Source organism: Lutjanus erythropterus, chromosome 24, assembly GCF_056507025.1.
Source record: "Lutjanus erythropterus isolate fLutEry1 chromosome 24, fLutEry1.hap2, whole genome shotgun sequence".
Lineage (NCBI taxonomy): Eukaryota > Metazoa > Chordata > Actinopteri > Lutjaniformes > Lutjanidae > Lutjanus > Lutjanus erythropterus.
Genome location: NC_139340.1, coordinates 13,478,768 through 13,550,856, shown reverse-complemented (window position 1 = coordinate 13,550,856; position 72,089 = coordinate 13,478,768). Strand labels below are relative to the sequence as shown.

Here is a 72,089-nt window from a genome sequence, read left to right as displayed (position 1 = left end):
AATGAAAAAGGGAGGCTGTGTTTGTACGGCCGAACAAGTCCACCACCAGTGGAAAACTCAGATAAAACACTGTCTTGACATATAGAAGCAAAATGGCTCAAGCTGATCCAGCAGAAGCGTTAGTGGAATATTTATTTCCATTTGCCTTGCAAACAGCTTAGCAGGAATATTGTCATTTTCTGAATAAAGGCAAAAAAGAGAACATTTTACACATGTAAACATGGTCAGTGTCGCCTAGTCATCACCCCAAGACTCACCATATGGCAAATACAAACAAACCGGACATTTAATCAAGTCAGAACACTGTTGCCCTTTTGAGAGCTAAGTAAAATGACCTTGTTGCAAAAGTGTTTATTTGACATAAGTAATCTTACCACTTGGGTTTTATTATTGGTGAAAAGCACACAGTAATTGCCTTTTGTATAAATGAATTTGAGCAATAAAAACAAGGGCAAAGGAACATTTTGTCCCCGATGGTCGGCAAATCACACTGATTGTCTAAACAAAACACAAACGTAGCCTCAGGAAATGGGTTTACCTGAAAAACCTGCTCCAAATGCTTATCATAATTTTGTTACCACACGTATTATCTGGCTGTCATGCAACAAACAGTATAATAAGATGAAAACAAGTGTGCGTGTGATAGTGCAGAATCCAAATGTGCTTTGTTTGCAAAGCCCTGGATGTGAGAGGCTCCGAGCGAGCATGTCCTGTTTGTACCCCGGCGGAGGGAAGGATAAATAATTTCTTTGGAGCAGCGGGCTGCTGCTTCTTGTGATGATTATTGGAGCCAGAGGAGTAAACGGGGGCCCGCGAAAGTTTACCATGGCCCAGATAGCTCAGGTAGGCTGTCACGGCAATCTAAATATGACCGGCGGGGAAAAAGTCGGTGTGAGGTAACTGATTTCGTCCAGAGGATAAACAGTGGTGCACAAGAGGCTGATTTAAGGGGATTGAAGGTGGGTGGCTGCAAGTGGTTAGAACAACAATTATTCCCCTTCAGTAATGTGAGAATTACATTCTTGCAGAGGTGAGAAGAGTTTGCACATTCTTTACCCAAGTAGAGATACAAATACTGATTCAACTTCTTTATTCAAGTAAATATACTCAAAGTAAAAAGTAGTCCTCTGAGGGAACCTCACCTTTAACATGCTTAACCCATCACTAAAACAGGGTTTCTGTTTCTTACCTTGTACCTTAAATGATCATTTCCACTTCAAACTGAACCTTTCCTCTTCCTCTAGTCCAGCATGTTTCGCAGTGAGAACACAGCTTTCCATATGCTATCCTTCCTCTCACTGTTTATGTTTATAGCCCATGCACAGTATAACATATTGAGGTGCAAAGGGGGCATCCAAGGACCAGGAGATGACAAACAAAGTCATAACATGAGTGAGAGAAACGTAAAAAGGCTTGGCGCGAGTCAATGACTCTCATCATTTTTCAGAGAAACATAAAAGGCCACATTCTCTCCGTCAGCACGGCGCTGTTTCCCCCCTCAATATTATTGACCCAGCTGGTCCCTGATGGCTTTCTGAATATGGGACGAGGCTTTTCATTTATTCTCGGACACCGTCAAGAGTCCTTGAACTACTTGTCCCTGTCATCTGGAGTTTCAGGTGGGACTGTTGACCTTGTGAAACAACTCAAGCGAGGCTCTCAGTACATGCAGATCCTCACTCGGGCTACTCTTGTCACAAAGCGTCTCACAGGGACACTAATCCAGATCTCTGGCAGGGTTACAACAATAAACTTGAAGTGATCCAGGTAACTGAGAGGGAAAGAATCATCTTCATATGTCTACTGATCATGCAATTTGTTCCAGAGTCAAAGAGCCTAATGTAACCTGTAAAATTTCAGCCCTAGTTGATTTGGCAACAACAGTAGTTACCATGGAAACAGCAAGTGTGGTTATAAATAAAGCATTGACCCACTAATTGAAGTCCCACCCCTCTTTGCTCTGTGGTCCAATAACAGCTGTAACTAGTTAGCTAATGTACATCAATTGTTGGCTAGCTAATGTTAGCAAAATCCTAGCTAACAAAGTAGCTGATCTACATCAAGTGTTAGCTAGATAGTTAAATCTGATAGCTCATGTTATCAAAACATGAGCTTGCTGGACTGTTATTGGAGAACAGAGCAAAAAGAGGCGGGACTAAGGAAGGGTCAGCTGGTCAGAAATTCTGCAGAAAAACAAATGGCGTGTGTGTTTACAGCGCAGCCAAACAAATTCAAACTATTTTTATAAAATTGCAAATGTGATCTCATTTCATACTGCACACAGCAGGGTACTTCTTCATTCGTTTCCTGCTGCTTCACACAGCAGCAACAACAGGATATGACCAGTTTGAATCAGCAGTAGCTTAATACAAGTCTTCTATGGTGTAATCAGTACAGTAAACAGTAAGGCTGTCATCAGTAGAATAAACGGTGCACTGTATGCTGCAACGTGTATTCCAGTGTAAGCCAACTGGATCCAGGGCGGGAATGGTGGACCTCGCCACTACTAATAAAACCTACTATATAGAAAAATAATAAATACACGTTAATGCATTGAATGACATTAAATGGTATGGAGTGTTTGTAACTTTATGAGAAATGTATTACTATGTGACATTTAAAACTTCACAGGTAGCTTTACCTTACTGACAGTTTATCTTTGAACCAATTAAATACTGACTCATCTAATTCGCACTGTTAAATTCTGTGACATGAAGTCCTATAAATAATGACTACAGTGTAATGCAATGATAAATAACTCTGACGCACAGTGTTTCTGTTACAAATGAAAGATTTGGCACACAGCCTGTAGCCGCCACTTTTGTTATCAATATTTAAACAAGCGTTTCCTTCGCTGAAGTCACACCCTTTGCAATTCCTCCCATACAGTCGTCACGTTGCAACTTTAAGCGGTTAATTATCAGCAAGCGGCCACAGTGATGAACTTCAGCTGTTGACAAGTTGATTGCTTGCAACTCAAAAGTGTGGGAGCCTATATTTGAGGATGACCACAGGGACGTGACCCAGGTATCTCCTTGCTGAAACAGGAGAGTGAAGCTGTCAAGGTGTGACATATGAGCTAATAACCTTTGGCCTTGCCAGTGCATTAGAGTGGGGGTGCGGAAAGGTAAAGCTCCATTAAGACAGCTTTGAATGGCTGTTCAAAACACAAAGATGTGTTACTAACAGAGGTGGCAAAAGTACACACATTCTGTACTCAAGTAGAAGTACAGACACTTGTGTGAAAATAGACTTTAGTCTAAAAGTACTGATTCAACTTCTTTATAAGTTTAAAGTGAAGGAATTACAGGCTCTGAAGTGTACTCATAGTATAAAAGTAAAAAGTTGTCCTCTGAAGGACATTTTTCAAGTTTTTTTTTACATAAACATCTTGTTACGTCTTTAATGTTGTTTTCTTCTTACGTTATTTATGTTTTCGTCTTGCAGAAATTTTTGTTCATCATTTTGTCTTGTTGCATCTTTTTTGTCTTGTTACATCTTTTATTTTGTTTTCATCTTGGTACATTTGTCATACATGATATTCACAAATGGATACACTGAGGAATCATCTTTTCCATTTGTTACAGTCCCATCCGTTTGGGTTAAAACCAGTCTTGAGCATGCAATCATGCAAAATCAAAGTAATCAATGACTCTCTTCAAATGCATTTAAAATGAAGTGACAAGCCCTTATGTTCTGAAAATGTAAGGAGTAGAAAGTAAAGAAGTTGCCAGAAAAATAAATACTCGAAATACAGACACCTGAAAACTCTACTTAAGTACAGAAATTAATTATTTGTACTTTAATCACTAAACATTTAATGTCAGAGTTCTTTTTTAGTTGCTTCCTCCTGATTCGGTGAAGAAAATTCACTCCACTGTATTCATTCAGAGCTCCATCTTGACCAGATATTTCTATTTTCCACTCATGTTTATAATGTGTGCCTCTCCTCTTCATATAATCCTGCAGGGCAGTCAAGATTTGAGGCATTAAAGAGACAATTGTTTGTGAAATACTTTCACATAATCCTATGACCCACTTTTGGTCTTTGCAGAGAAACCTCATTGAATTCCTTTATATGGCTTTATCACAGGCCTCTCTCAAGAATAAATTTCCATCGTTTAATGTAAATGTGAACTCGTGCAAGCGAAAAAAAAAAAAAAAGATGATTCCTATACAGTCACTCAGCATAACCATGACTCGACTGGTGGGTGAGCAAAGCACGAAGCAGACCTAACCCTGTTTATTTTAACAAATGTAAATGCAGGCGTCTTTTTGATGCCAGGGATTGTTCGAGGAGTTCGTTTCCAGGGCTCCTTTATCCTTAATAAATAATAAAGTGATGATATTGCAGGTATTGTGTGAGGCTTTGGCATTTGGATTGGATTACCGCAAGACATTCCCGTGTGAAAGGCAGCGTTCGTCAGGTGATGTGGGCAGGTACCGGGCATGGAGGACCTTTTTGATGTGACATATCAAGGCATTAAGCATGTTTAGACACAAAACATGGATCTGTTTTCAGAATAATTCAAAGGCATAATTCTTTCCTAGAAACTAGAATATGAAGATAAAACCTTAAAGGGATAATTCTGATTATTGACTTGGGGTCGATGGTGTATTTCCTACAGATTGTGGTTCGCACACCCCCAGCGTACTGCAATGGGCGGGTTCAGCAAAAAAAAGTCCAATTAAAACAATCAATATTTAAGTGTACGCTATATTTAGAATATTTTCACTGCTTTCATTTGCTTTCAGACTGCTGTTTTTGATGGGAAAACAGATTTATAAGCTAATTATTGCTCATCCGTGGTGTTATTATGTGACTGTATGCGGAAGGATACTTCAGATTCACAGAAGTCGCACAATAACACAAACAAACAAAAAAAATCAAGGCAGAACCAGAGCAGCATCTTCTGCATCCTTTTTAAAGTAAAATGACTGATTTTCCCCATGGAGTTTGGTTGGTTTGTCTTACATAACAGAGGTTTCCCCTCGAAAAAAAGCTGTCTGATGGCAAAGTAAAGTAGTGAAAATATTCTAAATATAGTGTACAAATATTCAAACTCTCCCTTTAAAGTTGCCTCTGTTCTTACAAATTTTTCACTGAGTTCAAGTCAAGTGATACTTAGTCAGACAAAAATGCTGTTTACCTTGGCACAGTCAATTTAAACTCAGCAAATGGGTTTATTTCCTCCTCAAGAGGAGGCAGACTGAACAACTTAAATTATCTGTAAATAAAAGTCAGACATTTTAGTGAACAACACACACAAAAAAGGAAAGAGTTTCTAGTTTTTTTTTTACAATCACACAGTCTGGGTTGAAAAAGACAGAAAACAGGCAACTGGCAAACATTGAACTTCCTCGTCTTGTAAACTCGTTCAGTTGAAGCCATTTGTTATGATTCAGGAAGGAAATGAAAGCAGTTTAGACATCAGTCAGTCTGTTTATGTGATGACGCACACACAAAAAAAAGCAGAACGGAGCTGGTTAAACACCTGTTTTCAGCACGTGTACAGTAGTTTACAAGCTGTGACATTCTTGTCACAGTTATTAAGTCTCATGTATGGTCTGACTTCTAGTAAGCTGAGGAAAGGCTGTGATTTTTATAGTTTTATTATTGTAGTCTGGTTGTCTTCATCTGAGATGGAGATCCACTGCCTCTGAAATCGATCTTGCAGCCATGTCAACACTACGGCTGAGGAAATCAAAAGCATCTTTTACAGTTTTTCTCAGCTGCCGTGGCTCATTTCTCGAAATGCCGCAAAGATCATCAAAACTAACCAAATTTGGTTCCTTTCTTTATTTTTTTTTGAGTTTGGGGAACACTGACTGAACAGTCTTGCATAACATTTCTGGATTATAAAATGGGAAACTTTCCTCACATAAAACTAGCATTGTTGCATTCTCAGAAAGTTCTTGGAAGGTTAGTTGAATGTTCCAGGAAGGGTGCTCAAACGTTCCCCCCTTTAATTTCTTGGGAATTTTACATTCCTCAAAAACACTTGCACAACTTCCACAGAACAGTGTGGGAAGCTTACGGTTCTTTGTGAACCGGTTCAGCTTATATATGGTACAACACCTGCAAAAGGTCATAAGTCACAGAACACACTTAAGTCATGCTTCAAAACAAAGTTATTGTAAAAGTGGCAAAAGTGGCATCCTGTCTGTCTGAACAGATTTCCATCGACATCTCACTGATATTTTCCCTCACGATGCAACGGAGGGAAATCTTCTTGCATGCCACAACCAACCCCTGCAATGTTCTGCTGTGAAGTCATCCCAAGCAGCACTGAAGACACTGTAGCACGGTTTACATAAGACTGCACTCCGTGACCAGCCTCTGCCATTGTAAGGCCACGGTTGATTACATGGTCCACAACTGTGGCCCGTATTTCATCTGGGACAGCTCTGTGTCTTTGTACTCTTCTGCCTCTTCCTCTGTTCTGCTCTCTCACCCTTACCTAACCACCACAGATCCTTATTCATCTTCCTCGAGCAGGCAGTCGCCCCGGTTCATTGTTCACCTGGCCTGATTCCTCCGTCTTCAGAAATTATAGCGATTCTGTTGTGATCACGACCTATAAATATGTTTGGGACTGAGATTTTGCATGTCTTGGAGGGATTTTGCATGTCTTGGAGGGTACAAGTATTCATCTGAGAATCCACATAATTAGTTAACATATTAACAAGATATCGTAACAAATTGTTGACAATTTGCACAGGTTTGCTAAATATTTGCAATTTGTTTAGCAGAGGGAGAATCTTAAATATGTTTTTGAACAAATTGTTTTGGAGTTTTGCATGTGTTTTAGAAAAGTAGAAATATTCAGCTGAGAAGCAGCATAATCAGTTTTGATCAGCAAGATACCACATCATTTGTCAATTGTGCAAATTGCAGACAATTTGCATAGGTGTGCTAAAGTATTTTTTTCATTTAAAAGAATGAGAAAATCTGTTGTAAACAAGTGCACAGTGGTTTGGAGGATTGCATTGTTTTGAAAATATGAAAGTACAAACAGTATTCCTTTTATCACTTAATTAATACGTTTGTTAAATTTATACCTATTATCATATTAATAAAGTTATATCTCTTAAATATGCTATTTAGCTGCTAAGCTAAGTAGCTGAGCTACAAAGAATAACTGAATAAATTAGGGATTTCTCTGCATTTAAAGATTTCTGGAAACATTCTGGATAATGTAAATACACAACAACTCTTTGTGTATTAATGCTAAAATTGTTATGCTGTAAAAATAATGTTGATTGCTAAAAGGTGATGCTAATGACAGCCAGTGTGGTTGACAGTAAATATGCAGCAGACGGAGAGAAAGAGACACTTTATTTATCCCTGGGGGGAAATTCTCATGAAGAAGCCACACGGGAAAAAGAATAGTGGAATAAACAAATATCAAAAGCACAAGTACTAATATTAAAATTAAAATTAAATAAGCATGTCATTGTGTGTCCTACAGTGTGCAAATTGGTGTAAGGTGTGCAAAGTGGATGTAATAAATGTAAGTAAATAAAAAAAAAAAGAGAAAGAGAAACCATTTCATTGTTCCATGAGAACATTTACTACAGCACCTGAATTTCATTTCCCCCATTACCAGAAGTACAGCTGGTAAATGGACACCATGTGGCAGGTTAAAAAGAGCACTTCTGGTGATACCACTGGACTTCCTTGATCTTCGATGGCTGCCAGCGGACACCATCCGTCACGTCGGAGGAGAAAAGTGAAAGCAGATAAGTCTCGTAAGAGTCTGACTGGAAACAGACCCGACCGGCCCGTATGGGCCCGTAAAGAGCGCGGCCCCACACTGTAAACACTTCCCATTTTTAGAACGCTTAAGAGTCGACACTAAGCAGACGGTGGCCTGTGCAGCACAGAGCCACGCTGGCTAGAACAGCCCTGAGCACGTCATAAAGGAGCCTCTGTTCTATTTAGTCCTGCCTCTGTGACTTTGAGACGGAGAACAGGGTGACCCTCGTGTTGTGATATTTCACCTCAGTGTCGTCTGTGTGTAACATCTCCGTCTGATAAGAATATATGAGAATGATCCCTCACGTGATGACAAATGTACTTCTCTCAAAGCGCGTGATGTTAGCAGCGTCTACAATGCCGCCATTCAGAAAAGATCTGGGTGCCATGTTTTTTTGCTAATGGCGCCATCTTTAAGATGTTTATTGTAAAAAGCTTCTGACCTCTAGTTTTCGAGGACAGCCTCCCCGGAATTACCCACAATTCCACTGTGAAATTGGTGCAATAAAACAACAAACAACTACTGCTGTTACCAGACTTCTGTTGCCTCTGAAAAGAAACACATGCTCTCATCTCCTTTCATTTCTTCATTACACAATGCATTAGAAATGCTCTGACTTTCACAAACAAGCCAGAGTGAAAGCATCAGATTTTGACAGCCGAGCTGAATGTCACAAACACACATTAAGAGAGTGTTTCATTTTAGTAATTATTTTAAATTTTATTTATCATTCAGCGAACTATGGAGCCTTTTGTAAAAAAAAAAAATATATATATATGGTTTTATATCATGATAATTTGATTGTAAAAACTTTTCGTGGACAATTCTACTGGTGTAAACAGTAAAATGGCATCAAAAATTGGGTTTTATTTCATGAAATTTTTTAAGGAGTGTACCTTTAATGCATTCTGTAGAACAGCTGAGGATGATCTCTCATGTGATAAATTTATTTTCTCTCGTCTTAATGGTGTGTATGATGTTGCAGAACAGAAAACACACTTTAAAAAGAAAAGTTTCAGGCCCCTTTCTTTTACAATGGTACATTATTAAAGATGCTTAAGAGGGACAAGTTTCTGACCTGTAATTTCGAGGACAGCCTCCTTACAAATTACCCACAATTCTCCATTGAAATTGGTGCAATTAAGCAACAAACAATGGGCAACTCCTGCTCTTGTGAAACACATTTCACGCATGCTTTTTTATCTCCTTTCATTTCTTTATTACCCATTACAAAATATATTAGAAACGCTCCAACTTTCACAAACAAGCCTGAGTGAAAAATTAGATTTCTGCAGCCAAGTTGAATGTCATTTCCAGCTCCCATGATGAACGCGTCTCTCAGAGATGGACTTTGATTCATCCCTGCTGTTTGAGCTGCTTAAAGATAATAAAAAATCTTGTGATGCTCTGCTGTGGCAGATTCTTAATTTTCTCTCAGACAAGGACCCCTTACACATTTATGTCCTTTTGAATAATTTGATCTATTTATGTTTGCACTGAATTGCTACAGTAGAGAAAATGTTGACATTGAATGTCATAAAAAATCAGGTTTGATTTCATGGAAATCTTACCTGCAAGATTCATATTCAGGTGCATTAAGCAGAATTGCTCAGATGACCCTTTTTCTCAAATCACATAGTGTTAACAGCGTTTATGATGCTGCAGAGCAGAAAACACTTTTAAAAAAGGAGCATGCGGGGCCTCATTTTTTTGGTAATGGTACTTTATTGAAGGTGCGGAGAGGTAAAAAGTTTCTGACCTGTAATTCCAAGGACAGCCTCCCTACAAATCACCCACAATTCTTAGAAGAAAAATTAGTGCAGTCAAGCGACAACTTAAACTACTGCATTTGTGAAATTCCTGTTGTTCGTGGGGGGAAAAAAATCCTTCACACTATGCATTAGAAATTCACAAATAAGCCAGAGCAAAAAAAAAAAAAAAGTCATTTTGACAGCTGAGCTGAATGCCGTTTGCAGCTCCCGTCGTAAAGATGTGTCTCCCAGATGGCTTCGCATTCGCCGTTGTTGCGTGGACTTTGAATGATCGCCGGTGAAGATGTTTAAAGAAGCAACAACATCAACAAAAAACATCTGCTGCATCATGTTGCTCAGTCTGAATTTAGATCAGGAATGGCTGACCCCGCCACCACCAACATATACTACTGTATAGAGAGATAGTAAATATATGGAAGTGCATTAAACTGCTATAACAGAGAAAATGCTGCAGTTAATTAGCATCAAAAAGAGGTTTGTTTACACCAAAATCTGAGTGAGTGCACCTTTAATTTAAATGTGCATTAATGCGGTTTTCTCAAAGCATGTGGTGCAAACAGTGTTTATGATGCTGCAGAGCAGACAACACTTTAAAAAAAGAAAAGTCTTGGGCCTCATTTTTTTGCTAATGGTACATTATTATAGGTAAATAGTTTCTGACCTGTAATTGTGAAAACAGCCTACCTACAAATTACCCACAATCCCATAAAGAAATTTACTGACTGACTGACCCTATGGAACCCCTGCTGTTTTGCCTTTTCTTTCTTGTTTTTTTCTTTTTTTTTTTGGCCTCCTTTCATTTCTTGGTTACCCATTACACGGCGCATCAGAAATGCAGTGATCAAATCTCCAGAATCCTTTTGAAGGCCGAGCGAGCCAAATAAAACCCGGGTGACATCAGTTGCATTCTGGAATCGCCAGATTTTTTAATTCAGAGGCATGAGTTCGCTCCGGTTTGGTATTTCCTGCGAAGACTGTGCTCCCATTCATTGCCCAATCACTTTGATACCCGCCATCCTCTGTAGTCTCCATGACCTCACTTGAGAGTTCCCCCAAACCACTCCAGATCAAAGAATGTGATGTCTGATCCTCTGATAATAGTGCAAAGCCCCCAGAACCTCAGATGAGACCCAGACTTTGTGTCCCAGTCACTTCGCACCCCTCCTCCTTTCTTTTTTTTTATTCTTTGCAGCTCTACAAATTGCCACCTCGAATAAAAAGCATTTTGAAAAGTATAACAGAAATGCACAAAAAGTCAAAAGCGGGTGAGCACTTAGAGGAGTAATGATGCCATTTAGCATCTCCAGTCTCCCAGTTTGTGTGACCTAGATAGAGACTGACACAAGCAGACTGTGGTGACTGCAATCGCTTCCATTTGCTCCACACTGCAGCACCGCTGATACATTTCTGCTGAGAGATAGGATGACTCTGTCAAGCGCAATATGCAAATTTCAGTATTTTTCACAAAAACCATCTGACGTCGTGCATCAAATTTAAGGATGTGCTTCAGCGGCCGGGAAAAGTTTGGGGAGTAAAAAAAAAAAAAAAAAGTAGGCACAGTTTTCTTGTTGCTGCATATATTCTGCAGGATTCCCTCTTTTTTGTTGTTGTTTTTTTTTTTACTCCGGTATATCACAGCTTTTGAGCACCAGGTTTGTGTGTTTGTTTATTATTAGATGCTAAATCCACAAGTCAGAAACAAAAAACTGTAGGACTGCTGCACTGTAAAAAATCTTACAGGACTTTAGTGGAATCGACTAATCTTTAAACCGAAAATGTCCAGCATTTATTCTCAGTTTATCTATTCTCAGTTTTCAGTTCCTCTTCTTTAAGTCTTTTGGCTTGAAATTATGAGCTGAATGAATGTACTGTACCGAAAGTGTATGTGTTTTGAATCATTACAAAATTACCTCAACTTGTCTTTCTAAATTCAGTCAACTTAAATGTTAAAAACAGCGTAGCATAATCCATCATGTTCTGCACAACCACATAACGAAGTCAGTTTTCTTTGTGGCAACTTTGTGTTCAGTGTGTTATGAATCATTGCAAAGTCACTTCAACTTGTCTTTTCCAGTTCAGGCAACTTAAAATTCCAAGTAAGCCCAGGTATCTTTTTTTTTTTTGGAGTCAAAGCACAGTGTGTGTGTGTGTTTTACAGTGTGTGTAAAGATGTTACGACAAGGACGAATTCTTCAAACTCCAAGTAGCCGTCCTCATCTCTCTGTTTACATATTCATGAGGAGCAACTCATATTTTGGTCTATGAGACCTTCATCAGCATGAAGACATATTGAGATGATGACAAATTGGCACGCGTCCATGAGCACACACACACACACACCCACACACAGTCTTGTGACTATGCTGTAGTCCACTAAAGGGGACGATCCAAGGGCATCTTCTGGTCCCAGACGCTCCCTAGTCTGACAAATCTGCATCACTCTGCACTTTCTGCATAATTCCCTCTACTACGGCTCCAAATGACCTGCGTGATCGCCATGAATATCAATGTCACGCGTGTCGGGCTGCGTCAATTCAGCTCCGCTTGATGCATGTCGCCGGCTCGGCCGTTAAAAGACTCCACTGGGCCGGAGGAGGAGGAGGAGGGGGGAGGAAGATGAAGCTAGATACCGCTGGCTGAGGTACTCATGTCACCTTAAAAAGCAATGTATACGTCACTTTGAGCAATGTAATAGAAATCGGAGGCTCTCCACGCCGCCGGAGAGCTCCTCCACGATCAAAAGTGACTCCGTCAGTGTCACTCGCCGGAAAAATAATCGCTGGTTTGACCTCCTGCGTAATCATAACAGGAATTATGTCTGAGCCGTGTTACCTCTGACTTTCACAAACAAGCCAAAGTGAAAAATGATATTTTGACAGGCGAGTTGAAGGCCATTAGCAGCTCCAGTGATGAAGGTGTCTCCCAAATGGCTTTGCATCTTCACCACCGCTCAAGCTGCTTATAAATATCAAAACTAATCAAAACCTACGGAGCTGCAAAACACTCAGAAGTTTTGTAGGATTATGTTTCCAAAGTATCAGAAGTTCTGTAGGGTTTTGTTTTGTTTTGAGGTTCATAAAAGTTTTAGAACGTATACAGAATCCAAAAACAAGTCAAGAGAGATAAAATAACCAACGATGAAACACAACATATTGAATGTGTTGTCTTTAGGGATGCAAAACACCAACACAGACCCAAGGTTTCTGATTCTATTCTGTATTCACTGATGATTTTTATATGAGTTTTTTGGAACACGTACCGATTAAAGACGAAAGTGTTATGATGCAAGGTAAAGAGGGCATCGAAAAGTTCAGATTCTAAACTATTCTATTTAACATAAAAAGTTTGTCTTAAAAGTTTAAGTTATCTGAATTTGAAAACTTGAGATAATTTTGCAATGATTCAAAACAAGTAAACTTTTCCATGAAATATATTTGACATTAATTCAGTTGTACTTCAGCGAACATGTTCAATAAGATAAGCTTTAACTCTCATGCAATGCATGCTGGGAAATCTGCTAATATGCTGATAAATTTTCTCCAGACACTTACTTTAATGAGTTGAACTCTCTGAAAATCAAAACTGCACATTTGAAGTTCAAGTAAATTGAATAAATAAATAAAACGTATATAATTACATTAAATTAGTGAGTAAAGTTTAGATGATTCTACTAAATAACTGCATGAGGTTTTTTTTTTTTTTTACAGTGTATGCAATGGAGCGTTTTTAATATTGTGGTTATATATTTTAAGCCATTCAAATTTTTCATGTTCGCAGTCAGGGCAGTTCTGCACAAAAAAAGAATTTTCCTGTTCTTAAAGGAAATTTTATTATGAATGTTAGAAGACTCATAAAAGAGAAATGCTATGAAATAGAGAAACAGTAAAATAAGTTCAATTTGACATGGTTAAAGTGAGTGAAATTTCACATAAATTTATTATCAACAAAATAATATGGCAAATGTTAAAGTGTGAATGGTTCCTTTTTAGTGTTATAAGGAAGTTCTGTTTGTTTGACACACTATGACAGAAATATTTACTGTATTACTGCCAAAGAAGAGCCCATTAAATTCTGGAGCAGGGTGTCATGGTGCAGTTCAGCCTCCCTCTCATTCCAGATGTTTACTGATGTGTTTTTCCCTCCCCTGCGTTACTGTGTGTCTGTGTGGGCGTGGCCTCTCCGTCTCTCCAGCTGGCTGATAACCTGCACACCTGTAAGTCATTAACTGACCCCGGACCTTCGCTCTGCTCTTTGCCAGACTCTCAGTTTGTCTGTGAGGTACTGAGGCTACGTTCAAAACTGGATCTCTGGTTTTGCGATTCCTCCTTTGTGCTCGCTTGGCTCCTGTCTGACCCCGTCTTCCGCCTCAGTCCCAGGTCCATTTGTTGCTGATCACAGTCCGCCTGCTCGGCTGTGAACTCGGACCAACATCTCCATTCTGCGTCCTGCTTTTGGGTCCTTGTTGACTACAAAACATAACCAAAAATAATGTGTATCTGCACGGTGAGTTAACATTGTGAGTCAGGGGTTGTTGTTTCAGCTTGTTGAACATGTTTTCTCAAGTACAACTGAATTTATATCAAGTTTATTTGTTTTGCATCACTGCAAAATCATTTCAACTTGGCTTTTCAAATTCAGTCAACTTAAAATTTAAGATAGCCCAGAAACAAGACTTGAAACATTGAAACTCTCAGGTGAAGAGAAACTACTACTACTGTAAAAAAAAAAAAAAAACTATAATAATGCAGGATTTTTAGTAGAATCAACTGATCTTACGTTAAACAGTACATGAGTAAATGTAGTCCACCTTAAAAAAAATCAGGTATTTAGTGGAATCAACTCACCTTTTCTCATAAACCCAACGTAAATGTAAATGTTTTATTTACTCAACTTAATTCAACTTAACTTTTCTAGAATTTATTTTCAGGACTTATAAAGTCTTTTAACTTTAAATGAGTGTACTGTACAGAAGAAGTTTCTAAAGAGACGTGATCAGTGTATTAGCAGACTTCCCAGCATGCATTGTTTGAGAATTAAAACTCTCCTGACACCCTTCTATATCTATAGTTTGAAGAAGCTGTCTTAAGCTTGTGAACACATTTTCTTAAGTACAACTGAATTAATAAGTTGATTTTGAAATTCAGCCAACTTAAAAACTTTAAGGCAGCCTGGACGCTAACATTTTTAGTTAAAGCAAATGTTTGTTTTGTACAGTGTGGCTGGAAAGATGTTCTTACAGAGACGACTCTGAATCGATTATTTGTTTTCCAAATAGATTATTTTTATTGGATTCATTCCACTACATCATCATCGGACATAGAAGTCTCTTAGAGTTAGCTTCTCCTTGGGGCAAAAACACTTGGACAGATTTAACACACTCTAAATATATCTGTAACTAATAAAAATGCATTCCATCGCCGCCTTAATGCCTGCATCACAGCAGTTTATCAAACCGGATGTTCTTAATATACCGTGATTACGTGAGATTATGTCACAGCGGACCCCTGCTGTCATTCTGTGTCAGTTTCTCTAATATGACACAGGCCACCGCTGGTCCTCAGCCAGGACAAGTGCCCTTCACATAAAATATCCCTCTGCCAAGATTTCAACATGCAGCGCCATCAGGCTCAGCTGCTGCTGCTTCTGACCTCTCAAACTGGCTGCTCTCCACCACACATTACAGTTGTATAATGAGGACGACGGAAAAAAAAAAAAAACACAGACAAGTTTTAAAGGTTAGACTGGTACTCAATCAGCATTAGCTGTGTTCACAATGAAAGCGATCTGTTTCTTTTTTGTTTTTTTTTAAGTCTAAGTGGAATCTTTTCTTGAACGCTTCCCTCATTTATCGATTGTTTTTGTGTGTGAAGTGCACAGGAATCGATGGAACATCCCCCAAACCATCGCCATCTGACATTTGAGGCAGACACGTAATTATTTGACGCAAATAAGGAGGAAAAGACAGAAATATCCACAGCCAGAAGAAACTCTTTTTTTTAAATATATATATATATATATGTATAATTCTCTGGCGACTTGAAATGATCCCTTCAGCTATTTTCAGTCCGCTCCTCCTCGTCTCTGAATATCAGCCCAGACATTCACATGACATCCCACTAGTTTCAATGACTTTACCTTTTAAAGGAAAACTCCTGATATCAAATGAAAGGCCTGTTTTTTTTTTTATCTTATTATCCTCCAAGCGTTTGCTCAGTGTGGACGCTTAAAGCCAGGCCGGCGTAGGCAGTTGCATGTGCAGAGCTGCTGCGCTACAAAAATAAAAGCATGGACATAAGTGCCTAGAGTAAATCTGGACCTGTGCCTTTTTTTTGTGAGTTTTTCTAATCCAAGCCCACTCTTATGTCACTTTTCAGGACATCACATTTGGTGGGGGAACTTAAGTTTAGCAATACACCCCGTTGTTTGGTACAAATGCATCCCTTTGTGGTAATAATCAAGCAGACAGCCAGATGAAGCTGATGCTTCCTGATGCACAGCTCAGAGCGGGTAAACTTTTATTTGAAGCAGGACAGAAATGCCTACTGCGAGATAAACTGCAGCACATTTGAAGCACAACAAAATAAAGATGCTGTGCACTAGTAGCTGTTCTGGGTCTGCAAGTTTCTTAGCTTAAGCTTTCCTGGTGCACCTTGATCATACATTTCTCTGGCACCAGTAAGATAGAGCCATCAATAATTGATTCACCAGAACAAAATGCGTGCGCTCTTCAAGGAGGTGGCTGGTGTCTGCAGTCATTGTTTTATTAGGCATCTGAGGACAAAAAACAAAAAGACAACACAGTTCCAAACTCCAACACTTCTTGCCACTTTCTTTTACTTTGAAGTGGAGGAAAAAGATAATTTCAATGGAATTGACAAGTCCAAGCACAGCAGTTTATCTTTTTTTTTAAAAAAAAAGAAAAGCAGTCACTTTGCAAAACACCACACAGAATTCACATTATACAGTAACCTCAAATCCTTCCAAGGAAATTTGCTCTCAGAAACTGCACTCGGTGTGGTACATATGTACGGGGGAGACTGGGGATGGTGGCAATGGATTTCTCTCAGTTTCTCGGAGATGATTTGGACCTGTTCTCATCCATCCCATGTGCTCAGCTGGTCTGTGTTGAAAAGAACCAAATTTTGAAGATGGTTGCTGGTGTACCTGCAAAAACAACACGTTCATCTTAAGTTAGCTGATGTTAAAATAACTAATCCTCATAAATCACTGATCAGTTACTGGAAAAATCTTTTTAAATAAATGCAGCAGAAGCAGCAACTACCATCACTCAAGGTTGTTGCTAATTGGAGAAATAAGACTTGTTGCAACCACTCCTTGTGTCGCGGTGTTGGATTTTGTTGGTTTATTTCCTGTTTTATTTTGGTAGTTTCTAGTCCTCCCCTCGTGTGTCCTTTTTTTACTTCCTGTCTTTGTTCTGTTTTCCCGCCCTTTCTGTTCACTAATGATTTTCACCTGTCTGACTGCACTCACCTGTGTCTTGTTTTCCTTCCCCTTCCTAGTGTATTTAATCCTGTGTCTTGTCGTCTTTCCTTTGTTGGTTCATTCACTCTCACTCTCTCGTCTCGTCTCCGTCTTGGTCAGTGTTTCCCAGTGTTTTTGACTCATGGACTTTTTGGTTTTTCTCCCTGCCTGTTTTCGGATTCTCACGCATGTAAGTTTTGTTTTTTGGTCTTGAGTTTATTAAATATCTTTATGAACTCTACCCCCTGCCTCCTGTTGTCTGCATTTGGGTCCTCCTCAAAGTTAAACCGTAACACCTTGTTACAGCCGTCCCCAGTCTACCCTACCGTCTTCAGAGCAGGTCGACCGAGCTAAATGGAAGGTCAAGGTTTATAGTTTTAAAACACAGACATGGAGACTTATCAAAGTGCAAGAGGTTGAAAGCATCCATTTGCAATAAATGTTGTGTGTTCTGTAAAATGCAATGTGATGTTCAGGGCCGGCCCTGCTTCTCCCGGGGGAAACACACATGCATTTTACATGATTCATGCACGTAAAGTGGCCACTAAGTCGAGGAACAACTGCACTCCGTAACAGCCATGTTGGAAATGAGACATGGCACATGGCTGCAGCTTATAGCCGCCGTGCAGCAGATCATATATCAAGAACCAGGCAGGAAAAGATGCAAACGCAGATTATTGCTATAAAGGCAACAAGGTGTGCAAACAGGAGGGAGGGACTCTCAAAGTGAAGAGAAAATAAGAGAAGCGGGGAGAAACCCATCTGGAATCTCCTCTATTATTAGAAGTGATTTTGCCTCTAAGGGGGATGAAGAAAGAACGTCCCTGCTCATTACTGTAAAAGGGGGACAGCAGGGGGTGTGCGCGCAATGACAGCACAACCGCTGTCACATACTTGATCCTGTTTTATTAACTCAGCATGGCGAGATGCTCCTCGTCTCTGCAGACCTACGGCTCGCGCCTCGGACAAAATGAAGCGTACTTGATGAAGATCTCAGACCAGATGTGAAGATCGCTTCATGTTAAAAATGTTCCCAATGACAGTGAGGCTGCGTTGCATCAACAAGGATACATTTTAAGTCCAATTAAATTATAGTTTAACTTGCTGCACCAAACATCCAGTATTAACTTTAATCTTATACTCTGGGAGATTCAACTTTTACAATGGCTGCCTGTTTGGGATGGATTGAGCAAAATAATCAAATTCCTCAGAGAAAGTTAATCAAAGAACATCGTAAAGTTTTATGATGCATCGCTTCTTTGATGCGATAAAACAGCCAGTTGCTGCCAGGCAGTCTCCTTTTTGCTTACTGTGCTGCTGTCCATTTTTAATCGTCTATTATTTGGCCATTTTATTGTTATTGTTCTTTGCTCCATTAATCCGGCCAACAAGTTTTCCTCAAAGGAGAAATAAGAGCTTCTCCAAGAGATCAGAATTAGGCTAACTAACATGTTAGCTAGCTAGCGAACAATATAACATTTTGCTAACTTTTTAACTAGAAAACAGTGTAACATTTTGTTAACTTTTAGGCTTGATAGCAATCAAATTCTTCAGTTAGCTTGCAAACAATGTAATGTTTTGTTAAGGACTACAAAGCAGCAAAAAACAGATTTTACAGGACCTGACAGGGCTTTAATTTATTTCTGTTTATTGAAAGCTAAATTCTGGGACGTAAACATCCATATTGATTAAACTCTATTTAAATTTACATCAATTAATTTGGACTTAATACACCAAGATTAGTTTTTCAATGTGTCACAGAGCTCTGCTAGATTTTAAATCTGGATTAACTCATTTTAAACCTAGGTTTTCTAATCTGTGATTAGACCTAATCTTAGATTAAACTAATCTTTGTTGGTCCACCCCTGTCTTAAAATCTAAGATTGCAAAGGTTTTTATGATGCATCCAGGCTACATAAGGGTTACTGTCCCTTGAGGACGTTTGCTCCTGCAGCTCAGATAGAAAAGCAAAGTATAAAAGGGATGTATTCTAGCATTCTATCTGGCAAAATTATACCTTCTATAAATATTAAGTTTTCATTATAATCAAAGAATCCATGTTTTTATAAAGAAGGGAGTTGTCAGAGACAAATTGGCATGTGCTTAATGAGACCGTAATCCCAGCAGCTCTGTCAATTAATTGACTGTGAGGTTAGATATAATAAAATGGGATTAGATGAAACTCATTGTCCTCTGAGGACTCTCCCATGGCTCAATTAACTCAGCAAATAACCTGAATAAAATACGAGCACATTGCAATATTAATTTTCAGCACAGAAACGCAGAAAAAAATAAAGGGACCATCTACATCCATATGTGTGCATATGTTTACATTGTAAAACTGTGGTCCTTGGAGGAAACAGGACCGTTTGTGGCTGTAACCTGGCAGGAGGTTTTGGCTGCAGTCGCCACACCATCGCTCTCCCCTTTGTCTCTTTCTCTCTCTCTGGCAGAGCCGAGCCCTTTTAACCTTTTCTGTCTGGAACTCAAATGAGAAATTTAGTCGCTCACCCTAGGAACCGAGCTCATTAAAACATATTGGGCTTCAACTCATACTTTTAGTATCCAGGCCATGAATATGCATTATTCAAGCACAGGACATTATCTGTCTCATTGTGCTCCCTGGGAACGTTAGTTTTTAACCTAAGGGCAAGGAAATAAATATGTAAAATATTTTTTTACAATGTCATCCTCGTAATCATGAAAACATTGTGATATTTGCAAGCTCCTTTTAATTGCTAATTTATTGAGTTATCCCAAACTGAGGTTAAATGGAGTCATGGTTTGCCATTTTTTTTTTGCTGCAAGGAGACTTTTTATTGGTAAATGAAAGGAAACCTTTACTTTTGTATTTTATCCTCAGCTGTTATTAGCTTGTATTATATCAAAGAGAAACTTCATGCATGCGGTGTTAATTATATAATCGTAAGCTGCTTGTTGTCCCTCATTCTCTCCCATCATGCCAACAAGCCCAGAGGGGGAAATAAAGTCTGCTGCAACTGCCTTTAAGAAACTGCCAGATGCTTTCAGAGGAAATCACACGTTGCCCTGCCTTTACAATATGCATCCGCTGCACTGTTCTGTACATTCTGTCCTGTTTGGGCAAATTACCATGCATGATGTAATCAGCCTGAGAATTGATTACGTGACTGTCAGATGGCTGATAATTTAAAGTTCCTGTGAAGTCAAAATTGGAGCTAAGAGCTGTATGTGATGAAAACACTTAATCACTATGTGTCACCTGTACCCAAGTATTTGGCCCAGTAAAGACAAAAGGTTGATTTTTAGGTATTCTCTGGTATTTTAACAGTCTTTTCCTGGAAAACGATTAAAAACTATTGATGACTCATCCTGCACTTGGGGGTGTTACTAAATGTGTGTCCAATGAAACGCTATCTTGCCTATGAGCCACTGGAGTGTGGAAAGAGAATACCTCTGTTCACAGAGTGGTTCTGGGGCATGGGCCTCATAGTACAAAAGCTCTGCTTTATAACTGTATTCGCTGATTTGAATGAAATCGGATCGTATTTTGTGGTTTTCCCTCTGATGTACTCTGTCAGCTCAGCCTGAAGTCTTGGTGATTTAATTCCAGAGTTTCGTGATGCAGAGTTGTGGCTAACAGTGACTGTTATCTGCCGTTAGCAGACAACATAACCGGACTCAGCAGCCTGGGACGAACACATTCTCCGACAGCGACAGGGAATACAGTACCAAGGTGGTTTACGGAGTTTCCTAATGGAAAGATGGCTTTACTTGTTGCTAAAGTACCTCAGTTAACCACAAACTGTCATTAGCTTGGTTAGCTGTGTCGGGAGCCAAACCCAGCAGGAAAACCACCTTGATAGTGTAGCCTGTATCTTGTTGTCATATGTCAAACTGGCCTATGTTGGTCTCAGAGGCAGTTTGGGTACACAGGAGTTCTCCATCTGGAGTTTGTCCTGGTCTGACCTTATTCACTGTGAGGAAAAGTCAACTAATATGGCCGCGCTGCTTCCTCCTTCCTATTTCCATGGGCCACTTCAGGTGAATAACAGGGGCCATTTCAGCCATTTCATGGGAACTTTATATTTCATTTCCAGTGATTCAGACCACTGCAGACTCCTTCACTCTTGGCCACCAGCTTTGGGAAGTTTGTGTATCACTCCGCATTTAACAGCTAACCTGCACACAGGGAGGCCAACACAAAAAAAAAGTTCCCGTCGGCGCGGCTCATTTGTCACCCTGATGATAATCTATAATAGCCAGGTTGCCTGCTTGTGTGGGCCGTGCTCTGCAGCAGCCTGGAGACTCCCGTTGCCATGCATATTTGGCAAACAATATCAGATGGTGAGTAAGCATAAAAAAGAGAGAGAAGGAGAGAGGGTTTGGATTAGGCGAATGCAGAATAATTTCTGATGACATTGCTCTTACTAACACAGTTCCACATCATTATGTTTGCCTGCCTGCAGACTGCCAGCACGGCACTGTGCCACAAATATTGACCGACGGTTGTGCCTGTGGTTTGATTACTAAAATCTGTCATCTGATTTGCCTACCAGCGTCTGCTGCTTGTCTGTTAAGATGGCCCAGTGATGATATTATGAATTGTCCTGGAGTGACTTATATTGGGGACAAGAAGAAGAAAAGAAGACACGAGAGGCAAAGTTAAAGCGACATGAAATGCAAAACAGATTAAGCCGTTTTAAAGGCCCAGTCCCTAAATTGGTATTAAAAATCCTTTCAAACCAAGTCCAGCTGACTCTTCATAGAGAGCAACTCCCAATGTTCTGCAAGGTGAAATTACTGATTTTGTCTGTGGAATTTGGTTGGTTTGACTGATACCTTTTGTTGCTGACTCTGCCCACAGCAGGACATTGCTGAGCTGCCACGGTGCCTCTCTCCGCCTCTCCAAACTGGTGGCATGCCGGTCGCCATCTACACCGAATATGGGTAAGTGCCTCATTCAGCCCCACGTCAAATACTCTAGGTCCTATGGTGCAATGTTTTGATATGTGGGTCCCTGTTTTGTTTGTATCTCTTGCTCTGCTAGTATGCACATGAGGACACCAGCCCAGTATACTACACGGGGAACTGGTTTTTCCACATCAAAGTGTGTTTACAGGTCTTGGAGAGTACTACTGCAAGTGGTATAAAGCCTTCCGTGGCTCCAGAGGGAGCCTTGTGAAGTCTCATAAACTGGTTGCAGCTGAAGACTACAAGTTTGAAAAAGTGGGGGGAAAAAATACAAGTTAGAAAGAAGTGAGCTTGCCAGACTTCTGTAGCCCACTCCTCATCTCTCCAAGAGGTTAGCCTTTATAGGCTTGAGGCTACCTTAGCTGCTGCTAGTATAACACACATAAATCTTTGACTTAACTGTTTGTGGTCAAAGGACAATAGCTCTGGTTCTGCTGCATCGATTTTGATCCTATTTTCATCCACTGTGAGTTCTTTTCTAAGAATCACCCTCACATTGGATGAATGTGCAATGCAACACTTAGATCCAACGCTAACATTCAGTGCAAATGCAGTGCTGCAGAGCAGTTGACTTGAGTCAACTTGGAAAAAAAAAAAAAAGACTTTCAACTCAACATTTACTTTAACACCAATTTGTGACTTCACTTGTGCATGAGGCTTTTGGCTTGAAATTACTTGATACCTCCCCCCAAGCCCAAAGGATAAAAAGTATGTGCCATAAATCGATTAATTTTCTGAATCAGCGGTAACACTCTTCATTCCCAGCAAGTTGCCACTTAATTCCTCAGATCCACTTTGTTTCAACCAATCTTGCAGCATCCAATCAAGTTGCAAGAGAGAAACATGTAAAACGAATGTTGCTTACTGAGCGCCGAGATCATTTTGCTCATGCAAAAAATTATGAAGTGGTCAAAAAGAATGAATGGCAGTGGGCTGAAAATGACACACTGAGATGCACAATTTCATTTGACATTTGAAGTTGCAGAAAGTTTAAGACTTGGGATTTGACTTTGAGTGCAAAGATTTGAGACTTGTTTGCAACTTGCAAAACAATTGTCAGAAAGTGGAAAAAAAAAATGGTGCAGAAGTTTAGGTGTTGATCTGACTTTTGTGCAGGAGACTATAGTTCACATCTAATCACAGGCACGCAATGAACACTTGGAGTCAGGTGTTGATGTTACGTTCACTATGTTATGTACATTCGCTACATCCAACAAATAAATAGAATTTAATAAGTGTATAGGAATGGCATTCTTACACCAATTTTCCTTATTAAAAAGAAAAATGCAACTCTACACATTCTGAATTCAAGTTTCTCTCTTTTACTGAGCTAAAACTAGCTTAATTGCATTGTTAACTCTCAGAAAAAGATTACTACTTTAACAAGCCAACATGGATGTAGACATGAAGGTTTCAACATAAAAAAAAGGAAAAGAAAAATGGCTGTGCAACCAAATACATTGTTGAGCCTCAAAGATTTTTTATTGTGAAAAAACACAAACACAGAAAACATAACTGTTTGTTTACAAGACAACCCACCAAGAAACCTTTAAGTTAACCTCTTAATAAACCCCACTGACCCCCCGCGAGCAAGTCATTACAAACTCATGCTGTGCAGCCAAACATTGTTCAAACCGCAGTACTTAAATTCCAGTCAGGGTCCCAAAGTTTCCAAATATGTCAGGCTACATGTGGGGTGGGGGGATCTGTAAAACGGTTCAAAAGAAGTCTAGAATATGTCTATTTGAGGGAATGGTTTCTCCTTAAAAATTGTGTTTGAACATTTCATACAGTCAAACAGTGTGGAATCGAAATTTTTTTAACCACAAAGGAGAAAATATGTACTATATTTACCATAATAAATCATAAAATGACTATGATCTGTCATCAGAGATTAAGGAACTGACAACAACAGTGCAGCTGTGGTCTCCTCCTTTTGAAATTTCTATTTTGGCCCATAAATTGTGATACTGTTTGCCCATTACACATTAATTAGAGTCCAAATTAAAGCTGAATGTTTGCCAAATCACTTAGTATCTATTTAAGAGTCAAAATAAATCATTCATTATCATTTTAGAAGGAGTAGATGTTTATAATGGTTAAATTGAGCAATATGTTAATAGAGTTTGGCAGGAAGTCACTGAACTCACTTGAGTGTATTTTCAGAGCAGTTTTTTCAGGGTTAGCTTTACATTGACAGTTATAAGGACTTGTTGTTATGAATTACAGTGCCTTATACTCCTGCAGGGTTCCTGCAGCCTGCCTGAGCTTCCTCAAGTCTGTGGAGGAGAGTGTGTGGGTTTACAATTCCCTTCAACCATAGATAATATGTTTGCAACAATTTCAGCCGATTTAAGATACAGTTTATAGCTCCAACTCACTATTTGGACTGCTGTACTAATTTCTGACAATTGTTACACATTGCTACTTTAAAATTAGAGTGTTAATTTAGTAAAGTAGTAATCTGGGAGATCCAAAACACACATTCATTTGATATTTTTGCTGCTCGCAACGCAAAAAAACATCACAGCAATTTAGCACTTATCACAAGAGATCACTTGTCAATCATCTACACGTTCGATTGTTTCTGAAGTTTGAGTAGGAGTTGTGCTTTTTTTTTTTTTCTGCTCATTGTTCCTTTTGTCGTGGATTCTCATGCTAATTAGCCCGCTCTACTGCTGATACCAGAAATGTAAAGCACAGGGACGGCGAACAATGAGAGGATGTGTGGCAGCTGTAATCAAATTTAAGCAAATGCAGAATTCCACAGAGATGGCAGAGTGGCAGAGTGAGACGCTAACTTGTTTGATATTAATTTAAAGCACAAGCAGATGTGATGTTAGTTTCCAGCTATTACAGATAATGGAGCGATCGCTTATTACGTAACATTAATTTACCCCCCACCGTCCTTACAATGGTCCAAAAGGACCTGGTTCAGAGACTCTTGCCCGCTTTTCACAGACTCCTGCTGTTTCTCCTCTGCCTTCCTCCTCACCACAGGTCGCGCAGCATCCTGCCAGTGTTTGAGGACACAAGCTTTTGTCAAAATTTGTGGATGTAAACAACTCAATAAGCTGACAAGAACCCAGCCTGCTACAATAACAGTGTTCTGTTCCCCCGCGGCTCTATTTGCTTTCATGTTTGTATCTTAAGAGTGTGGCTGCTCTTAGCTTTAAAAAAAAGAGTGAATTTTCTTCCAGCACTGGTCCCACAGTTCCCTTGAACTTCAAAGGGCTGTAAGGGAAACTTTCCTACATCTTGATGCTGTGTTCACCTCTGTGCCACTATCAAGAAGGCTCCATCTATCTCCATCTTCAGCGACTCGCTGATACGGACTTAGAATGTATAAAGATTTCTCTTGGTGATTTTTTTTTTTCCTCTCTGATCTCGCTTCCACAAAACTTAAATTAGAATCACACCAACACCTGCTGTAGCAAAGCAACTAACAAGTGACCAGGCTTGGGGGGAAATGGATTACATGTAACAGTGTGACATTATTAGGATACAAATAAAAAGTAACTGTCCCATTACAGTTCCAAAAAAAAGAGGTACTCACAATTTAAAAAAAAACAAGGATTATTAGGAGGATTATAATTCAAAATACATTTTAAAAGAATCTGCCTATGTTAAGTTGCCAATTCCTTAGCTCTTGAAAAAAATACTTTTACTAATTTCGCCATTATCTTGTCTCAGCATCTAATTTAACCGCTATTGCTGGCTTCACAGACTAAGAGCAAATTTTTGCAAAGTTATCTCAGGGCGCTTTTCAAATAGAGCAGGTCAAGACTGTGCTCTTTATAACCCAGTTTTTCCCACCAAGAGCAAGCACAGAGGCAAATGTGGCGAGGAAAAACTTCCTTTTAACAGGCAGAAACCTCGAGTGAGTCCAGGCTCTTTATAAAGGCCAGGGTGGTAAATTTACCTACCTTGAATGCAAAATGAGAATAGCATTACGTTACTTAACAAAGTACATTAAAATGTTTATAATTACACATTACCATTGCACATAACAAAAATAGGAATAGCTCAACAAATAACTGATTTTACTGACATTTTTAATAGGTAATAATTTCATCAGAATAAACAATCCCAACCCTGGAAGTGACATATGTTAGTCTCATTCATTGCATGCTTGTTGTTAAATTAGATTCAGTTCTGGCAGGGTTGTGAGCATGGCGACTCGAGTGGGGTGGGGGGGTTTTATCACCCCACGGGCTGAGCTGATTGGACCGGCTAATCAAAAGATACAATTGGGGTGAATGATGAAACGCAAAATCGAGATGTCTGCTCGCTCTGATATTTGCATTTTTCCATTTAAGCCTTTCTCCGCGAGACACTGTCACCTCATTCAGGCTCCGCAGCCTCTCAGAAATACAGTTCATTTTAAAAGTGATGTATGATTAGCTCTGCCAGCCGCAATCCTAATTGAAATGAGTTTCGGCTGTGCGGCAGGGGAGCCGGGGCAGGGACGCACAGCTGTGCCCGTGCCTTCAATTGGTCGGAATCAGTTGTTGGTCCCATTTCACTCCACGGACTAATGATTTGCTTGCAGTGAAGTGTTGGAAATGCTGATAAGGTCATGTGAGGGAAAAGTTTGAGCGCTGCAAATTAACATGGAGCGTGCTCATGTTTGCTACAAAGGAGCTGTAGTTCTCATTGGTACAGTAGAGAGCAACACTCAATAGAAATCAAGTTAATTTGCACCTCAATGCTGCAGCTACAGTGCGCTCTCCTGTATTTACCCATTCAATTTGATTCATCTCCACTGATTCATAACATTATTGTACCAGTGTGTTTGGTACTGCATCAAGATCTGAAAGTAGAAGTGAGCACTGTGGGTGCAGCAGTGTCACAAACAGTACGATCTACAGTGCGGCAGCTTTTTTTATTTTTTTTTTGTGAGGTAATGGGAAAGTGTGTGACAAAGCCCCAAAGCATTTCCATCTCACCTTCGGAGTGGCAGCACAAGACATCCACCCTTTTCTTCCTTCCAGTAAAAAGAGATTTGTCTTCCTCGTAACCCCCCTTCCTGCTCCACACAAGCGGAATCAGGAGCTTGTTTGGTTGCTTCAGGTCTGTTTTTGCAGACTTCTGCACAGTGACTGATGTATAGCCTCTGCAAAGTAGGAAATTACTGAATTGAATACGGTTTGTCTTTTTTTTGCATTTTGGGTACAGGGTGTGAATGGGTGCAGGGTGGAAGGATATTGGTTTATATATATAAAGAATTTAATGCATTATTGAAGCCAGTGGCCCCAGGAGTACACACTTGTTGCAGGAGGTAATGATGAAGACGCAATAGTGACAGCCATTTAAATCTGATTTGCAAATTATTTTTGTTGTTTCGTTGCTGCCAGCGGCTAATTATTATTCACAGTGGGGACAACAATGTGTCATCTTCTATTTGCTGGGGGATTAGGGTGATATGGCTTGAAACGCACATGTTTCTCACAAGGAAAGGAGATGCCGACGGCCCAAACATTACACTGGCACTTCATTCTGAAAGCACTTCATTTTGATAGCTTTAGAATAAGTGAGCCTGGAGGCATCACCGCCATAAAACCTACTATATAATTGAAATGCTAAGAATCAAGCTGATACTGTATGTTCCTTCAGTTCCGTAGCTCTGCGTTGTTTGTTAAAGATAATCTCAGTTACATTTCTCTTAAATGTATCATAGAGTGGAACTATGGGGAGCAAATATTTGTCCCTTTGTTCTGCCTCCCTTGCATGCGTCTTTATTTCATCTTTCTGCTGCTCCTGCTGTTTCTTGTCCTGAAAAAAAAAAAAAGATTTTCAAAAACTTTGGGACTCAATTGCAAGCACAAAGCAAATCACTGGCTCTGTTTTTTTTTTTTTTTTCAAGTGTCATGTTTATTTCATTTTTTATTTTTCTTTCTTCCACACCAGAGCTATCATACTCTTGCTGGTGTCTGCGTTGTGCAAAATGCAAATATGATTCATTCCATGTTAACTGTGGAGCATCAAAGTCTGGCATAAATTTGATGCTGCAAACAGCATAAGAAATATGTGTATATATTAGCGATATCCAGCATGTAAATTACAGATTCTACTTACATTTTCAGGCACTTGCTCTTATCCAGAGCAATTAATGCTGCACAGTGATCGCAAAGCGGGTCAACTTAAGTGGCACTTTTTTGTGTGCCTTTATCATAAGTTTACCTCAAAGGCTTCACTTTTTTTAAGAGGTGGGTGTTCAGTGTTGTCATTAAAGGGTAACTCTGGTATTTTTTTTTAAACCTAGGCCTTGTTTTCTCATGTTTTTATGTCTACGTGACTAATGGGGACAACAATTTATTAAATTGGTCCAGTACTGAAGGAGCCGGCAGGAGCAAAACAAAGCTGGGTAATCCCTCCAGGCAGCCGGGCACCGTCAAAGTAAATCCGCTAAAAATGCTTGGTTTGGCCATTGACAGGTTCAGATTGTTATTCTGTCTTGGCAACATTATGGAAAGGATTGCAACAGAGATAGACCTGTTTTTAACAAGATACATTTGTTAACAAGAAAGAGCTGTTTTATTGCTCTCGCCTAACTAACCAGACTCCTGTCACCGTCATCTTCATTCAAACTGGGCCAAAATAAAATAAAAGCAACGACCTTTTGGCTCCACTGTTCCAGCAATCACCAATTGACAACATTAGATTGATTTTCACATCTACCTCCGTGAGTAAAGGGTTTGTTTCGGCCAAACCGGAGTTGGTGGTTGTCAGAATGGTGGAAAGACTAGCCAAGATGGTTTTGGTGAGTTTTATTTTGTTTTTGTCAGATTTTTGTTTGCACGAAGATGACAGTGACAATGATAAAATGACCGTTTTTGCAAAGAGAGTCTGGTTAGTTTGCCGAGAAAAGTAAACTAGATGGATAGCTTACTCTCTATTCTGTGTATATCTGTCTCTTTAGCAACCCTCTCCATAATGTTGTCCGACCTCTATGATTGCAATCCGAGCCTGTCAGTGGCAAGGACAAGGATGTACTTAGATGGTAAAATTGCCTGGAGGATTACATTGCAGTTCAGCTTTGCTTTTGACAGCTGCAGTGCTCCAGCTCAACACTGGACCAATTTCAAAAACGGTTGTTCTCATTAGTCACTTGGACACAAAACCATAGGAAAAGAGGGGTTGGGGTTGAAAACTACCAAGTTTGGTATTTAGTGCTTTTAAAGACCATGAGGGAACCTCTGGTTCTGATCTCTGCCCGGAGATTGCAAGAACAGAGAATAGCCTTTGACGCATGTTTCTAAGGACCTTTATGAGCAGCTTGGCCTCGGGGCGAGGAACTGGAGAGACCTCGTCATACCACAGGGTTTCACTGTCGCCTCGAGGTAGACAGGTGGCAGCCCATTGTTGGCTTTGTGTTAGCGTCTGGGCCTTGAACTAGGCGCGATCAAGGGTAACGTGACACAAATATTTGGATGAGTTGAAGAGCACCTGGATAGGTTCAGCTGTACGGCCAGCCAGCAGGGCACCGCGGTGGCCCATTCTGCTGTTGGCAAGTCCGTAAACACTCCAGAGTATCCCCCAGTGACGGCAGGTATGGACACTGAAATTTGCTCTGCGTTGAGTTTTAAAGTTGCCGCTCCAGGGGCCTCGATGGTGGAACACAGCTCATTAATCTTAGGAGTTGTGATCTTAAAATAGTAAGGATGTGCGTAGGTTTCACAACTGCTCTGTGTCATGAGATCGAGACTCCCTAAAGCGCCTTCGTTCTCAATGAACAATACCCTCATCTTGCTTTTAGCAATGAGTACATATTTTGTTTTTGGTCCCCTTTTTTGCCTTCATCACAGGCAACTTTCCCGCTTTAGGAGAACTGATCCCTGGCACCATGTTGACTATGTGAAATGTCTCTCCATAGGAAGTCACTTGTGTGATTTTTTTTGCTCCAGGCATAGCAGGCAATGTGAAGAAAAAAGATACAAATAAAGTTGGCTCCCCTCTTTCTTTCTTCCACTAGCTGAGCCAATAGCAATTAGCTTGCAATTTGTTGACAACATGGGGTGATGCTTTCATGCCCATGAGACTCAACTGGTCTGACGCCTGAGTTTCAAATTCACTTTGAGAGAAGTGGTACCATAAATATGGCTTATAATTCTGACATTTTATCAAACTTACTTGTCTTTGCTCACTGTGAGGTTTAACACCTACAAACTGTGGCTTTAAATGTCAATGCTGAAATTTTCCCAAGACTTATGGATCAAACCACTGTCACCTTGGGCCGTCTGAGTGTGTGAGTGAGCGTACGAGGGAGTACGTCTTAAAACAGGTGCCGCTTTTTTTTTTTTTACTGCGGCTCCAGAGGCGTCATCCATCCTGGCTGCCAGATGATCAGTTTTTCCAGTTGGATGTGTGCCACTACATGACAAATGAAACATTACGCACTGATATTACAACCCAACAATACTCCTGATGTTTATAATGCAAGGCTTTAAATCTGTTGCAACCCAGCAGCTCTTCCACAGCGCATGAATCAACAAGTCTGTGAATATGAATTGTCTTTTCCCAGACATATCTGTGCAGCTTCAACTGTCACTGCAGCTCAAATTACTGTTTGTGTACTTCAAAACAAACCCTGATCTTTTTCTTAAACTGACCCAAGTAGTTTTGTTGCCCAAACTTACCCAAGTAATTTTGCTGCCAAAACCTAAGTGATTTGTTTTGTTTCCTAAATCAACCCAAGTAGTTTTGTTGTCTTAACTTATCCAAGCAGTTTTTTTGCCTTTGTTACTTTATTTTGAAAGTCTACCCTGAGGTACCTACAGTGTCATAGCTGGAGGGTTGGGCCACTAAACAAACTGCTTTGTTTTGACAAGTTGGGAGTGAAAATGTGTTGACGTTACCATTGTCCTCACAAAATAAACACTTTTTCTGTGCAAACATGTTTTTGCTAAGTCTACTGACAAACATACTGTAACACTGTAATTGCAAAACATACAAGACTGAACTAACAACTGTGCAAAACAGGCAAACACCCAAAGGGCCCAGAACCCCGAGCTCCTCAAAGGTGTACTGTACGACAGTTTGTTTGTGGTTATTTAGCTCGCAAGCTTTAACGCAAGTTCAGGTCCAGTCAAGATAATATTTATTGCAAAACCCTGGACCAAAATTACCACAATGAGTCGGTTCACTGGCAGAGACAGATTGAATTTGTGCTGAGCTTTCACAAAAACTTTAACTGTGGAACTCTGATACACAGATTTGGTGCAGTGACTAATTTAATACTGGTTTGAAAGCACTGATAAGAGCCTGTCTCTTATATTAACGGTGCTGCGCAACCCGCAAGTAGTGTCGTGTCACTAAATTTCCAGCACCTTTTTCACAAGAATGAACAGAATTTAGCTGCGACATTTACTGGTGTTACTGGGCAGCAACACTGGGCAACCTACCAGCATCTGTGTGTGTGTGTGTGTGTGTGTGTGTGTGTGTGTGTGAGAGAGAGAGAGAGTCAGCAATCAGATGATCACACTGTTCTTGCTTTAAACCATGGATAAAAGGACCTAATCAGCAGAGAAAAAGAAAAAGAAAAAAGCTTAAGACCAATCATGCAGCCACAGAGGAAAGTTGCATGAGGTGTGATTGGTAGATTATCTGCAGTTGCCATATTTTAATGCATTTGGATACATTTGTCGGCGTGTATTTCTGCAAGCATGATGCAGGCTATTGCAACAGAAAGGTGTCAGAAGTTAAACTTCTCTCCAAGGGTCTTTACTGAACCCAAAGGGGAAATAGGTGCTCCAAGGTAACCAAAAAAATAATAATTTCTCGCGTGTACAATAGCACTTTCTGTAGATAGTGAGTTTGAGTTTGGAGAAGTGAATGCATTTCTTTTTTTTAAGATAGTAATACATATTCATGAGAACCACCTACAATATCGCACTTTGTATGAGTTTATGTAAATGACTGTTAAGTTAAAATTACCGGCCTCCACTTAGTTTCTGTCTCTTTCACTCTTTCCCACAGCATCTTTTCAAGTCGTCCAATTTCCCGGCTTAAGCGCTGTTGTGGTATTAATTATACCTCGAGTCACGCAGAGTGAGAAACAATGCTGCCATAACAGAAAATTGCCAAAAGGTTGTGAATGTTCTGCAGCTTCACACCTTTGACATTTTCTCAAAGTTTAAGACGAAGGCTTTGTGCAGAGCCTGTGGGCATGCAGGGAAACATAATTGCTTGTAAACCACTGTATTATGCCTGAAACAACATACAGTATTGTTTTCCACTATGAATAGGGGAGACCAGGGGAAATTGCAATTTTTTTACATTTACATTTCCTTCATAACTCTGACTACTTGAAATATACTAGTCATCTTATTTTCTCTAATAAGAACAAACTATTATATTACATTTAATCCAAGAAGTCCAAGTGTTACATGTGCCATCTTGGCTAAAAAAATTCTTTTAGATATCAGGCATCATATTCATTAAAACAAAAGTCTATTTCTATAATTTATGCAGACGTCTAGGCAACTATGGTAGTGGTAATTAATTTTAATTATGTGACTTGAGTTTTTAATGATTTTAAAATTAAATTTAGTCATTTATGTTCATTGTCTAACAGAAAAGTATGTTAGCATAGACAAAAAAGGTGCTAACATTGGATCACGTGCAACTGTAACGCTGTTGCAACTGCCATGTTAAAGTATTGCATGCTAGCTAGTCAAATGTATATTAGCACAGTTTGTTCATGTTAATTTTTAACCAATAACCTACAGATAAAATTGATGTAAGTTAAATTCACGGTTGTCTAAACCTTCATTTTTCATTTCCTCAAAATCAGTGTTTTGAAGAAAACTTGAATATCCTACTGAGCATGTGCAAAGCGCCATCACTCTTGTTTGCTTCTTATTATAAAAACTGTTACAATTGCCCCTGTTACAATTGCCCCGGGTCTCCCCTGCTTTGTTATTCCGGACGTGAAAGCAAAATTGTGCAGGATTTTTTTTTTTTTTTTTCTTTGCAATACATGATTGGTTTATTGTGATAACTTTTTTCTATTCATTATGCAAATGTCCAATTAAAACTCAAAGCTTAGGAAGAGAGGAAAAACAAGGCTCTCACCTGTGAAAACCCCTGCTTTTTATTCTCTTTGAGAGTTTACTGCAGGAGCGTTCTGTTATCCCTGTTTTCCTCTTTATTTCCACCTCAATTTATTGATTTTATTCTCTTATCTATTGGCAGACGCTGCAGAGCCATTACTCCACTACATCCCCATTGGCAGCAATAGAACCACGGGTCCCAGCGCCTAATCAGTCCGCTCTATTCTCCTTTTTCTGCTCAGTGCAATGGCAGCTCAGAGCCTGTGCTTTACGTCTACATCCACACATACCTCTAATTGCCAGTGCCTGTCTTTTCTACTGAGTCATTAGTACCGTAATGCACTGTGACATCTATCTTTGGGCCAGAATGCTGTGCTCAGCTCGCTGTGGTCAGTCGTGCCAACAGGAATGTAAGCAGGAGTCTGTAATATTAGGAAGTAAATCTAAAATATATCCACACATAGCTCCTTTTCTCAAGTGATATTTTTGGATTTGTTGAGATCATATTTCAAGATAATTTGGAGATGGGATGAGTCTTAGCCGGCCAAGCTACTCATTGGCTCCAGTCTCAATTAAATGTGTGATTTATATATTTTAATGAGATGGAAAAAGCAGTCACTTTTGAGAGATGGTTGTCATTACCAGGAAGCAATGAAACCATCATCAGGAGGTCAAATAGGAAGAGGAAGTTGTCTTTCTGCAGTAGATGAAATTAAAACTTTCGCAGTTTCTCGCAATGATGAAGTGACAGAACCAAGGAATGTTTTAAAGGATCAGTGTGCAGGATTTAGTGGCATTTAGCAGCAGATGCATCTAAAAAGAGTAAAATAAATACATTTATGGACCAAATAAAAAAAAAAAAAAGTGACTTAGCACCTTTTTTGTTTCAGCAATACATTGATCATTTAAATTTATCATTTGACTAACTCATAATCAGGAAATTAACTTTTCTACCAAAACTTAGATGAGAAGATTGATACTGCTCTCACATCTGCTATGCTAAATGTGGAGCTAGGACAAGCAGCTGATTAGTTTAGCTTAGCTTAGCATAAAGACTAGAAGCAGAAGAAAAGAGCTAGTCTCGTTCTGTCTAAAAGTGAACAGGACTACAAGACAATGTCAAAACCTAGTATATGACTGGGCTGTGTACAGGTGTATTTTAATTTGAAAAGAGGGCTTTTATTTTGAAACTGATACAGGAAGTGATGACATGCATGATCCATATTGGGGAAGTCTGCACTTTGCTGGAAAGCTTGTTTAGTGCTTGAAACAGTGTCCCTAGCATGAGCGTTACCTCCTGAGGACATAGTTGAGGACTGTGAAAGAGCAGCGGCCAGTGGGGAAACTCCAACTCCTGACTGATCAATGGTGTAACTTCATCACTCACACAGTAAGTCAGCCACAGATTTTCTCATTTATAGTGCTGCCCCCACCCAGCTTTCCTGTGGCCCTGCCAAAAAGAAAAAAAAAGGCCTACCAGCACCTGTAAAGCTCATGCATCACTTGTTTATTTATAACTTACTCCCCTGCTTTCAGTCTTTATGCTAAGCTAAGCTAATTAGGTGCTGGCTCTAGCATCCTGTTTAGCATACAGACATGAAAGAGGTAATGATCTTCTCATGTAACTGTCAAAAAGTGAAGCATTTCTTGGAATGATCTGCTTCCTATAGGATTTGGAGACGTTAATAAGCCATACGAGTACTTTTTATGCAGCCTTTTATTCAAATAGTATAATATTGAGGAGAAAATGCAAAATATAATCAAATGTCACTCGTCTTCTGGGTGATATCCTGGAATTACTGAGATAATATTTCAGCACAACTTGGAGATGAATTTAATATGACTTCCCACTTTAGTCTGAGTTAAAGACATTCATTCTTTATGCGTTTTATCATACTGAAATATAAATCTGCGCAGCACTTTAACACCAGTGAATTAATTTAAGATCTTTTCAGGCAGCTTGTCTTTAACAGGAACCAGTGGAACGATCAGGGGGCCGACCTGGACTGGCTTCTGCAGCAGGATCTGCAGGGAATCGGCTGCACGCTTCAAAATTGACATTATCAATGAAGCCCAAAGCAGACAAATTCTCATAAAAATGTCTACATTTGGTAAAATAAAAAGCAAAAAAATTCAACAAAAGAGCAAGAAACACACTGAGCAAGCTGTAATCACTACAAGTCAACATATGCTGTTGTCTAAAAGTGCTACACATAGCATATTTAATTGTGCATAATCATTTAGTTTAATGATCCAGTATCTGAAGGCTCAAGCTCACGATAGGTGTTCTTTGTGCACTGGTGTAGCACTTTTTGGCTATAAAACTTATTTCATAGCCCATCTGTTGTGCTACCTCACTGTTCCTGACCCCGGTGGTAAATGAGTTTTCACAAAGCCTATTGTTTGTTCTTTCATAGATATACACATCCCGGGACACAACTCCCTGGATAATACGCTAGAAGTTTGGACACAGTTTCTGCAGCGCTGGCACAAACATCCAAAGCCTTTAGACACAAACTCTCAATGGCCCCTGACATCACCTAAGGCCCTTCATTTTCAGCATATTGGATTCAGAGTTAAGCTGGTGTAACATAAGAGTATAAAGGCTACTGGTGAAAATATAGGAGGAGCTTTAAAGGTGCTAAATGGAAATCTTGACTTTAATTTAGAAGCATGTGCAAGGTAAGTGGGATGCTTTGTACAGATTACCGGCAGGACTGCCACCGTTGTTACAGCTCACATCTTGCTGCAGATGAATCTTTGAGGTAAATGAAAAAAACGTGCTAGGTTTTCAGCAGTAACATGCAGAGAAGTCTTTGCTTAGGTAGAGACATAGGCCTACATTTAAAGGAGTTCATATAAAAACATCTAAGTCTAAATTAGTAAGGCTAAAAATCAGATGTTGCACTGGTTTGGCTTTTCTTCATAAGACATGTAAAAAAAAAATCTTGTAATCTAATAAGAAATACGCACAATCATAGACTGTTCTTTAAAACCGTAGCTAACAACCGCATGCCATCAAGACGGCCTTTAACTGGCGCAACTGGTCTTTGAACCTGGCAACCATCGCTGTATGACATGCAAGCTAACTGGTTAGCTCAGTGGTTTTCGAACTTTTTTTGACGCATACCAAAGAGCGAGCCAAAATCTCAGCTGTGAGTATTAGCCGATCAAAGGTAGAGTTCCCAAAATTTGGGGGGAAGAAAAATAATTAAATAAGGCATCAATCAATCAGGGCCTTTGATGTGTCACACTCTTAATAAGTCACACCATCCAGCAAGTGCATGATTGTTTGCTTTGTTTGAGGTTTTTAAAGTAATTGAAATTTGAAGTCACCCCAGACATGAACTTTTTTTAAGTTGGCTGAATTGCAAAAGACAAGTTGAGGTCATTTTTAATGATTCAAAACAAATAAACTTTTCTAAGCTTAAGATAAGCTTAAGATAGTAAGTTGAACAAACACCTCTTCAGTCAAGCTATATTAGTTCTGTTGTACTTGAGAAAACTTCAGTAAAACTTACTTTTTATTTTTTTTACAGTGTATTTGGAACAAATTTTTTTGTAAATATGTCATTGTGTGTTCTTTTCCATTTGGTGAAGTTTAAAGTAAAACTAGTTCTCGGTCCTGCAGGATTTAGCGGCACTTTAGCTGGGTCAGTGTTTCCTCTGCTTCTCTCTCTCTCTCTCTCTCTCTCTCTCTCTCTCTCTCTCTTTCTCTCTCTCTCTCTCTCTCTCTCTCTCTCTCTCAGCAGCAGCCAAAGTCCTCCACTGTGTCTCCCTGCAGAACGTGACATCACCCCGGGCCTTTTTTATCTGCTCTCACTCGTTCTAGTTTGAGTCGATACTTTGCCCCATCACCCACGGGGAACGTGATACTAAGCTGAAATCTTAACGGGAAAACAGCTCATTGCGTCACCTAATTTGGGACTGAAGATGTTTGTATAATGACCTATAATAAAATGCAGCCATTAAATGATGACATTAAAATTGAATTAAATCCTAATAATTAACTTCCGTCCAGATATACACATAGGAAATTCTCTTTCTACTTTCACTTTTCAGGCAATAATTGGGAGTATCGCCGCACGCTTCAGAAAGAATGTAGAATGAAACAAAGAACAGAGGCTGCGAGATCAAGAGATAATTTGCAGAAACTTACATTTATTCTTCATTGTCAGCACGCTATGCATCAACGAACACTGGAAAGTTGGAGTAGAAGTCTTGTGGGAGTGAGCTAAAGGTAGTCGTTTAGGCTGGTAGCTCATCCAGAAAGTCTCCGGCTTCATGTCAAATGATGAATAAGAGGCAGAAGAGACGCTCCGCCGTCGTTGGTTATGGGCCTAATTGGCCTCCATTTTCAAATCTGTTGCAGTAATGACACAGAAAAGAAAGAACAGTATCATATCAGTGTCCTCACACTTTTGAAAGGAAAATGTCCAGGGGATTTATGCAATGACACATCCTAATGAAACACATGATGTTCTTTCCAGTTGAAACATCACGTCCATAATGATAATTATAGCCATTATCTCAGCGGGGGTGTTCTTTATTGTGATGCTGCGCATGACCAAGATGCACGTGGCGTAGCACTTACAAAACCCGAGTAATCACAGTGAAGTATGTTATTAGGGGGTTTTATGACTTTTATATAATCTTTTCTGATTACTGTCTGATTTGTTTTTTTCTGTAGTTTCTGCAAAAAGGAAAAAAGTATTCAGTGTATTGTTGACTGTTTGTTGCTAAAACACTGTTTTTTGTAGCCAAGCTAGCGACGGGTGGTAAATATGCAAGTTTTATTTAATCAAGTTCATTAAACTTAAAGTTTCTAGCATTAATTGCATTTTTTTTAGAAAACTTCAGAACTTAAAGTCTTTTGACTGGAAATGATGAGCAGAATGAAGGTAACTCATTAAATCAAGTTTAAGAAACTTGATCAACGTTTAAGCAGACTTCCCATCATGCATTGCTTGAAACGTGATAAAAACTTGCTGTGTCTCTTATATTTTAAGAAAAGCCATTGTTCCTTGCATGTGTGACTGAAGAGTCGTTGGTTCAACTTAATATCTTAAGGTCAACTGAATTAAAATCAAGTTTATTTGACTAGAAATTTTTTTAATCATCACAAATTTAACTCCGATTCAGCCAACTTAAAATTGGAGGGCAGCCTGGACACTAACTTTTTAAAGTTAAAACAAATAGTTTCTTTTTACAGTGCAGCGCTGCCAGCGGCTTTGGTTTGGAGTGAAATGTCACTAAATTTGGTAAAGTGATTGCTCTATTTTCTCTCAGGATGAATTGGACATCAGCCTCAACAGTTTTTAGTGTTTAGGGGCTTTGTCTACCAAAGCTTTTTTTTCCCCTGCAGCCAGCCTTTTTTTTTTTGAAGTGTTTGCAGTGGGAGTGCAGAATATTTACACGATGCTACAAATGCCAGCAGCGTTAAGAGGTAGCTGAGCGCTGCATGTTTGTTCGGCAGCATTTGAAAAATGTTCAGCTTTGGGTAAAGTGCTGCATTTGTCATTGTTATCTTTTACCCAGGTGTCCATCACAGTGGAGGAGGACCGGGACAAGATCCACAAACTGTGTCCTGCTCATACAGTACTACAGTACTTACCCTCGTCTCTCCCTACGACCTCACCTTCCCCTTCATCCACAGAAGTAACTTGTCTGTTGCCTCCATGCAAATTCCACATTATTACAACCAAAGCATCTCACATGCTGCACCTCCAAAGTAAGTGCCCAAGAAAAGCACCTGCTAATTAATCTGCCTCTTACTGCTAATTAGCAAGTATTAGCATGCCAAAATGCCATGCTAAAATGTATGCATCATATCTGCTAAACATCAGCATGCTAATATTGTCATTGTGTGCATGCCAGCATGCTGATTTTAGCGTTTAGCTTTAATCATCCGAAAAAGAGCCGTGTTGCATGACTGTGGATTCTTTGTCTGGTAAAGACATATTCTAATGTGAGCCAATTAGATTGCAACACAGATTACAGTAGCCTACAACCAACTGAACATGAGCAAACACACATTAGAACAAAAACTACAGCTGTTTTTACATTTTTTACCAAAGTTTCACAAACTACCTTTCTAACATTTAATAGTGCTCTCACCAGGAAAAAGCAAATGAAAAGGAAAAAAAAAGCATAAATCCGTGTTTCATAACTTTTAGAATATAAAATGCATATTTTATAAGTCTGGGGTGAGACAGCTGGAATTAACCTTCCCCATTTCTGTTTACAGTTTGAATAAAACCCACCAACCACAACCACTTTTACAATTCTTTCATTAATGGTAATGGCGAGGCACAGTGTTGTTCAGATCTAAACTCATCCAGTTTGAGATATTAAGTTGTTAAATTGGGAAAAGAATCCCATTTTCTCCTCGGCTAATGCATCTTTTAGCAGTGCTTTGAAAATCCCCTGTGAGGGTTATTTGAATATCAATAAGCCAAGAGAGTGTGTGTGTGATCAAAAAGCCTCCAGAGTCAAAAGTTTGCAGCCGAGCGCGGATGACCCAGACAGATGGCAGCTCTCAATCCCTGGACAGTGAAAACGAGACACAAGGCAAAACTTGAGAGGGATGAAATTTGAGCGAGCTTAAGAGGGTTGTGTTTCTCTATGAGAAGGGGGAAGGAAGAGGAGGTGGGTGGGGGGGGGGGGGGGGGGGATACTCTGTCTGCTATTGCGGGGAGATTCAGACAGATTAAAGACTGGTATTTATGGGAGAGGTTTGTACTGTTAGATGTTTATTTTACAGCTGGGGTCTGCGCTTCATGAGACCTTGCAAGGTCAACCTACCACAGTAAAAGGGAATGCCACTCAAGAACTTGTTTTTATGCCGGCCAGTACAGTGCAAAAAGTAATATTTAATTCTCAAGCTAGAGGGCAGAGAACTGGAATTGCTTTCTGTGATGGCTCACATCCAGATAGGTAAGAACACAATTTGGCTCATATAATACACACTCCATAAAATATCTATCAGTCCCAAACTGAGTATTCTTTGCTCCCAGAAGATGAATATTGTTTATTAAAATAGCATGTAAGCTACATTAATACATGCTATAATGCAGAGCACAATGTTTCAAGCCACAGGGGTGTAATGTATGAAAATATGAATTCCCCTTTAACAATTAAAAATGAAAATGAAATAATATTTCATGAAGATCGTCTTATTAGTTTTTGGAAAAATGCTGATGCCTGATCTGGCGTAGCATTTCCCGAGGCCATGAAATTAGGACCTACATGAGCACCCACATGCTTAAAAAGTTTGAGAAAGTATGAAGTTCATACATTCCCCGGATCGGCCTCCCGTGAATCGTGACCAAAGATATTCATCATGGGCAGGCAAGTCAGAAATGGCTGCTTAACAAACTGATGGCACCATCACAAGCTGACAAGAGTGGCAGCAGTAAAATGTTATGAAGTGACAGCATGCTTAAATTTGCATAATTAGCTTCAACAGCAGCAATTAGGCCGTCAGGAATCTTTCATCAAAGGCAACAAAGTCTTTGTGGATAAAACGCTTAGAGGATAAATAAGGACATCAAACCAGTATTAAATATAATTTTAACATGACAATATGGGATACACATCAAGTTAACCTATAAGAGCTAAACTCAGATCTGATCATTGTTGATGCAGGTGCAGGCAGTGGTGAAATTTAAATCAGCCTCCCATAAAGTGAGTGATCCTACTTCAAACCTTGTTAAATTAACTCTTACCTAAGTGAGGAAGAGAACCAAAACACACAAAAAGCAGTTTTGTGCCTGGAAACAGTGTTATCTGCTCTCCAAAGCATATAGTCCACACATTGACCAGTTGTGGAGAGCATAAACTTTTCTCAGCTTCCAAACCCTGGATCAGTCTATTCTAAATGACTTTACAACTTTACAAAAGTAACTTTGCAAACTTTACAAAATAATTATTAATAGTATTAACCTGCTAACTAACATTAGCATGGGGGAACAGCAGTTGCACCAAAACACATCCCTGAGGAACCCCTGTATTGATCTTCAAGAAGTCATGTAGTACTTAACGGAGTAACCCAATCCCGATATCAACCTTTGAGGACTCACCAACTTTAAGATACGTTTTTGGGAAGTTTGCATGGGCTTAAGTGCCGTCCCATTCCTGTTTCAAGCCCTTGCAGACGTACTTGCCAACTTTGAAACATAAAAAATAGGGAGGGCTTTGAAACCAAAGCGGGAGTTCTCGGTCTCCTTTGATTCTAATAACACAGAAAATGAATCTTTTACTAAGGGTATGTTCGTTAGGCAGCTCTTTCTTTTAAAACTTACGGGAATACTTTTTCTCCACAACGTCTGAAATTTGCAGCAGAGAAACAGCAGACTTTTGGGGCTGATGCATGCCGCACAGAGCCAGAAACAGGTTGTCTCGCTGAAAACGAAAATTTCTGTCCTGTGTCTATTAATCGCTAAAGGATATAGAATCAGGGCTACAAATTACTAAATTTGTTGATGGATGATGATGATACTTTGCATTTTTTTGTCATTTTGGACAGTTCTTTGACGCTACAACAAGATACAGAATATTGTAAACTCTAGAAAGTAGTATGACAAGACCTTGGCGCCTGCACCTGACCATATACCTGTCTGTTTCAGGCCTGCACAGAAACCACTAATGTACTTGTTTGTTGGACGGATTTCTGTCCAAAACTTTTTATCTTTGCATTTCCACCCTGAGTGTATACCTCAAAGTAGTCATCAGTTTTTTTTCCATAAACTGTTGACAACCTGATCAAAAATCCTGTGATGATGTTCCAGTTTGTTTGGGATAAACACAAAATGGAGATTACATGAGCAGCTGCATCACTAAAAGGGAAGAAAAATGCTCATCAGAAACTCCAATGAAAAACACATTAGGGGTTTGACTGACAGTCTGGGAGGAAGAACACCGAATCAAAAGTATCAGAAAAAATGAAATCTCGGCGATCTGTGCTCCAAACAATGATGTCTTTGAACAGATCGATATAAAGACGCAAAACGCAGTTGAGTTTATTGAAAAGATACGCACAATCTCAGCCGGGAAAATAACATTTTGTTAAAAGCTACAACAGATCTGCTGATGTGTAATACTTACTCAAGACATATAAAATCATGAGAATTATTTTCATATTCAAGCCTCTGGGCATGAACGTCTGCTTTGAATTTAAGAGTAGTCATCTTCGTTATTTTCCAAAAGTTTTGGTGTTTCAAAACCACTTATACATCGGGACAGATTTTGAGACAATGGGCCACATAGTTTTGTGTCTTTTTGTGGTTGTTTGTTGTCACTTTCAGTTCAGTTTGCATCTTTGTTTTCATTTGGCATCTTTCATTTTATGTTTCTTTGTGCTTCTAACTTTAAATCAGTCAGGGTTCTCTTTGAGACAGAGGTAATCTAGTCCTAGTGACAATGAAGATGAACTAGTGTGTTAGACAAAGTCCTCCACTGTCTGTCCCGTAGGTGGTGGAGCGAGTGGTCAGAATTATCCATAATGGATAACAGTTTGTTCAGTGTCCTCCTCCTCACCACCGCTTCAAAGGTGTCTGGTTTGCGGCCAATTACAGAGCCAGCCTTCTTAATCAGTTTATGAATCCGTTTGGTGTCTCCGGCTTCAATGCTGCTCCCCCAGCAGTGCACCAGCCTCAGCAGACTGATAGATTTCAAACATCTTGCCTCACATGTTGAAGGATCTCAGCTTCCTCAGAAACTCTTCAAAAACACAAGCGAGACATTCGGAAATAGAACTTATGAAACACCATTATAAAAACTCATCAGCTGAGAAGTGCTCGTTCGAGTTCCCTGAAAATAAACTTTTGGAATAATATATCAAAAACCATTCTCTCCTTTTTTAAATTTTTTTATTATTTTTTTCTGGGAGAACTGACATTACTACGTCTTTGGCTGGAGTTGATAACTTCTGTGCCTTTCTAAAAATCGAAATGAAATGTGATGTTGCCTCTCATTGAAATGTTTTGCAGCAGGACTGGTTCATTTTAATGGAACTCCAATGTTCAGTGATGGTAAAAAGACAGAAAGTTTTAGTATATAGTGCAGCCTGTTTATGGCTCTGAGCCTAAAGGTTCTGTCACAATCCTTCTGTTTTGAAAGTTATCATGTACTAGCATAAAAATATTTAAAGGATGTGTCATTTTGGAGAATATGCCAGTGTTTATGAATTATGTCCTTGGTGTTTTAGGTCCAAGGCACCGGTGGACTTGCACCATTGTTGGATAAAACAGGATAAATGCCCTCTAGGGTGGCTCATTGTCCAAAACAACATGATAAATGCTGTCTAGGGTGCTGTGCCAGTGGACAAAATGTGATTAAGTGTCCTCTAGAGTGGCCCAATGTCCAAGACAACATGCTAAAGTGTACTCTAGAGTGCACTTCCATTGGACAAAACATGATCAAGTGCCCTCTAGCATAGACCAGTGTCCAGCACAACATGATTATGCTGGCTAGGCTGCTTTTTCAGCAGTGAAAATGTGGGAAAGTGACCTCTAGAGAGCCCTTCCAGTAGACAAATGTGCATCACAACTTTTGGCACGTTGATGCCCCACCACTTACAGCCGGTGCCCTTTTTTGTTTATAGTCGCCCTTGACCCTCAGTCCACCACTGGTCATACAGATGAAGGTTGGGCACTTAAAAAGGTGTGCTTCGGTGTTTGAACAAGCAAAACAAGGCTTGAATCCACTTTATTTTCTGCTCATTTCTATAGGCTCTGTTGTTTACTTGTTTTTGTTCTTTATACAAGCTTGTACAAGTGTAGCTGGAGTTTTGACCTCTCCTGTGGCCAGTATACTCATTCAGTAATCCGTCCATGTTCACAGTAGGTATGCAAATGTATGTAAAGTGCCCCCGGCATACGTTTTTTTGTATCCCACAGGCGAGGAGCAAGAGAGGTGATCTCAGTTTTGAAGTTATTTAAGCAGCAACCATTAAATACCACTTTCACATCTGTTTGGTTGCTTCCAAAACTGAAAAGTTTTAGATCCTGCTGCACCAAAGTGCTTTTTAAGAAATAATATTTTTCCATTTTTATGCTGAGCAAGCCGTCACATTTCATTGCTGAATACCTAAGTATCACATTGTAGCCCAAACAAGCTACAGCTTGTTACTGTCACTATACTTCCTGTTCATGTTTTACTGAGTCTTCACAATAAAAAATTAATGTACACCCACCCCCAAAAACATGGAGATTGAGCTGAGAGAGAGAGTATGCCGGTGTTGGCGAGCTAAATAATTTAAAGTCATGGGAGGATTCCGGGAGCCACATCATAACAGGTAAAATTGAACAAAAACTCCTCCTCGGGGTCGCCCCGAGTCATTGAGCTGACTTGCGTGATCGCCTGGGGAAAGCGTCCATGTACCGCGACTGCCGCAGAAGGGACTTTGGCTCTTGTTCCCTCTCACATCTTTCCTGTTCTGTCTTTACTCTGCGGAAAAGTAATAACTGACAAAATGCTACAGCGGACCAGATCGCTCGCTATGAAATTGGCAACCCATTCTGGCCTGGAACACTAAACCTATTTCCTCTTCAGTGCTGCTTTGAGTGAAGGTTGTTTGTCTGACATTACCTCTAGGCAGTGACTCTTATTCAAATAAATTTACATACTGGAAGTTGTGGTTGTACCTGTTTTTGGGCAGGCTTCCCATTTGTGCACGGGGCCAAGGTCACACTCCCATATGCAGTTTTCTTTCTTTGTATGTGATTGATTACACCGGCTCAGTGGTACCAATTAAATTCCCCCTGACAGACAGTGTAGCCTCAATCTGGCGACGGAGCTTAGCGAGTGCTTTAAAGTCAGTTCTGACTATTTCAAATCCTGTTTTTTCACAGTATATCACCAGTTGGTTTTCAATCCCCTGGTAATTAGACAGGCAGATTTAAGGTAAAGTTGTGTTTGACTTTGAGTTAAAACAACTTCAGCTCAACTTTTGTCTTGTTCCATCTTTTACATCGTCGTTGTCTTGTCACGTCTTTTTCCTTGTCTGATTACATGTTTTATGTTGTTTTTGTCCTTCTGTACAGATATTTATGTTAAAATGTTTATAATTAAAAATAATGCTAATGCAGGACACAGATACCAACCTCCCACCTCTGGTTTCAAACACATTCAGCACTTCATCAAAAATTAGCAAACATGCGGCTAGCAGCTGGTACTGAGTATTATGTTTTGGTTTTTTTTGTGATGAAAATTGGCCGTTCAGAAATCAGCATATTAATAGAGGGGTGGCGCATTTTGTTGTTGCCAAGGTTGGTTTGATGTCGTTTCATTTGTTTTCAGGGGTATTTTTAGCTTGGAAATATTCAGTCTGTAGAAAGCCTACAAATGTGTGTGCTTGTGTGTACAAGGCTGCATTTTCCTGGCGTATTTGTTCTAATTATAACAGAGCGGCATGATGCTGCAAATGTTATCCCTCTATCATCTCTCAACTGCTGCGAGCCCTCCACAAAAGCACGCACACAGACACCAACAAAACCGGGATGATTTTCCCACACGTAGGAAATGAGAGGAGAGAGATTTGATTACTGAGTGTATCCTTTGTTTACCTTTTTGCATTTGCCTCAGTGAAAACCAGAATCCTCCCAAGACTGCACAACAAATCAAAGTAACTTAATTCTTTTTTATTTGTTCAGATGGCTAATGACACACTTACAGCAGTGATACGGGGAGACGCTGCAGGGGCACACATGATTAAGGGCTAAGTACTGCCAATCAGATACCTCTACTTTCCTAATCTTAACTCTACCTTAATCATGCTTTAGCTGCCATGACTGGATACTGTCAGGAAAACAGAAGATGTAGACAGTGAGCATTTTTTGTGTATCTTCAGCAGGAGCGTACAGATGGCTGACAAACAAAAGAAGAAGAGGCAGCTTCAGTGTTCCTTGGCATCAATTCTGAAAGTCTTTGGAAGTCTACTGGAGGGATTACAACCGTTCCTTCAACAGATTTTCCCTCAGTTAGTGTCTTGATGATGGTGATGAAGAGGGCTGTCAAACATGTTGGTCCAGAATTTAGCAAAGCAAAGGCCATAGAACAGCCCCTTCCCAACAGTTTTGACCCCTCATAGCCAAGCATGGCCTAAGCTGTCATTATGCTTCAAATTAACCTGACATCAGACATTGGGAAGGATGTGTCCAAAACTTTTTTGCAACTTCACAAAACAGACAATCTAGCTGCAGTTAGCTCAGTTAGCCCTTTAGCTAGTGGCCCTTAGCTTGCAGCTGGGAGCACTGACACTGTTTTTGTTTACACCGCAGGCAACAGCACCAGGCCCAGCAGCCCCTCGGTGCTCACAGCTGGACCAGGACAAAACAAAGCCTGTGAGACCAGCTTGACCAGCTTGACGGCAGGGAGTACAGTACCAAGATGGTTTACAGTGGATCCAACCAGGACTTCAGTGCTCCAGGGATGATGACGGTGACAGGCGGGGACATCTATCACAGTGAGTTTTTATTTTTATATAAGTGTTTTACAAACAAGTTTGTCTTAGCTCAGTAAAAGTATATTTCTTTGACATTTTGAGGGTTAATTTTGTTTATTTATTAGACTAAAAAGCTTGTGAAAGTAGCAAATTCTTGCACACGCCAGGGCTAGCAGGTTAGCATGCTAATTTAATTTTAATCCCTGCAAAACAATACATAGATGTCTCTGACATAAACTCAAAACTTCTTCACCTTCTGGTCACAATGTTGGTTCAGTTTTTGAATATTTTAAATGAAATTTCTGGCCTATCTTGCACATTGCACCTTTTAGGGAGGGATTGTCTGAAACAGTGAGCTGTAATCCCCATTTGAATGATGATCACGTCTTGCCTTTATCTATATCAGCTGGTTTTTCCACTGGGGCTGCTCAGAATAGAGCACAATAAACACACAGCCTTCAGGCTTAGGTCTGACGAGGGTCATTTTGAGCATACTTAAGCCTTTGTTTACCATGCTGCATCACAGTAGGCCAATGTTTTGTCTGCAGTTAAACCAAAAAATTAGGTTTATTTCATATATTGTGCAATTTGGATAACCTTCTTCTTGTTCTGTCCTAACTTGTCAATCATATTGTGACCCATCAGGGAATTTTGACCCCCATAGAATATGATTCATCCACATCATTTTCATAGTCAAACCTTCCAGCACTCTGTATGGAAAATTCTGCACCTTGTTTATATTCCGGTTTTTGCTTTGTCTGTATCTAGAATACATTCACTGTGAACATGTCAGAAGTGCCTGTTACATAATTTTTTTTTTTTTTTGTCAATGCATTTATAAAATAAAACGCATAGCTAAAGCAGAATATACAGCCAATACATTTAATTTCTGCTTTCACTGTGGTATGAAAGACAAACATTGGCTACCGTGGAAGATTTGAAGTCGCTCTAAAATGTGCAGTGCATACAGATGACAAAAAGACAAGCTTGATTTTTTAAGTGAGTCCTTAAAAAGTTATGAAGCGGCTGTGATTACATATGCCTAACCTTTCGTAAGGACACAGTTAATAATGTTTATCATCACAGAGGTTTGTGCATACAAAGATCCTCTGTGATGAGGGCTGCAATGTGCTCATACTCGAAACTAATGAATATGCAAATCATTAGCTTTTTATAATCAGTTTGAAAGAACTAACCAAAAGTCAGGGCAAGGTCAGCTAGTAGTGCATGAATTCTTTATAACACCAGATGTAAACATCATGATAATGGCTCCAATTAAAAAGACCCTTGTACCATTAACCCTATTACCTTGACTCACTGAATATTACAATATGTATGGAAATTTAGGGTCAATGAAAACACACTTATCTCTTAAAAATAACTCAGACGGAGCTCTTTTATCTATCATAAATAAAAAAGAACACAAAGTTTATCCAACTACATCAGACATAAGTTGTTAGAGCCCCAGAATAGTTATTTCCATATTTTCAGCTTAAACTTTATTTGAAGGGGAGTGCACAAGTGTCATTACACTGTTATTACACTGTCATTGTCGTTACATAAGCATTTGATCGTCTAATAAGACTTAATAACAGCTTTGTGACAAGTCCAAAATGTACCAGTTTACTTGACATCAAGGAAAATATTCCTGACAGGCTCATAATGGTCTTATGACAGCCAACGTCATGACATATGATGCTAAGCTAAACAGTTTCTTTAAGTTTGATAACGCCAAGTTGTCATAAAAGACATTTTTGTCATGGTTAATGTCAAGTAGTCATACCAAAGACATTATTGGCTTGATTAATGTTGAGTCATCATAACAAAGACATCTCGAATCACGCCAACATTGCATTAAAACCGGCAGTCATAAACATTCAGAAAGACTTTGAAGACTCTGATAGGTGTCATGACATGGTTATGTACACCTCCTTTGTTACCAAAGTGTTACCAAACTTTTCAGTCGACACTGTAGAACATGTCTGTGCATTTATTTTTAGTGTTATTGGCTTTAGAGTAAAAATATGAGCAGGCCTAATTTTGTTCTGTTCAATACAACAGCAGTGAAACATTAAAAATAACGACGCCATAATTTTTAACACACTTCCTCACTGTTAATGATTGATTGCAAGTGTGCACATAAAATACAATAATTAAACATTGATCTCCTTCCTTGCAAAAATCTCCTGTTTCCTGCCCGGCAAGTCAAACGATGCAACCTGTGAGCCTGCGTTCCCTCGGCCTCGTTTCACCTGATGCACGTTTCTCGATTTATGCAGAACGATATCTTGGATGTGATAAGCGTTGGGAATAGCAGGAGCTGTCACGTCTTCTGGTATCATGAGACAGTTTAAGTGGAAAAGAGTGTGTGTACATTGCGGGAGCCGAGAGATGAAATCAAATTCTTCGTCTGGAGCCTCTGCTTCCTCTTTTAAAGCACACAGGCATGTCAAAGCCCTTAAAGGAATAGTTCAGATTTTTTTAAGTGGGGTTGTATGAGATACTTACTCATAGTCAGTGCATTACCTACAGTAGATAACTGTTGGCATGCCCCCAGTTTGGAGAAGCAGCAGGAGTACTGGTGTAGGATGCTAAGCAATGTACTGCTGTCAGTTTGAGTGACGCTATAGCTGTGCTGTGTACCTTTATTATGCCCAATGTTGCCAACAATATTGAAACGGATCACAGGATACGTTGAATACGTCACAGAGTGAGGAAGGAAGTCGGCACACATGACGTGATGTAATGGGAATACAACTTTATTATTATTACCCGTGAAAATGATTTCTGTCATGTCAGAGAGATTTTCATCCGCTAATGAGGTTGTTTAAAAGTGAAGATAGCTCCCATCATCCCACACTACTTCACAACACCATCAAACTTTAATGTGAGGGAGACCCCTAGTAGCAGAATTTATGTATTGTGCTTTTAACTTACCGTCAGATATCTTCTTCCAATGGGAAACATTTTTATGTAAGAAAACTATCACACCAAACTCCACTGGCAAAAATAGTAATTTTACCCTGCAGAACACAGGAGTTGCTGGTCTACTGCTGCCTCAATTAGCTGGTTAGTTCCTTAGTTAGTTGTCAGTTGGTTGTATTGCTGCTAACTTCATTATTTTAAGCAGTAATAGACCAGCAACTCCTGTGTTCTGCAAGTTAAAATGACTGATTTTGTCAATGCAGTTCGGTTGCTTTGGTGAGACCTACATTTGCCTTGTATAATCGTGGTTTCCTTTTGGAAAAAGGCTGTCTGATGGCACACTCTGGAGTTGGAGTTCAGTGACTGCCTGCCAGACTCAATAATTGCTCAATTTTGCTGTTTTAAAATTTCCAGTCCTTCTGATAGATCCTTAATGATTTCTTACAAGTCACAAATAGACTGTGACTCTTTCAGTCAACGTTAGTTGCAAACTAAAACAGATATAATTCTGCCCACTTCAAAAACTCCAAACTATACCTTTAAACATGCACTACTTTTGTATGAAAGTTTCTTGGGAAGTAAGAAAAACAGATCCATTTCAGAAATGACCATCACACATTTTCGGTGAGGATATAATAGGTTCTTAATGGGTTTTCAAGGGCTTGAGGGTTGAGAAAGCCACTCAGAGTTGAGCAGGGTTCCATTCAAGAGCAATAAATGTTAAGACTTTAAAACTGTTAATGCATCAGCGGTGACCTATTGTTGCAAACTCTCTCCATCACGGCAAACTGGGACTAAGTTAATTTGTGTAAATGTTCGCTGCTAATTGCTCAGCGTCACCTTGTGTGACTGCTGTTCTACACTCCCAGGTAGTGTGGGGTTAAGGGAGAGCCGGCTTGTGTTTACCAGGTGTGGACTGTACTAATAAAGGGACGAGGATAGCATGACAACTCCCCTTCACGTTTCATAACAGAGGGGCGCCTGCCAGGCACCTTTTGGCACTTAACGAATCGTGTTTACAGGGACCAACACAATTTATAGCTCCCGTCCATGACTGTTTGACAACCTGCCTGCACACTTTAATATATTCTCCCCTCGCAGGACTGCTGCACGGCAAGGATGTCCACTCTCCTCTCCTTTCCCCCTCTGCGCTCTTACAAATGAGGGTTCCACAAGGGTTCCTTCCTACAGGGCTGAAAGAGTTTTTGTTTGAACCTCTGGGTGGGTTCTAGCAAAACCCCTGAATATAAGAGTTTATAATAGAACACCCTTGGTGGATTCTAGGTAAAAGTGCATGTTCTAAACTTCCCTGTAAAGCTCCCTTGGTGGGTTCTAAATCAAACCCTTGTAATATGGAGGGGCTCTCCATAGAATGTTGTGAATGTGTACTAGATAAAACCCTTGGAATATAGAAATGTTCTCAGCAGAACCCCCTGGGTGGCCTTCAGAGGAAACCCTTCGAATATAAAAAGATTGTGAGTAGAACCTCCTGGGCATACTTTTGAAAAAAAAACCCATGGCAGAACCTCCTCGGTAAGTCCTTGGAATTCAAAGAGGTTCTCAGTAGAACCCCCTGAAGTGGTGTTCTCGATCAAACCCTTGGAATATGAAAAGGTTCTCTGTAGAGCCTTGTGGGTGGGCACCCTTAGAAGGTGGAAACCCTCTCTGAAAGTGGAACCTTTATAAAAAGTTTGACACCAAAAAAAGGTTCTCCTAATGGGACATGCTGAAGAACCCTTATGGTTCTAGTGGGTACCTTCATTTCTCAGAGTGTACATATACATGCATGCATGCAGACAGTAAAAAATAATGCAGTGCAGATTTGTTAGAACTTGGAAGGTCCTGCAAGGCTTCTGCTGGGGCTGCATTTGAGCAGTTGAAATGGAGCGCTGACCCACTTAGCTCTGTTGTTAAGCGCGAGGGGTTTGTGGGAACACACATAAACACATTCAGGCAAAGGCGCGTGCACGCACTCCGCGACCACGAGCACGGGCCCACGCACGCCAATGCGAACACGCACACCTCAGCAAAGATAAAACAATCCCCTTGCCGATAAACAAGTTCTTGGGAAACAACAAAAATAACTTTAATGTATTCACGGACGGGGCTTCTGTAAGGCTTTTGCTTGCTGAGAGCTCTGACTTCTTCCCACCATGACAATGCTGCCTCTAAGCCATTGATACCTGAGGTTGAGGCTTCCGTGTGTATCGTGTTTGCATGGTGTGTGCATCCACCTGCCCCGAGGTGGCTGCGCTACGTGCACTGGGTATTGTGTGAAGCGGGATTCATCCCGTGCTGCCTCTGAGCCAATGACACCTTCTTGTTCGGCTATCACTTTGATGTGCTGTCTGATTCTCACGAGTTATTCTTCCTTTATTCCCTCTGGTTGCTCCCGCTGCACAGCAGGGTGACTGCATACTCTGTGGTCAGCGGCTTACATAAATACCCATCCACATTCATTCCCCCCCGCTACCTCTTTAAATAGCATTTTCATGTTTCATCTTGTAAACACAGACGGCAACAAAATCTATTGAGCCTTTAGAAGTGATTCGCTTCTGCTCGCTTCTACTTTGAAACAAATGTCTCGCCTTGTCGGTTATTTCTCGATAAAATGCAATGAAATTAACTTTTCTGGAGGGCCTTGCAGTGTGGGATGATCCCTTGTGATAAATATGAGGGGGTTTTGTTTATTTTATTCATTTCTGCTCTCCCTGCAAAGACTCATCTAAGTCCGTTTAGAAATTTCAGTTCTTAGATTCTCTCACTCAGCTGAAAGAAAAACTCCTTAAAGCCCTAGGCTAAAATAAATTGTTTTGAACTGTGTCTCGCAACATAATGCAAAATTGAATTGCACAATGCACCTGTTTAACAGAAACAAAGGTCCGAGTTAAAAAGCATGGCACTTTATTTCACTAATAGTATGGAACTAGTCATATTTTGTATCAAACTAGACAAAAACTAGAAATACGTTCTTTATCAGACAGTAGACTTAGAGAGACACATTACAAGAGAACAGTACTGAAAACTAGTGTATTATTTCCAATTGTTAGACCCTTATTAGACTTTGTTCAAGGGTAATTATCCTGTGTTTGAATCCCAGTTTGGGCAGAGCCTTTCTGTGTGCATGCTTGCATAGGTTTCCTCTCTTGTAGAGGCATCTCTGATTATCCTCTGATGACGTCTAAAAAGTGTCTAATAACACTTACTGCTGAACATTGTTTGATTAAGAGTACGACTTTTTATATCTTATTAGCGTACCGTACCATAAGACCATAAAAAGTACAAGTCTTAGCAATAGAAACACAAGCAGGTGCCGTCTGTTTTTGTTTCAATGCTCCAGTGTTACCATGAGCCCCAAAGCTGGGGCCCCACAGTAAAAGTAAAGCCTGTGTTTGGGTTTAATTTTCAACTTCTTCATCATTATGGTTTGGAAAGAATACTGTTTGTGAGAATTATATATATTTCTGAAGTCTAATGTGACATGCTAAATGCAGTTTTGGCAATGTCAAATGCAATTTCCTTCAAAGTAATTTGTTTCGTATGGGAAGACTTGAAAGTTTTTCTGTAAGAGAGTCAGTTACAGAATGTAAGCAGTCGAGAAAAGGAAGTCCAAGGAAGAGAAAAGCACTATATTTTGTAAAAAACAGTGCAAAATACACAGCAATTTGTGCTGAAATGTTCAAAAAAACTAAACAAAAAAATGCTATTTTACTCTTACCTACTTTATATAAGACCCTAGACATTCAGAGCAAGCTTTACAGCCACCACTTAGAGACTGCATTAATGCTGCAGTGGGCACTGCAGCCTACTCCTTTTCAAATTAAAAGACCTGAATAGGCTCACTGGAACACAAAAGTGGGGGTGAATCAAAGCTCAAGCAGCGATTCCACCTCCTGAACAGCGGAGAAGAAAACCCCAGAGTTCATTTCCAGATACCCTCTGACACAAGAGAAACTTTTGAAACACTCCTAATCTATTCGCTTTAAAAATTGAGAGTGTTTGCAGGTTAAAGCTGTGAAAAGTGCATGAAATCACACTGAGGAGACCTGACCTACCTCTACACAGGGCGCACCCTTTGAAAGTGATTCTTTTTACCTGATCCAGGCTGCACCCTGGATGAGCTAGAGCAGCACTGGGTCATATATAAAGGGAGTCATTTACCCACATTAGCTCATTTGTATCCTCTGGACTAATGCTTGTTTGGTTATTTCTTATAATGACTTAGCAACTCTGTTTAAAAAAAACTGCTGAACAGATGCAGCTGAGCAACTTTTAACAACCTTTGTGGACTAATTTAACAATTGAGCATTAATCATATGTGAAAGTAGAACAAATATGTACATTTTTGTAAACTATGTTGGTCTCTGTTCATACAGGATAAGAAATAGATTTCCTCAAGAGAAAACGTGTCCGTTTTTAAAGATAGCAGTAGTGTAGTTCTTTCAGCATTCTTCCAATGGGGTAGTTCAGATCTGAGATCTGTCAGGCCATTTAGAAACAGAAACTTTTTAAAGGGACAATGTGTCAAATTTGGAACTGCAAACTGTTGCTCAACAGACTCTTTGCTGCAGCTGTAGCTAGCCTACTAGCTGCTTTTAGCTCAGTTAGCTCTATAACTAGTTGCCCTTACTTGACTTGGGACTGGCCAGACCTGCAGTAATTGCTAACTGCTCCTCATTAATTATCTTTGGCTGTAGCTAGCCTATTAGCTGCTGTATGCTCAGCTAACCCCATAACTAATGGCCCTGAGATTAAACAAATCTGGCCTGACCTGCTGTAAGCTAACTGCTACTCACTATAGTCTTTGCAGTCATTATCTGTGGCTGTAGCTAGCTGCTGTTAGCTCAGTTAGCCCTGTACCTAATGGTCCTTAGCATTTACTGTAGGTCTGGCCAGACTCGATTCAGCTAACTGCTACTCATTCCTCTTTGCTGTAAACCTAATAGCTGTTTTTAGCTCAGTTAGCCCTGTGGCTAGTGGACCTTAGCTGACTCAAGTTTGGCCGCACTTGCAGTAACCAATAACTGCTCCTTATTATATTATTTGTTCTGTCTTTGGTGGTAGCGATCCTGCCAGCTAGTGTTAGCTCAGTTAGCCCGGCGGCTGAACAGGACTGGATCAGGACCAAAGACAGTCTCCAAGACCAATGGAGGCCAGCCTATCGACAGGGAATACTGCACCAAGGTGATTTACAGCCCTTCCAGCCAGGACTCTGACTCCAGGAGTAATGAGGACGGCAGGGGAGAGACATAAAGCAGAGAGGAGTGAGAGGAAGGTCAGGCATTAGAGAGACAAACCAGTTTTGGGTGTGTTTTGTTTTGTTTCTGTCAGGATTGTAGTATGTTTTATGAACAAGCTCAGGAAAAAAGTTCAGTAAAAGAGAGAAACATTGATTCAGAAGTTGACCATTTATTATGGACAATAGGTATGAGAATATTTCCTTTCTTGACAGTTTGTCAGTTTATTTATTAAACTGAAAAAGCTGTCTTTGACATAAAGTCATAACTGTTACTTGTTCAAATTCTATTGGCTTTCATCCACAGTCGTGTTTTGAATGTTTTAAATTAAAATTCTGTTACACATTGCAGCTTTAAGCATCCAAAATTGTTTAAAATTCAAATAATGTAGAAAATAAGATGAAGTATCAGGATATATATCTGTAAAGTCTGCATATTCCTTATCAAAATAATAAGTGTGATATAATTTTAACCTTTAAGGGGAATGTGTTCATAGAGAATGAGATTTCCTGCTGCTGCCATTCATTCAGCAAAGATCTTATAAAGTTACACAACCTCACTAAAGCAAAGCTGTGAATGCCTTAGGGCCTGTCAAATCACTTCAATATATTTCCAAATGAGCAATTACACCAGAAGAAAGGTGATGTTTGACAAGATTTTGGAGGAAAAAAATAATAATGACAATGTGAAATAGCGGGTTTCGGTGTTCCCAGCGTCTGGCTGGCAACATATCAGAAAAACTAAATCCACCTCGCTGATGGATGGCTGATTGTCTAATCTGATTATTACCGTCATAATCTTTTTTTTCCTTTGAGCTAAGCAAAATGTGTCAATGTGTGAATGTTCCTACCTGTTCTTGAAGGAGAACCTTACAAAGTCTGAAAACCACGGAGGTTTCTAATTGGTGGTGCACTTTTCTTCTTGGATAACTGACCACATAAGATACTGTTCATAGGGGTCTCAATGACATAAGGATTCAGTCTTAGAAATAAGGGTTCCAAATGGGTTCTTCACAAAGGGTTGGGGTTCTACCCACAACTTTTTGCTTCTGAAGAACCCTGTCTTGAAGAAAGGGTTTGTGAAGGGTTTTTTGTAACATTAAGAGCCCTGATCACCTTGACCTGTTTTAGGGTTCTTTGTGCAATAATATAAAAGGGGTCTTGGTAGAACTGCCTGGGTGTGTTCTATAGATAAAACCCTTACAATCTAAAAAAGGTTCTCAACAGAGACCATTTGGTGGGTTCTCGATAAACACTTGGTATATAAAACGTTCTTAGTAGAACCCCCTCATTGTGTCAGATAAAACCTTTGGAATATTAAAAGGTTCTCAGTAGAACTTCTTGAGTGTATTATGGATAAAACCTTTTGAATCTAAAAGGTTCTTGATAGAAGCCCTTTTGTGGGTTCTTGATAACCCTTTGGAATATTAAAAGATTTCTCAGTAGAACCCCTGGGTGGGTTCTACATAAAACCCTTCGGATCTAAAAAGGGTTCCCTGGGTGGGTTCCGGACAAAACCTTCAGAACATTAAAAGGTTTGTAGTCGAACCCCTCGTCTGGGTTTTAGGTCGAACTCTTTGAAAGGGTTCCAAGTGGAATCTATAAAAGTTTGTACAAGGAACCAAAAAGGGTGTGGGGACAAGCAGGGGAACCCTTCATGGTTCTAGTTAGTATCTTTATTTCTAAGAGTGTAGGATTATCCCAGTGACTATATTTGCTGGCATTTTAATAAAACAGGACTGAATATAAATCAAGGCTGCAGCTCTGACTGTAAAATATGTATGGATTTATAGATACTGTGCTGCATATCTTATCACTGCCAATTCATAATTCATTTGGAAAAAACCTGTTGCTGAGCTCAACAAAGTGCCAACAACAGAGCTGCATCCCACACTAAAATGAACTTGTTTACCAAGCCTAATTAGCACTATACTTTCCAATTGAATGCCGGCTGGATTGCGAGCTGTATTTACTGTAAACATCTTTATTGAGTCTTTGAGTTTGTTAACTTGAATACGGACACACTGTCTCTTCTGGCGTTTGGAAGCTACAAAGCATCACCCTCCCCACACGCCACGCTGACAGCGTGCTGCAGCTCCGTCGGCAAGTCGCCATTCTCTGTACGTCTGGCTGGCTAATTAATAAACTGCTCAATCATCAAAGGCAGCAGCCAGTGGGGAGCAGTATTCCACATTTGTAGACTTTAATTTGCAATTGTTCCAATGAAAGAAAGAAATGGGAAGGTAACAAGACGGACATGATGAGGAATTTAGGAATTTAGGTTCATGTATGAATTCCTAATTCTTAGGTGTTGCTAATAGCGTTTTAGAAAATTACTATATACAGTTTTACATCTTAATTTTTGTGGGTCTTCATTAATTCTTCTTAATACTTCAAAGTTTTGATTTTAACTGTGCATAAAGCAGTCACACTGCAAATAACTTCTCCGTCTTCGTGTTCTTTTTCTTCACTGATGTTTCATCTGTTGCGGTCAGTGGTCGCACACTTTGTCACATAGTGTTTCCTTAGATCAACTTCATTAATTAATCATCATCTCTAAGTAAACATCAGAGGGCGGATTAAGTATGTTCTGGCAACAAGCTATGTTCATTTAATGCACCACAGTTTCTGCCTCACCTAGATCAAAAACATCCTGTTTACCAAGCAGTCATGTCATCACAAGTTACAGTAGGTGAGCTTCTCCTGCGTGCAACGACTGCAATTTATTTAAGAGCGGGTGCAGGAATGAAAACAGAGGAATGCCCTCAGGCTGGTGCATCAAGCAAGTAAAAGTATCAAAACCAGTATGAGGATCATGAGACAATTTGTGCCAGCTCACATCGTAGGTATCAAACCTCTGAGACTAACACAGTCCCTGAGCTATTACTTTTCTCTCGGACGCTGAGCTGATATCAAGTTATGTTGTGTTTACGTCAGGGCGCGACATGATTAATCATAAGACCGACCAAGCCATCACAAGAGCAAGCGCTCTCAAAACGGAGCTTTATTCTGCAAATTCTCCTCTCGAAACTGCCTGTAGCACTTTGTTCTGCTCAGATCTCTGAATAAAGATGTGTTTATTATCTGGTAATCACATAATTCTGGTCTCTCCGACAACTCAGTCATCAGACCACTTTCACACCTGGCATAAACAGATGTAAATAGACTCAAATATGTTTAGACATGCCTCCAAATTACATATTAGCATTCTGAAGCCAAGAGGCAGGGATAGAAGAGAGCTCGCAGCTAGCCATGCTCTTGTATTTCTCCAAGCTATTTTAACCGTTTATGTTAATCTGAGGTACAAATGTGGGAGCTTTTCCCTCAGTGTTTAAAACAACTGGTGATAAAGATGTGATGGGCAGAATTCAAATTGTCTGTTTGAGGAAAATCGGATGAATCCACTTTTCTCCCCACCAAACAACCATCACAACACTTGTGGGTGAAGGACTTTATTTTTTTTTTTTAAAGAAAGTAGCAAAAGGGCTCTCTTGGACAGATGCATTTTCAATGGATAAAATGAGTGGAAAAAACATGGTAAAGTGTCCTCAAGGATGCCCTTCCAATAGATAAAATGTGATAAAGTGCCCTCTAGAGCGCCCTTCCAGTGGAGAAAATGCAAAGCAGTACCATATAGGTTGCCCTTAATGTTAAAAAAAATCTTTGCCTAACAGTTAATAGCTTCCTGTGTGCTTTTATTATATCATAGTAAAACAATTTAATGTAGAGCAGGACAAAACACAAATTTCGACGTGCTGGTGCCCCACCACATACAGCTGGTGCCCTATTTATTTTATTTTGCCCCTGGTCCTCAGAAAACCTGAGTCTGCCACTGCAAAAAAGATTAATTCTTTTCGACAATCATTATTCAGTCTTTTTTGTGTGTATTTGTATGTTTTTCAAAATTGGGTTGTTGCCTCTCTGAAGGGAGAAATCAAGACGCATATTTTATCAGCGGAGGGATTTTGATGCCACATGTTAATGTTCATTCCACATACAGATTTGATGCAGCTCGCTCCGTTTTTATCCGCAGCGGTACGTCGATCAATCACATATTTGTAAGAACACAAGCGGCGTATATGTCGTCTTGAAGATAACAGAGGAGGAACTAAACCAGGCTCGGCATGATGATCTTATAGATCCACCCTCCTGCTCTGATCAGTGGGCAAATGCATACTTTGAAGCTCTTTGCGGTTTGAAAAAGAAAAAAAAAAAACACATCCTCTTCAAAGATCTGCTTATGCAACAGACGGGGATTTCACCTCAGGTCCTCCACGCGGGAAACCAAAGATTTACCAGTCAGCAAAAGAGCAAATGAATCCTTCCCTGGCCAAGGGAGATATTTATGCTTATAGGGTTTCAGGCACAGCCTCTTCACTGAGTTTCTCCTGTTTCTTTCATATGGCTCTCCCGTTCTCTGTGGCTGCTGATGCCCTGGGGGTCTGAGTGTGACCCTTAGAGGTCAGAGGTCGGCTGTTTTACACCTGGACAGGTTAAGCCCACCTGGCGGTAGGTGTTTCAGATGACCAATTACGACCCCCAGGTAGGCAATCACGACCCCGACTGTGTGTAAGCAGCCCACCAGGACCACCAGGGGGGTTATTACATAGACAATATGTCACTTCTAACCTCGATCAGCAGGAGAAGAGTGGTGGATTCATGTGAGAATACGCTCACAGGCAAGATTTACCACATGAGGTAACATTATATAGAAACCATATGTAGTCTGTTTTTTCTTCATCCCTGTGAGGACTGCGCAGGCAGCGGAGTGAAAATCTATATCAACATAGCCACAGGTAACCAAGCGAGTCACAGGGTTGGCTGTGTGTGCTCAAAAAACACATCTCGCCATACATCAGCCACTCAGCCGCAGATGTATAATGTTTTCTTCTTAATAACCAGGACCAGCAGGAGGTGAGGCACCGAAGCGAAAACCAGGGGGATATATCAACATACAAGAAAACGGGGATGAGCGGAGCTTCTCAGGTGCACAGGAACCACGGGGGATGTCAATACACACAATATGAGGCTTGTATACAGTGCTACCGCTACTTCAAGTGCCCTACAGAGATGTAATATTATATCAGCGTGGATCACATTCAGTCATGCTCACTATATATCAAATTGATGTCCTAATTGGTGCATCTTTCTTATTCTGGCTGCCGGCGCTCTTCAGGGATCATGCTGTGTTCATTACAGACGTATGTTCAAGAGAACAGCTTGTGAGGTAAAGCACAGTATGTTACAGACGTGTGTGTGGGAGCCAGAAATGACAATTAGGTATGCAGGCTGCTGAATTTCTGAGGATGTGTACGAGAATTTATGTGTTTTACAAGCCCCGGTGACAAAAAATACTGTACGCTGCCTGTGTTTTTCCAAGCAGCCACCTCAAAGGGTTGCATGTAGCGCAGTGATAAATTGGTTCTTTCATCCCAGGGGCTGATTCCTGGCCTGAACAGTAACCATCATCAAACCTTATTCCTAGGCTATATCTACAAGGAGGAGGGCATGTGAGTCTTTATCAACATGCAGTAATCCCAGATGCAAGCACTGGTGCATATGAATGAAACGGACAAGAACGGGACTGAAATGGTTTGAAGAAATTAAACCGGTTGGCCTTGTCATTTTGTACTCTGATGGAATCTGGATACAAAAAATGTTAATGTATTTCATTACAGTTGCAGAGAAAAAAGACTAAATCAGTTACATTTAGTAAGAATGGGAATTATTAATAGGATTACATTTTTAAAATAAAGAACGATTTTCTATCATTCACAGCGAGCACACGCCAACACAGCTGCCAATTCATTATTTTGGCTTTTTTAGTCTTTAATTTAGTCAATTAATGTATTTCCCACAACAAAGCGAGACACAGCTGGATAAACTAATAAACCTAACAAGAAAAAAACACTTAGAGCTGCACTTAGAGCTTTATTTATATGTTGTGCTACTGTATATGTTTTTTCTATTTTCAAAGGTAAGATAATAAAAATAATAAAATAATTGCCTTTTCCCTTCCTACAATAATTACATGCAAATGAAAATCTGAAGCAATACTCAACTTTTACTACAGTTTCTTTATTTGAACAGGAGATAACTGAGATTTACTATGCAGGGATGTATTCCAGTAAGACTTTCCTTTGTTTTGTTTTTTTGTTTTTTTTTCTCAGAGCAGTAAAGAAAACCAACAACAGACCTCAAGTCAGTTGCCCCTATGGATCGCTCGATGACTCAGCATAGCTGTTTCTCAACGAGAAGTGTTTGGAGGTTCAAAACTTGGCTCCATTGTTACAGTTCTCCATGTTTTCCCCTCAGTCCTGTGAACCACAAGATGTACAACAGCGGGCACAGGGTCAGGAATAGCTCAGCAAGATAAGTCACTAACGTGAGGTGGAAGAATCTACATAAAGCTCATCTATCCTAACAGTTTCACAGTTTTCTCTTTGGCAATATGAACAATAAATACATCAACTTACCTTTACCTGCATCTGGCGTAGCTTCTATCTATAATATGAAAGGTTGGAAGGTTGTCTCTCTTCCATGGTTTCTCCTTAAAATGTGGTGAAAAACAACAACAAACCTAACCACAAGTGTTCCCATGAATTGCTCAATAAGTAAGTAAGCCATGGCTGACTCTCAGAATGGTGCTGACAATTTTCAGTGGTCTTTTCCTCAGTCAACAAAAACATTGAAAATCTCTATGAATTACAGAGCAACTGATGGACCGGCTGCTTGGAAGACACCTTCCGGCTAGTCAAGTGGCTCAGCAAGAAAAGATGATGCTTAGAGGTCTGAAGTGACAGAATCAAATCCTGGCTGACAAACACAAATTAAATGAAAATTTCTTATCTTGGTTTCTCATGCGCTTTATTCAGTGGTGTGAACAATAAAAACAACAACAAAACTGTTGTGAGTTCCCTACAAGTGTAGCTCAGCAAGATAAGATGCTGATCATGTGGATGCCTGGTGATTGAAGGTCCAAGGATCAAGTCCAGATTGGCTGCAATAGGTTTTCCATGTTTTCTCCTCAAAAATGTAAAGAAAAGCAACAAGAAACCAGAACCCTCTTGCTTCTATGTGTAGCTCAGTCAGTAAGTGCTTTGCACTGATAAAATGCTGCACAGCAATTTTGCATGTTCAAAACTAACTTTCCACATTTTCTCTGCAGTCTTGTTGTATCTGGGGAACTCTTATTTTGAAGGCAGCACAGTGGTAAACTAATTTAATCAGTTGTATGTTGGTTTATTATTGGTCAAATATGATTAAAACAGCTAAAAAATACCTTGGTCTCTGATAATGACACCCCCTCAATGGACCCTGATATCCCAGATTTGTTGCAAGAGCAAAGACTTAAGGTCTCAGAATGGAAGTCCAGGTGTCTCAAACAGTTAGAGTGCTGCTTGAAGTTGTAGGTTTGGTTCTCAGCTGATGCTGCAGCTTCTGAAAGCTCATTGTCAAAAGAAAGAGTGAAAAGATCTCAAAAAACATCCGTGATTTGGTGGCTTTGGAAGTTAGCCCGCAGCTTAGGTGATTTCAGGACCCTAGTTCAAGCCTTGGTTTGGTTTTGACACCTGCGTCCAACAAAAAGAGTGAAAAGCTCTGAGACAAAGAGATCAACTGCCCACTCAGAATGGCAGTGGACTGTCTTTGGTTTCGTTCTTATGAGGCTCAGGGAATTTTGAAGTCCAGCACCTAAAGTGAAGACATAAAGACATGTTGCACAAGTTTCTTCAACAACTCTAAAAGAATCACAAACGAACTGATCTTCATGCAGGGAGATGCTCAGGAGGATGAGCTGCTGTGATTCAGATTATCTGATCACCTGACTGTTGGTTTGATTCCTGCTTGAGGACATGTGTTCTTGCCTTTAAAGACAGCAGCGAAAACGCCCCCCAAAGGCTGCCCTGGGTCACTGTGTCTATAGAGATGATTGATCTTAACCTAAGAAGTTTATTGTTCACCTGCAAACACTTACCTGAATGACAATCGACCTATTAACAACATGAGTGTTTAAGATTTTAGCTTTATTGTTCATATGACATGATGATGTTGATGGATCACCTTTACATACAGCACTTTTGTTTTTTAAATATTAGACTATGTGGTGTTCAGAGGCGTGGTCTTAAAATTGAGTTATCTTCATTGTGAAAAACAAAGAAAATGTAGTAAAAGTTACCAATGAGAGTTGCCTGTGGTTTTCATTTGAACACAACACTTAAGCCAAACAGTAAGGAGGAATAGCTCAACATGATAAGCTGCTCGTCACTGATACTTGAGGTGGGAGGATCAATTCCCAACTCCACCATCCTGAGATTTTCAAAGTTTTCTCTTCAGTGTTGTGACCAAGAAATACAACTAGGAACAAGAACAGTTCAAGTCAGATGTTTGCTGTCTGGTTGAATAGCTCAGGCTTTAAGAGGATCGGTGAAGGGCCTGAGATTGTCAGTTCGATCCTCATGAAGCTCAGTGACTTTTGAAGGTCAGAGTCCAAAGAAAAAAGTGAAAACCTCTAATAACTAGTCTTTCACCATCTGCTCCAATAGCACAGGTTTTAAGAAGAAGGCTTGGGACTGTAAGGTTGCGTGATCAAATCTAATGAGGCTCAGTGACTTTTGGAGGTCAGAGTCTAAATAAAAAAGTGAAAACTTCTGAGAACCAAAACTTTGCTGTCTGACCAAATGGCTCAGAGTGTAAGAGAAAGGTTGCAAAACTGAAGGTTGTGTGTTCAAGACTTATGAAGCTCAGTGACTTTTGAATGCCGTAGTCCAAAGAAAAAAGTGAAAACCTCTGAGAAACAACACTTGAACGTCTGACCAAATGGCTCAGAGTGTAAGAGAAAGGTTGCAAAACTGAAGGTTGTGTGTTCAAGACTTATGAAGCTCAGTGACTTTTGAATGCCGTAGTCCAAAGAAAAAAGTGAAAACCTCTGAGAAACAACACTTGAACGTCTGACCAAATGGCTCAGAGTGTAAGAGAAAGGTTGCAAAACTGAAGGTTGTGTGTTCAAGACTTATGAAGCTCAGTGACTTTTGAAGGCCGGAGTCCAAAGAAAAAAGTGAAAACCTCTGAGAAACAACACTTGAACGTCTGACCAAATGGCTCAGAGTGTAAGAGAAAGGTTGCAAAACTGAAGGTTGTGTGTTCAAGACTTATGAAGCTCAGTGACTTTTGAAGGCCGGAGTCCAAAGAAAAAAGTGAAAACCTCTGAGAAACAACACTTGAACGTCTGACCAAATGGCTCAGAGTGTAAGAGAAAGGTTGCAAAACTGAAGGTTGTGTGTTCAAGACTTATGAAGCTCAGTGACTTTTGAAGGCCGGAGTCCAAAGAAAAAAGTGAAAACCTCTGAGAAATAGCACTTAAATGTCTGATCAAATAGCTCAGACTGTAAGAGGAAGGTTGGGGACCCTGAGGTTGTGGGTTCAATTCCACAATTTCATGTTTTTCTTCAGACTTGTCAGCATGTCATGTCATGACTTAAATGCTTTGAGGGACCACTTTCAACAAGCGGGACTCATTAGCTCGTTCAGTTCTGTGTTGAGCTCAAGATTTCAAGGTTCTGGGTTCAAACCTGACACAGACTTTTAAAAGCACAAGTTTCTTCAACAACTCTAAAAGAATCACAAACAAACTGATCTTCATGCAGGGAGATGCTCAGGAGGATGAGCTGCTGTGATTCAGATTATCTGATCACCTGAGTGATCACTGGTTTGATTCCTACTTGAGGACATGTGTTCTTGCCTTTAAAGACAGCAGCAAAAACGCCCCCCACAGGCTGTTCTGGGTCACTGTGTCTATAGAGATGATTGATCTTAACCTTAACTAGGAACAAGAGCAGTTGAAGTCATTTCTTGCCCATCTGATTGAATAGCTCAGGCTGTAAGAGGATGGTCTGCGAGGCTGAGGTTGTGAGTTCGATTCTCATGAGGCTCAATGACTTTTGAAGGTCAGAGTCCAAAGAAAAAAGTGAAAACCTCTAAGAACAAGGATTTGACCATCTGCTCCAATAGTGCAGGTTTAAATAAGATGGCTTTGAACTCCAACCACCTTCTTCAGTGGTTCAGACTGTAAGAGGGAGGTTGGGGAGATTGATTCTCATCAGCCTCAGTGAAGTTTAAAGGCCAGAGTCCAAAAACAAAATTGAAAACCTTTGAGAAGCAAAATTTAGCTATTTGTTAAAATAGCTCAGACTGTAAGAAGAAGGTTGAGGACTCTGAGCTCAAGGGTTCAATTCCCCTGACCACTTGGTGGCGAGTGAGCATATTAATTAGCTATTGTCTCTCTTGATGCATGACCTCATTGGCTTTACTCAGAAAAACAGGTACGTTCGAAATGAACTGTGCCTCGCCTGGAGAGTAGACGAGATCAGGCGTCCGCAGCAGGAGGTGGAGACAAAAAGCAACTGCGGTGCCTGTCTCTACAAACTGCAGCCGCCTTGATCTTGTAAGGTTATTGTTGCCCATGTGTGCATGATGTCAGTGCAAGTCGGGATCAAGTCGGACACAAATCTAACCGGCATGCACTGTGCAGCGATCACTGCTGATTGATTCTGCGCAGGCCTGGCTCATCTCGAACGCAACCTAGTGTCAGCAGCTGAGGTTTCTTCAAAAACCCCAATAATTATGATGGTGTTGATAAAAGAGGTAGTGTGTGGATTCTCTGTTCAGCTTGTTTGGACTGAATATGAATTAAAAATTAATGAAAATTAAATGCTATTGAATATGTAATTATTATCATTTTAAAAATTAAAGTGATGGGTAAAAATAGATTATGACAGGATTTTTATGACCCTGTCAGTCAAAATGACAGACAACGAAAAAGTCTAGCGCAACCTCTGAGTATCTCAATCAGTTTTAAAGGCGCCGCTTGAAAGGGAAAAGTGAAAAGTTCTGAGAAACAAACCTTATCTGTCTTAGACTGTGGCGCAGGGTGGTAGATGACTGCGTGGAAGATTTGGAGTCATGAGTTCAATCCCATGGTGAGGCTGGTCTCTGCAGGAAAACTTGAAGAAGTCCAAGAAACAAGGTTCAACTGTGTGATGCTGTAGATCCAAGAAACAAGGTTCAACTGTGTGATCCTGTGGCGCAGCTTGATGGGTCAGTGGCTGCGGAACAGGAGGTCGTGGGTTCAAATCCCACCTTTGCTAAAAAATTTAACAGCCGGTGAATCAAAGGAAGACCTGAAAACCTCAGAGACACTATATCAACCTGTCAGCTCCTGTAGCTCAGTAGGATGGGTCAGTGGCTGGGAAACAGGAGGTCGTGGGTTCGAATCCTCTGTTCTCCAAAAATTTAACAGCCCGTGCATCAAAGGAAGACCTGAAAACCTTGGAGACACTACATTTATTTGTCAGCTCCTGTAGCTCAAGGAGGTAGACAGTGGGCTTGAACACCAGAGGTCGTGGGTTCGATTCTTATGAGCCCCAGTAAATTTCTATGTCTGGCACCTGAGGTAAAATGATAAAAGCGCCAGGAGAACTCACCACTTTTGAGTGCTCTGTGGCGCCGAGGGTTCGTTCCCGTCTTGGGAGTTAACAGGCTGTTGGATGCCTGGTACGAATCCTGCCTGGTGCGAGCACCGAGATCACTAGATAGGTGGGGGCGGTAGCTGGGTAGGCTAGGGGGGGTAGGCTAGGGGGTGGGGGTAGGCTAGGGGGGGGGGTAGGCAGGCGGGCAGGCGGGCAGGCAGGCAGGCAGGCTAGGTGGGAGGGGCAGACAGGCCGGGGGGGGCAGGCAGGCAGGCAGGCAGGCAGGCTAGGTGGGAGGGGCAGACAGGCCGGGGGGGGCAGGCAGGCAGGCAGGCAGGCAGGATAGGTGGGAGGGGCAGACAGGCCGGGGGGGGCAGGCAGGCAGGCAGGCAGGCAGGATAGGTGGGAGGGGCAGACAGGCCGGGGGGGGCAGGCAGGCAGGCAGGATAGGTGGGAGGGGCAGACAGGCCGGGGGGGGCAGGCAGGGCAGGATAGGTGGGAGGGGAGATAGGTGGGAGGGGCAGGCAGGCAGGATAGGTGGGAGGGGCAGACAGGCCGGGGGGGGCAGGCAGGGCAGGATAGGTGGGAGGGGCAGACAGGCCGGGGGGGGCAGGCAGGGTAGGATAGGTGGGAGGGGAGATAGGTGGGAGGGGCAGGCAGGCAGGCAGGCAGGCAGGCAGGCAGGATAGGTGGGAGGGGCAGACAGGCCGGGGGGGGCAGGCAGGGTAGGATAGGTGGGAGGGGAGATAGGTGGGAGGGGCAGGCAGGCAGGGCAAGTGGGAGGGGCAGGCAGGCAGGGCAAGTGGGAGGGGCAGGCAGGCAGGGCAGGAAAGGCGGGGGGGGGGGGGATAGGTGGGAGGGGCAGGCAGGCAGGCAGGGCAGGATAGGCGAGGGGGGGGGGGAGATAGGTGGGAGGGGCAGTCAGGCAGCTTTGGGGGTAGAGTAGAAGGGAGGAGCTGAACCCCAAAAGAGGTTGACATGGGGCAAGTAAATGGGGGGGGGGGAGAAAAAAAATGTTTTGGATCCCTCCCTGTCACTCTTTTCCCCTTCCCACCCCCCTCACTTCCTACCTCATCCCACCTCGGAACTGGACAGTGTTTTTTCCGGCCTTCCACATTGGTTTTGCGCCCAGTTCCGAGGTATCCCCCCCCCACCCTCCCTGTCTGCCTGCCTGCCTGCCTCGCTCCCACCCCCCAATCCTGCCTGCCTGCCTGCCTTGCTCCCACCCCCCAATCCTGCCTGCCTGCCTGCCTGCCCCGCCTACCCACCCCCCAGCCTGGCTGCCCCGCCTGCCCACCTCCTCTGGCCTTGCTACCCGCCCACCTATCTAGTGATCTCGGTACTCGCACCAGGCAGGATTCGAACCAGGTCTCCAACAACCTGTCGACTTCCAAGTCGCGAACGAACCCTCGGCGCCACAGAGCACTCACTTGAGATAAGTTCTCCGGGCGCTTTTATCTTTTTCTTTATCTTTTCACGGGCTGTTAAATTTTTAGAGAACGCAGGATTTGAACCCACGACCTCCTGTTTCCCAGCCACTGACCCATCAAGCTGAGCTACAGGGGCTGACAGGCTGATGTGGCGTCTCCGAGGTTTTCAGGTCTTCCTTTGATGCAAGGGCTGTTAAATTTTTAGATAACGCAGGATTGGAACCCACGACCTCCTGTTTCCCAGCCACTGACCCATCAAGCTGAGCTACAGGGGCTGACAGGCTGATGTGGCGTCTCCGAGGTTTTCAGGTCTTCCTTTGATGCACGGGCTGTTAAATTTTTAGAGAACGCAGGATTCGAACCCACGACCTCCTGTTTCCCAGCCACTGACCCATCAAGCTGAGCTACAGGGGCTGACAGGCTGATGTGGCGTCTCCGAGGTTTTCAGCTCTTCCTTTGATGCACGGGCTGTTAAATTTTTAGAGATCGCAGGATTCGAACCCACGACCTCCTGTTTCCCAGCCACTGACCCATCAAGCTGCGCTACAGGGGCTGACAGGCTGATGTGGCGTCTCCGAGGTTTTCAGGTCTTCCTTTGATGCACGGGCTGTTAAATTTTTAGAGAACAACACAGGATTCGAATCCACGACCTCCTGTTTCCCAGCCACTGACCCATCAAGCTGCGCTACAGGGGCTGACAGGCTGATGTGGCGTCTCCGAGGTTTTCAGGTCTTCCTTTGATGCAAGGACTGTTAAATTTTTAGAGAACGCAGGATTGGAACCCACGACCTCCTGTTTCCCAGCCACTGACCCATCAAGCTGAGCTACAGGGGCTGACAGGCTGATGTGGCGTCTCCGAGGTTTTCAGGTCTTCGTTTGATGCACGGGCTGTTAAACTTTTAGCAAACACAGGAATCGAACCCACGACCTCCTGTTTCGCAGCCACTGACCCATCAAGATGAGCTACAGGGGCCGACAGGCTGATGTAGTGCCTCCGAGGTTTTCAGGTCTTCCTTTGATGCACGGGCTGTTAAAATTTTAGAGAACAACACAGGATTCGAACCCACGACCGCCTGTTTCCCAGCCACTGACCCATCAAGCTGAGCTACAGGAGCTGACAGGTTGATGTAGTGTCTCCAAGGTTTTTAGGTCTTCCTTCGATGCACGGACTGTTAAATTTTTAGAGAACAACGCAGGATTCGAACCCACATCCTCCTGTTTCTCAGACACTGATCCATCAAGCTGAGCCACAGGATCACACAGTTAAACCTTGTTTCTTGGATCTCTTCAAGTTTTCCTGCAGAGACCAGACTTTAAGAATAGCAGCCTTGCAGTGAGATCGAACTCACAACTCCAGAACTACTGAGCTGTTGTCCACCACCCTGAGCTACAGGACAAGACGAATGATAGCTGTTTCTCAGAACTTTTTACTTTTCCCTTTCAACAGGCACCTTTAAAATTCAACATTGTACTTGTGGGATTGAACCCACAACCTCAGAGTCCCCAAACTTCCTCTTACAGTCTGAGCTATCTGATCAGACATTTAAGAAATCTTTCTTAGAGGTTTTCACTTTTTTCTTTGGACTCCGGCCTTCAAAAGTTTGGACCCACAAAGTCAACCTCCCCAGCCATCACCTTACAGCCTGAGCTTTCTCACTTCATAAGGTAGCTGGAGTTACTTTCTTGGAGCCTATGAGTCTTTGTGTTTGACAGCAGCCTTAAAAAACTCAAAGAATGACTCATGCATCAAACCTGCAACTGTTCTGCAGTCCTTCAAAACATTGCACTACTGAGTCAGAGACATTTGGACTTTGTTTCTTGTTTTTCACTCTCTTGGTGAGAAACAGGCCTCAAATTTGATTCAAGGATTGAACTCAAACCTCAAAAGTTCCAAGGTGCATGCAACCATCGTGAGCTAATGGATCTGACATAACTGAAATCCATTTCCTAGAGTTTTCACACTTTCTTTTGGATACCAGCTTTCAAAAGTGTACTGTGTAATATCCTCAAATAGTTATAAATAGACACTAGTAGTATAAGTTTATTGTACAAATCAATCAGCAGAAGCGACAGCAGCAGATGCAGTATTCACACACATTTTCTTCAGGAAGTAAATAAATGTCTGGGGATCATGAATGTTTGTACAAAATTTCACGACAAGGATAACACTGACGAACCAAACTAAACCACAGAGCCCATTATTTCTTAGTTAGCGTCCTGGTCCTCTAGAGTGTGAATCCAGCAGAAAATAATTTAATAATTTAAAGTTCAAAATGTTCAGTATTGCAGCAAAGAGTTTAACAAAGGGTCATGGGGAGCCATATTGCCACAATTCCCCATACAATCTCAGCTTCTTTTTCTTTATCTTTATCAAAGAATTCAAACCCACAACCTTAAAACCTTCAAAGCAGGTCCCTACATGCCCTCTAATACATTTTTTTTCCTTATACTATACTTCCTAAAGTCTAGTATGTACTATATATTGTATATAGTATATGTTGTATATACAGTCACAGTGCACAAGCATGTAACATTTGATACAATGCTGTTAACAAGGAGTGTTAGAGAAACAATCTAAAATAAATTATTTACATTTCCATTGTCTTTAATAAGATTAAAATTGGTACACAGCATTTTTAAAAGAATGTGCACAAGATATTGAATCATTGCACCATTAGCTCCATCTTGTGGCCATTAAGAAAATTTCACCATATCTCAACTGTCATGACATCCAAAATCAAACTGAGATGATGAATGCTATAAAGTCAAGATCCATAGTTCTAAAAAAATATTGTAGACTCCTTTTATTCAGAAAAGCAATCATACTGCTGATGGGATAGGACTGTTTTTGTTATGTTGTCGCCTATTCAAAGAAAAGGTTGTTGGCAAAAAAAAATTAACCAGAGCACAGTGTCAGGGTTGTGATCATAAGACCTTTGACATTACCAGTGAAAGAAAAGGAGGAAAACATACCACAGTTGTCACAACCATGTGTACAATATCCTCAAATGGTTATAAATAGACACTAGTAGTATAAGTTTATTGTACAAATCAATCTGCGGAAGCGACAGCAGCAGATGCAGTATTCACACACATTTTCTTCAGAAAATAAATAGATATTCTGGTTACAATTCATCATCTGGGGATCATGAATGTTTGTACAAAATTTCATGACAAGGATAACACTGACGAACCAAACTAAACCACAGAGCCCATTATTTCTTAGTTAGCGTCCTGGTCCTCTAGAGTGTGAATCCAGCAGAAAATAATTTAATAATTTAAAGTTCAAAATGTTCAGTATTGCAGCAAAGAGTTTAACAAAGGGTCATGGGGAGCCATATTGCCACAATTCCCCATAAAATCTCAGCTTCTTTTTCTTTTTCGTTTTCAAAGAATTCAAACCCACAACCTTAAAACCTTCAAAGCAGGTCCCTACATGCCCTCTAATACATTGTTTCCCTTATACTATACTTCCTAAAGTCTAGTATGTAGTATATATTGTATATAGTATATGTTGTATATACAGTCACAGTCCACAAGCATGTAACATTTGATACAATGCTGTGAACAGGGGGTGTTAGAGAAACAATCTAAAATAAATTATTTACATTTCCATTGTCTTTAATAAGATTAAAATTGGTACACAGCATTTTTAAAAGAATGTGCACAAGATATTGAATCATTGCACCATTAGCTCCATCTTGTGGCCATTAAGAAAATTTCACCATATCTCAACTGTCATGACATCCAAAATCAAACTGAGATGATAAATGCTATAAAGTCAAGATCCATAGTTCTAAAAAAATATTGTAGACTCCTTTTATTCAGAAAAGCAATCATACTGCTGATGGGATAGGACTGTTTTTGTTATGTTGTCGCCTATTCAAAGAAAAGGTTGTCGGCAAAAAAAAAAAAAATTAACCAGAGCACAGTGTCAGGGTTGTGATCATAAGACCTTTGACATTACCAGTGAAAGAAAAGGTGGAAAACATACCACAGTTGTCACGACCATGTGTACAATATCCTCAAATAGTTATAAATAGACACTAGTAGTATAAGTTTATTGTACAAATCAATCAGCAGAAGCGACAGCAACAGATGCAGTATTCACACACGTTTTCTTCAGGAAGTAAATAAATGTCTGGGGATCATGAATGTTTGTACAAAATTTCACGACAAGGATAACACTGACGAACCAAACTAAACCACAGAGCCCATTATTTCTTAGTTAGCGTCCTGGTCCTCTAGAGTGTGAATCCAGCAGAAAATAATTTAATAATTTAAAGTTCAAAATGTTCAGTATTGCAGCAAAGAGTTTAACAAAGGGTCATGGGGAGCCATATTGCCACAATTCCCCATAAAATCTCAGCTTCTTTTTCTTTTTCAAAGAATTCGAACCCACAACCTTAAAACCTTCAAAGCAGGTCCCTACATGCCCTCTAATCGTTTTTTCCCTTATATTATACTTCCTAAAGTCTAGTATGTACTATATATTGTATATAGTATATGTTGTATATACAGTCACAGTGCACAAGCATGTAACATTTGATACAATGCTGTTAACAAGG

The 72,089-nt window shown here is 40.6% G+C and overlaps 2 long non-coding RNA genes across 4 annotated transcripts; one reads left to right on the top strand and one right to left on the bottom strand.

Annotated features, from left to right (window-relative positions):
- Nucleotides 1-16,444: 16,444 nt before the first annotated feature.
- On the bottom strand, nt 16,445-22,057 carry LOC146304815 (uncharacterized). Its single transcript, XR_014769244.1, has 2 exons — nt 21,836-22,057; nt 16,445-16,696 (listed from the first exon to the last, which is right to left on the bottom strand). It is a non-coding gene; the product is annotated as an uncharacterized LOC146304815 (long non-coding RNA).
- A 22,948-nt stretch (nt 22,058-45,005) lies between these two features.
- LOC146304814 (uncharacterized) lies at nt 45,006-54,975 on the top strand. Of its 3 annotated transcripts, none has more exons than XR_014769342.1 (4): nt 45,006-45,743; nt 45,875-46,000; nt 46,302-46,486; nt 54,455-54,975. It is a non-coding gene; the product is annotated as an uncharacterized LOC146304814 (long non-coding RNA). The 3 variants fall into 3 exon arrangements; XR_014769341.1 differs by having other exon boundaries at nt 45,872-46,000; XR_014769340.1 differs by having other exon boundaries at nt 45,006-46,000.
- The last annotated feature ends 17,114 nt before the right edge of the window (nt 54,976-72,089 follow it).